The following is a 72,089-nucleotide window of genomic DNA, read 5'->3' as shown; positions in this document are numbered from 1 at the left end:
TAGTGCACGGTACATCCAAACCGTCATCGAACCCATAGTTCTACCATTCCTAGACCGGCAAGGGAACTTGCTGTTCCAACAGGACAATGCACGTCCGCATGTATCCTGTGCCACCCAACGTGCTCTAGAAGGTGTAAGTCAACTACCCTGGCCAGCAAGATCTCCGGATCTGTCCCCCATTGAGCATGTTTGGGACTGGATGAAGCGTTGTCTCACGCGGTCTGCACGTCCAGCACGAACGCTGGTCCAACTGAGGCGCCAGGTGTAAATGGCATGGCAAGCCGTTCCACAGGACTACATCCAGCATCTCTACGATCGTCTCCATGGGAGAATAGCAGCCTGCATTGCTGCGAAAGGTGGATATACACTGTACTAGTGCCGATATTGTGCATGCTCTGTTGCCTGTGTCTATGTGCCTGTGGTTCTGTCAGTGTGATCATGTGATGTATCTGACCCCAGGAATGTGTCAATAAAGTTTCCCCTTCCTGGGACAATGAATTCACGGTGTTCTTATTTCAATTTCCAGGAGTGTATATGTGCTACAGCAAAATTCGAAAGCATTACCACGAATTTTTGGTGTTTATGTCAGTTACCCATGGGTAGGTGGGTTAGTAGAGGATAACACAACTCTTCGCCCAAAGTGTTACATGATTTACGGTTGATGCATTATATAAAGAGGAATGAGATGATAATTTAGTTTTAAAACCGCAACATAGATGACAATGTGAGAAATTTTCAACATTTTCAGGAAATTCACGCGAAAGTGAAAAGTAGGTAAAGATAATGATGAAGATGTTGATGCTAATGTGATATAACAGTGGTGTTGGTGATACATGAAAAACAACCTTACACGCGGTGATTAAAATATGGTTATATTATAATGCGACGATGAAGAGCTAGAGAAGGCATATAATACTGAATCGGTGAGCAAAGAAATGACTGGACAAGTTAGGTTATGTTTGAGATAAGGCACTGTACGCTACGGTACTTAGGATTGCTACCATTTTAAGGGTAAAATCTGTGAGAAGGTGCAGTGCAATGTTGAACTAGCCTCCGGTAGCTGGTGAGCATGGCGTGTTGTCATTTTGGCTAAGCCAACAACGATGTTGAATTATTGTAAGATGTGCTCGACTCGCTCTGTGTAAACTGCCATCACTGCGATAATGCACAATACAGATAAGTAGGTTACTCCAACATCAGGGTTTCTGTGATGTTTCCGAACATGTAAGAAGAAGCGGCGCGTTGGTGTACCAGGTGCGCTGCTATCTGTGCTCATAAGAAAACTGTAAAACCATCGTGTCTGTCTGTTAGTTCGTATCAACATGATTATATTCAAAACTACTACACGGACTTTCTTGGGTTTTCCAGAGGTAGCTTGAGCGTAGCTTGGAGCAACATATAGGCTTTATTTAAACAAAATCTGACAGTGGAAACAAATGACATCTTAAGTTAAAATTGTATCTAAAACCATTGTGTCTATCTGTTTGTTTGAACACACTAATCTCCAAAACTACTATACGAATTTTCATGGTGTTTTTACAGGTAAACTGAGCACAACGAATACGCTTTATTTCATCAAAATAGAATCATGAAACAAAAATATGTCGTGGTTTAACGTTTTATCTAAGACTACCGTATCTGTCTGTTTGAAAACGCTTATCTCCTAACTACTAGAGGAATTGTGATGGGGGTTTGCGCAGGTAACCTGAGTGTAGCTTGTGGCAACGCCTAGGCTTCATTGCATCAAAACAGAACCACGGAAAAATGAAATCCTAATATAACGTAACGTAGGAACACATATTTACTGAAACTTCCTGGCAGATTAAAACTGTGTGCCGGACTGAGACTCGAACTCGGAACCTTTTCCTTTTGCGGGCAAGTGCTCTACTATCTGAGCTACCCAAGCACGACTCATGCCGCGTCCTCACAGCTTCACTTCTGCCAGTACCTCGTCTCCTACCTTCCAAACTTTACAGAAGCTCTCCTGCGAACCTTGCAGAACTAGCAAGGATGGCAGGAGACGAGGTACTGCCAGAAGTAAAGCTGTGAGGACAGGGCTTGGGTCGTGCTTGGGTAGCTCAGATGGTAGAACATTTGCCCGCGAAAGGTAAAGGCCCCGAGTTCGAGTCTCGGTCCGGCACACAGTTTTAATCTGCCAAGAAGTTTCATATCAGCGCACACTCCGCTGTAGAGTTAAAATCTCATTGTGGTCACATATTTACTCTTTGAAAACGCTGTTTACTTTTTGACCTTTGAACTGTATCACATTGTGAAAACTCTTTTATTGACTGGTATGTTGTATGTAATATGATCCAACATAATGAATACAGCGCTTGTATAATACGCAATATGATTAACCCGTATTTCTTGTTGCTGTTGCGTCCAGTACTTCCATACTAATACTATTTAAATGCAAAAGTATCTCTGTCTCTTACGTTGTCATGCCCAATCTGCTGATCTGATTTCGATGAAATCTGGTATGGAGAAAACTTGAACCCTGTGAAAGAACAAAGGATACCTAAGGACAGAAAAAGAAATAATAGATCCTTAAGAGAGTGAAGTAGAGGATGAAGCGTCTTTCTTACACCAGTGAACATAAAATATGCTAAAATTATTAAATTTGCTGCGTAATGTCCACATCGTATAATGTACAATTACTGCTGTAGCACGATGCACAGATGCGCACTCTTTCCCACGTTCCTCCACACGTAACAATCGGCAGTGATGCTGTGCATGCTGCTGCATCATCTTATCATGCACTGTGGCAGTGGAACAGCAGGTGATTTGGGGGAGGTGGGGTGATGGAGGGGCACACATCTGTACATATGCTTATCAGAACAGACAGACACGTGCGGTTACTTCCCCCTTTTGATGCAGTGCTCATGTACAACTAGAAAAAAAATTATTGATTTTGACGGCCGCTTCTCTGTGGGCCTTCGTGGGTCCGCCACCCAGTCACAGCCCCCAGCCATTTGACGTCCTGACAACACAGTCACCCCACAATCGTTCGGTCAGCTATGGATACATACTGGGACGAATTTCTTTGATCGGTAACAGAATACGATCGAAGTTCTGTTTTGGGAAGATGGACAAGGCATTAGGTCACATAGAAGGGTTGGAGATAAGAGGTTACATTACTGAATGCTATGATTGTACTGGTGTGCATACTCTGCTCGAAGCTGCTCCTGGAATAGAAGAAGGTGCGGGAACTGTATGAGCTAGTACAGCGTGCGAGTTGGGGATAGACAGGCGGGTGCGCAAGGCGAGACGGAGTTTATGTCTCTCGAGGATTTCAAGGTATTTGTAGCTTTAGGAAGTGCCATTATCAATCATCTAATATATATGTACCCAAAAGGAGAGTCGCAGGTATATGCAGGGCTGTTACTGATATATAGGGTACAATTGTATGGTTTGTTGCCGATCGATCTATGCAATGATTTGTTGTGCCTTGGCTGTCGCGGCTGCAAGAGATCTACTGTCAACAACCAAGGGCTGCAGTGAGACTTCTCTGAATTCCGAGTGTGAAGTATCCTGAACTTTGAACAGTTCTATAAGAAACACACGAGCATCTAGTTCATCCTCTAGATTTAAGAACACAATGAATTCAACACAAAGGGTCTTCGTTGGCCGTCAAAAGAAACAACTTTGTAACTCTTTCCTAACCGGGAAATAAGTTCACAGCTAAACGCAAGTATTTGGAATAACCAAAGGAAGGCTAAGTCAGAGTTCGTTCTCTGCTAGTTGGCTACCAAATATTAAGTTCCCGCCGTCCTTGAGTGGAGCACATTGGAACAGATTAACGCTATAGTTACAGTCTGTACGAGTTCACAGTTTCTACAGGCTTGCAAGTGAGTCTGACAGAAGACTAACAGGCACAAGAGCCGGTTACGACGTCCCTTGGCGGCGACGGTGACGTGTGGTCAGGCGGAGCTTGATCCGGAACAGACTCCCTCTTTTGGCTGACTGCATCGTAATTGACGTGATCGTCGCTGACGCGATCCTAAATACCCGCACGGCGAAGGTACTCGTCTTCCTGACTGGCTGCCCGTGACACTGTCGGATACAGCAAAAGGTTCGTGGTATGAGCGACCACTCATGCTGATTTACAAACCATCTGTGCTGTGGCCTGGTGTACGCTAAGGCCCTCTGCAGGTCGCTCTGCAAACGTCGTGTGGCCGCAGGGGCTGAGCTGGCAACCAACCAGACGGCGCTGTGTTGCCATGTGGCGTCTGCGCTTGACAGCTTTTGCGACACGCCAGAGTGACTCAGAGATTTTGCAGGAATTTTGACAGTTCCTTTGTGTTCCTTGAAGAGACATATCATCTGTCAACATTGGTTAACAACTGTATTTAATCCGTTTGTTTAATAAATGCATAATCATGGAGGTATAACATACTAAATGGTGTTCCTATTTTGAAATTACCAACTGTTATATACACTGAAGCGCCAAACAAACTAGTATAAGCATGCGTATTTAAATACAGAGAAATGTAAACAGGCAGAGACTCGCACACGTTAAGTGGACATTCGCGTGCCGGAAATGATCGCCATCGGTTTAGTGTGTGTGACGTCGTGTTTGTGATTCAGTGTTTTTCGCCGCCCACGCTTCTTAGTTCTCGTGTGTCGTCTAACTCTTCAGTGTTTGTGCACAGTGCCACCAGTTTTCTTGTTTTTCGTCGAGTGTGAACGGCTTCATGTTTTTTAATTACTGTATCTACCGTTTTTTAAGCACCATTATGTTATTTTTCTGTCTTCATTGATTTTCTCTCTTATTGTACTGCTTGTGGCTGAAGAGCAGAGTAAAATTTTCCGCTGCCAGCCCACCTTGTATGAGGTGCAAAATACAACCCTCTTTGGTAAAATATTCCGGAGGTAAAATAGTCCCCCAATCAGATCTCTGGGCGGGGACTACTCAGGAGGACGTTGTTATCAAGGGAAAGAAAACTGGTGTTCTATGAATCGGAGCGTGGAATGTCGGATACCTTAATCGGGCAGGTAGGTTAGAAAATTTAAAAAGGGAAATCGATAGGTTGAAGTTAGATATAGTGGGAATTAGTGAAGTTCGGTGGCAGGAGGAACAAGACTTCTGGTCAGGTGAATACAGGGTTATATATACAAAATCAGATAGGGGTAATGCAGGAGTAGGTTTAATAATGAATAGGAAAATATTAATGCGGGTAAGCTACTACAAACAGCATAGTGTACGCATTATTGTGGCCAAGATAGACACGAAGCCCACCCCTACCACAGTAGTACAAGTTTATATGCCAACTAGCTCCGCAGATGACGAAGAGATTGATAAAATGTGTGATGAGATAAAAGAAATTATTCAGATAGTGAAGAGAGACGAAAATTAATAGTCATGGGTGGCTGGAATTCGATAGTAGGAAAAGGGAGAGAAGGAAACTTAGTAGGTGAATATGGATTGGAGGGAAGAAATGAAAGAGGAAGCCGCCTGGTAGAATTTTGCACAGAGCATAACTTAATCATAGCTAACACTTAGTTAAAGAATCATGAAAGAAGGTTGGATACATGGAAGAACCCTGAAGATACTAAAAGGCATCAGACAGATTATATAATGCCGAGACAGAGATTCAGGAACCAGGTTTTAAATTGCAAGATATTTCGAGGAGCAGATGAGGACTCTGACCACAATCTATTGGTTATGAACTGTAGATTAAACCTGAAGAAACTGCAAAAAGGTGGGAATTTGAGGAGATGACACCTGGATAAGCTGAAAGAACCAGAGGTTGTAGAGAGCTTCAGGGAGAGCATTAGGGAGCGATTAACAAGAATGGGGGAATGAAACAAAGTACAAGAAGAATGGGTAGCTTTGAGAGACGAAATAGAGAAAGGTAGCAGAGGATAAAGTAGGTAAAAAGACCAGAGCTAATAGGAATCCTTGGGTAACAGAAGAAATATTGAATTTCATTGATGCAATGAGAAAATATAAAAATGCAGTAAATGAAGCACTCAAAAAGGAACACAAACGTCTCAAAAATAAAATCGACAGGAAGTGCAAAATGGCTAAGCAGGGATGGATAGAGGACAAATGTAACGATGTAGAGGTACATATCACTAGGGGTAAGATAGATACTGCCTACAGGAAAATTAAAGAGACCGTTGGAGAAAGGAGAACCACTTGCATGAATATCAAGAGCTCAGATGGAAACCCAGTTCTAAGCAAAGAAGGGAAAGCAGAAAGGTGGAAGGAGTATATAGAGGATCTATACTAGGGCGATGTTCTTGAGGACAATATTATAGAAATGGAAGAGAATGTATATGAAGACGAAATAGGAGATACGATACTGCGTGAAGAGTTTGACAGAGCACTGAAAGCCTCGGGAGTAGACAACATTCCATTAGAACTACTGACAGCCTTGGGAGAGCCAGGCCTAAAAAAACTCTACCATCTGGTCAGCAAGATGTATGAGACAGGCGAAATACCCTCAGACTTCAAGAAGAATATAATAATTAAAAAAGCAGGTGTTGACAGATGTAGATGTAGATGTAGATGTGAAAATTACCGAACTGTCAGTTTAATAAGGCACGGCAGCAAAATACTAACACGAATTCTTTACAGACGAATGGAAAAACTGGCAGAAGCCGACCTTGGGGAAGATCAGTTGTATTCCATGGAAATGTTGGAACGCGTGAGGTAATACTGACCCTACGACTTATCTTAGAAAATAGATTAAGGAAAGGCAAACCTACGTTTCTAGCATTTGTAAACTTAGAGAAAGATTTTCACAATGTTCACTGGAATACTCTCTTTCGATTTCTGAAGGTGGCAGGGGTAAAATACAGGGAGCGAGAGGCTATTTACAATTTGACAGAAACCAGCTGGCAGTTATAAGTCAGTGGCCACGTAAGGGAAGCAGTGGTTGGGAAGGGAGTGAGATAGGGTTGTAGCCTATCCCCGATGTTATTCAATCTGCATATTGAGCAAGCAGTAAAGGAAACAAAAGAGAAATTCGGAGTTAGAATAAAAATCCATGGAGAAGATCCTTCCGCTACGGCGGACGGAGACGAACTGCGCCTACCACCGGGCGTGGCTGCAGCTACCCCCACCCCTCCCCCCACGCGGCACCCGGCCGGCCGTCCGCTGGAATACGACTCGGGGCCCCGTGGACATAAATACCACGGACACAGCGCAGGCAGATCATTCCATCAGCACCACCTGATGATGGCGGAACGGTTTTTTGCCGAAATATCGTGGAACATCGACGATCGGATCCAGCTGGACACCCGAGAACTTTGGATATAAAAATTTTGAGGTTCGCCGATGACATTGTAATTCTGTGAGTGACAGCAAAGGACCTGGAAGAGCAGCTGAACGGAATGGACAGTGCCTTGAAAGGAAGTTATAAGGTGAACGTCAACAAAAGCAAAACGAGGAAATGGAATGTAGTCGAATTAAATCGGGTGATGCTGCGGGAATTAGATTAGTAAATGAGACACTTAAAGTAGTAAATGAGTTTTGCTGTTTGGGGAGCAAAATAACTGATGATGGTCGAAGTAGAGAGGATATAAAATGTAGACTGGCAATGGCAAGGAAAGCGTTTCTGAAGAAGAGAAATTTGTTAACATCGAGTATAGATTTTAGTGTCAGGAAGTATGGTACTGGGAGATGAAGAACTTTGCACAGGATAGAGTAGCATGGAGAGCTGCATCAAACCAGTCTCTGGACTGAAGACCACAACAACAACAACTGGGATGCTTTGCAACGTGCTTGTCAGAAGTGATTTCCACCGTCTCGTACTCTTACTGGCTTATGGGCATCCCTGCAGGATTAATAGTGTCCTCCAGCACTACTTCAGACATTAGTCGAGTCGATGCCAGGTCGTTTTGCGGCACTTCTGCCTGCTCGCAGGGGCCTTATACAATATTAGGCAGGTGTACCAGTTTCTTTGGATCTTCACTGTATAATCTAGCTGTAAACTAAGCTTTATTTCAAGAATTATACTACAGATGCAGACGGGATGTCACATTAAGCAATCCAAGACAGCACTGAGTTTGGTTATCTGTTTCAGTGGACGATGTAATCTGGAGCCAACAATGTTATGGACTGTATTCACTTTTTGCCAATTATTGAGACTTAAAAGAAGCTTACCACTGATGGTATTGGCTGCTTGTACTCTTTATTGACTATGGCGACGATCTGGAATAAAATCTCGGTGTACGTCTGACGGTTTGTGAGTCGACTGGCTAGAAAGTCTCATATTACTACACAAAACTGATACGATGTTGCGTAAGTTCATATTTTGTTCATTTCGCTAGAGTGCGGGGCAGTTTACCTACTAACATAATCACAATAGGGAGTTCTTTATCTTTGCCTTTCCCCTTTTCCCCTACAAAGTAGATATTGTTACATGCGTAGCTGGAGGCCGGATGCTCGCCCTCCATTTCCGTGGTTGTGCTTTCTGGTACATCAGATTTATTTACAGGAGATACTTTGCAGTCGTGCTCAACGCAGGCGATATTAGTTCTTCGTTCGAATTCACAGTTGCTATACAACACATGGGTATCAATATTCAGTTTATATTCAGTTCCGTGGGCTTGCAAGTTGATGATGTCATTACATTTCCACTCATTAAAAATTTCTTGTTCGTTAATCGAATACAGAGTAATTTTCCTTGTATTTTGTATACGTTTGGTAACACAAAGACGCTTAGTGCGTTGAAGGGCACTTTTACGTGAAATATGCCCTGTTGTATTCATTTTCTGAATAATGTGTATTCAGTATTCATATAATATGGGATTCTTACGGACTTGTTATTGACTCCTCTGATATCTATTAAAATCTTTATATGTGATCACTTCAGAACTGCGTTCTCGAGCAAACCACGTTTCTCTTTAACTATATTACAAGCAGTGATGACACTTTACTACCTTTAAACGAAATTTTCAGCTAGCAAGGTAAAGTTCGTATTACAGTGGAGCTTTAAGGCACGTGCTTACATTGTTGGAGACTTCGGTATCTTGGTATCACAGTAGTGAAGATCTTTTCAGTTTATTAGGATACAGAGTATAAACACATTTGTATTGCAACAAGAATTACACCTGTAAGGTGTACTTTATAGACACAAATAGAAAGTAGTTGCATGTGATCCGCTACGGTCGCAGGTTCGAATCCTGCCTGGGGCATGGATGTGTGTGATGTCCTTAGGTTAGTTAGGTTTAAGTAGTTCTAAGTTCTAGGTGACTGATGACCTCAGAAGTTAAGTGCCATAGTGCTCAGAGACATTTGAACAATTTACATGGGATCTTTTGCAAGGATTATGGTTTCAGTTTCGTCTTGATTCAGCTTATGTTAAACATTCCTTTAAATTCCTTAGCGCTGTGACAAAGTGCCTTGCCACTGCGAAATATAAAACAAAGTTAGTCAGATTGGGTTTTTTCACTTATGGATCAGATTTCGTACAAAATTGAATGTTTCAAGCCAATGAAAATGTGGGAGAACGTCGGTCGATTTGACCGACAAAAACGAATTGATTTAAATTTCACCGAATGTCGTCCGACGTCTGTACGTTTGGACGATGAGATCGGCTACATTGTGACCGCGCACGTAGTGTCGTACTGGTTTGAAAAGATCTGCCGTCTTCGGCCGATGTCGGTCGTTGGAGGAATCCTCCGATATCGGTGCTACTATGACCACAGCCTTAGTCGCCGACGATGGCGGCGTATTTATTGCAGTAATGAATTAGATAATATCTAGCCAGGCTGGCTCGTAATCCGAATGTGAATTAATATGGGTGAAGTTAAGCATCGAAGATCACCCAGAAATGGTTCCTGGGTGCTTTTAATAGACCGCTTGGGTCAGGAGATACAATGGTAAAGACCTTCAGAGAGAAATTGTAGAATATTGTTAGTAACTTTCCTGATCATGTCTTTGTAATAGGGGGAGACTACAACTTGCCAACTATAGGTTGGGGGATGCTATCAAAACTGGTGCCAGAGACAGGAATTCGTGTGACATTATTCTGTATGTCTTGTCCGGACAGATAAAAAATCAACTGTAGAAGGAAACGTCTTAGACCTCCTAGCTACCAACAGACCTGAACTTATCGAATAAGCTAATGTAAGGTAAGGTATCAGTGATCATAAGGCTGTGAGATAATCTACGACTACGGGAAACGGGAAATGTGGAGATTTGTGTTAACGTCCTATAGGATGGAAAAAATTCAAAATCAGCGTTCAATATGCCTTAGACAAGTATGTTCCGAGCAAGGTCTTAAGGTATGGGAAAGACCCACCGTGGTTTGACAGCCGCGTCAGAAAACTGCTACTTAAACGAAGAGAGCATCAGCGCGGATTCAAGAGACGTCAGATCCTAGCATTATAAATACAGGGTGATTCAAAAAGAATACCACAACTTTAGGAATTTAAAACTCTGCAACGACAAAAGGCAGAGCTAAGCACTATCTGTCGGCGAATTAAGGGAGCTATAAAATTTCATTTAGTTGTACATTTGTTCGCTTGAGGCGCTGTTGACTAGGCGTCAGCGTCAGTTGATGCTAAGATGGCGACCGCTCAACAGAAAGCTTTTTGTGTTATTGAGTATGGCAGAAGTGAATCGACGACAGTTGTTCAGCGTGCATTTCGAACGAAGTATGGTGTTAAACCTCCTGATAGGTGGTGTATTAAACGTTGGTATAAACAGTTTACAGAGAATGGGTGTTTGTGCAAAGGGAAAAGTTCTGGGCGGCCGAGAACGAGTGATGAAAATGTAGCACGCATCCAGCAAGCATTTTTTCGCAGCCCAGGAAAATCGACTCGCAGAGCTAGCAGAGAGCTGCAAATTCCACAATCAACTGTATGGAGAGTCCTACGAAAAAGGTGAGTTATGAAACCTTATCGTCTGAAATTGGTTCAAGCACTGTCTGCAGCTGATAAGATTAAAAGAATCGATTTCTGTGATTTTATCCTTGCTCAAATGGAAACAGATGAATCTTTCCTTTCAAAGATTGTGTTTAGTGATGAAGCAACTTTCCACACTAACGGGAAAGTCAACCGTCACAATGTCTGTATATGGGGCACCAAGAATCCGCGGGAAACAACTCAGTATGAACGTGACCCGCCTAAGGTGAACGTTTTCTGTGCCATTTCAGCCAATAAAGTTTTTGGTCCCTTTTTCTTCGAAGGTGCTACTGTAACTGGAGTACAGTATCTGGAGATGTTAGAGAATTGGCTGTTCCCTCAGCTCGAACAAGAAGCACAACAATTCATATTTCAGCAGGATGGAGCGCCACCACATTGGCACTTATCTGTCCGTAACTACCTAAACGTCTACTACCCGAGGCGATGGATCGGCCGCCAGGCAGCCTGTGACAGAGCACTTCATCACTGGCCTCCAAGAAGCCCTGATCTTACCCCCTGCGATTTTTTCTTATGAGGGTATGTTAAGGATATGGTGTTTTGGCCACCTCTCCCAGCCACCATTGATGATTTGAAACGAGAAATAACAGCAGCTATCCAAACTGTTACGCCTGATATGCTACAGAGAGTGTGGAACGAGTTGGAGTATCGGGTTGATATTGCTCGAGTGTCTGGAGGGGGCCATACTGAACATCTCTGAACTTGTTTTTGAGTGAAAAAAAAAACCTTTTTAAATACTCTTTGTAATGATGTATAACAGAAGGTTATATTATGTTTCTTTCATTAAATACACATTTTTAAAGTTGTGGTATTCTTTTTCAATCACCCTGTATAATGAAGGAAGCGTCCAATGACTTTGGAAGTAAAATTTTGTCAGTCGATCTGACCAAAAACCCAAAAAGGGTTTTGGCCTTACGAAAAATCAGTAGGCGATTCGAAATCATTTAGTCAGTCATCCAGTGATCACACTGTCAGTGAAACGGAAGATAACAGAGAGAAGGCCGAAGTACTGTTTTCGCTCTTCCGAAATCGTTTCACTGCTGAAATTATATTACGACCTTAAATTTGTAATAACAAATCGAAATTTCGGGTCGTTATTGTGTAAGTTGATAAGTGTCCAACAAACAGCGTGTAGAATGGCCTGTGGGTGGCAGCTTGGTGCAGATGCACACATACCGTCGCAGTATCAGCATAAAGATGGCCGCCTCACTTGCGACTTGCACCAGGGAACAACAGCGTTCTGTTATTCGGTTTTTGCGTAGTGAAGGTGTGAAAACTATTGAAATTCATCAACGAATGAAGGTTCAGTACGGTGATGCATGTTTGTCACAACAGCAAGTCTACAAATGGAGTAGGAAGTTCGCAAATGGTGTGACTTCAGTGGAATATATTCCTCGTGCAGGTCAGTCACAACGAGTTGTGACTCCACATAACATTGAAGCAGTTGAAGCCATAGTGAAAGAAAACCGCCGAGTGACACTGAATGACATTGCAGCATGTTTACAGATTAGTCATGGGTCACCACACCACATTGCGCATGATGTGCTCCAGTTTCACAAAGTGTCTGCAAGATGGGTGCCACGGCAGATGACTCCTGAAATGAGAGACCGATGTTTTGATATTTATGAAGAACTTCTTCGCCGCTTTGAATGAGAAGGTGATGGTTTCCTTGAAAGAATCGTTAATGGGGCTGAAACCTGGGTTCACTTCCATTTTGAGTGTCTTCCTCATCCACTCTACTCACCAGATCTTGCCTCAAGTGATTTCCATATGTTTGGACCACTCAAAGACGCAATGGAAGGAAAGAAGTTGCCTTTTGATGAGTGGTTGCGCGGACTACCAAAAGCATTTTTTTCTAAAGGAATTTATGCACTTTTTAAGCGCGCTATAAGACTTGCATTGAGCGTTGTACCACTTCTGCACAGTAAGTAATATTTAAAAAAATATTTAAGGTTTTCATTTGACTCACACTCGTATTATGATAACTGATCGCGGAATAGAAAAGTAACTACAATTGCTTAGTAGTGGAAAGGCATCAGGACCAGATGAGATACCTGGAGGTTCTACAAGAATTATGCGAAAGGACTTGCTTACCTTCTAGCAGCAGTTTATCGTAGTTGCGACTGAAAAAAAGCGTAGGTCATCTCCGTTTTCAAGAAGGGCCGTCGGACAGATACAGATATTTATAGGCTTATATCGGTGACGTCAATCTATTATACAGCTATGTAACATCTTTTACGCTCCAGAATTATGACGTTTTTGTAGAATGAAAATCTTCTCTGTAAAAATCAACGTGGATTCCGCAAACAAAGGTCTGCGAAACTCAGCTCACTCTGTTCCTCCATGAGATCCATAGCACTGTAGACAACTTTGCTCGGGTTGATACCGTGTTCTTTCACTTCATAAGGGCAGTTGGCACCGTCCTGCACTGTCGTTTAGTGAAAAAAAAATGAGCTTACCTAGTATTGGACCAGATTTGCCACTGGACTCAAGACTTCCTTGAAGATATAACACAACATGTCGCTCTTTACGGAACAAAATCGACAGATATAAAGGTAATTTCCAGATTTGTTTATAATTTACGTAAATGATATAACAGAAAGCGTCGGAAGTCCTTTGAGACTGTTCATAGATAACGCTGTTATCTATACTACTGGCTACTAAAATTGCTACACCACGAAGATGGCGTACTACAGACGCGAAATTTGACCGACCGGAAGAAGATGCTGTGATATGCAAATGATTAGCTTTTGAGAGCATTCATACGAGGTTGGCGCCGGTGGCGACACCTACAAAGTGCTGATATGAGGAAAGTTTCCAACCAATTTATCATACACAAACAGCTGTTGACCGGCATTGCCTGGTGATACGTTGTTGTTATGCCTCGTGTAAGGAGGAGAAATACGTACCAACACGTTTCCGACTTTGATAAAGGTCGGATTGTAGCCTATCGCGATTACGGTTTATCGTATCGCGACATTGCTGCTCGCGTAGGTCGAGATCCAATGACTGTTAGCAGAATATGGAATCGGTGGGTTCAGAAGCGTAATACGGAACGCCGTGCTGGATCACCGCGGCCTCGCATCACTAGCAGCCGAGATGACAGGCATCTTATCCACATGGCTGTAGCGGATCGTGCAGCCACGTCTCGATCTCTGAGGCAACAGATGGGGCCGTTTGCGAGACAACAACCATATGCACGAACAGTTGGAGAACGTTTGCAGCAGCATGGACTATCAGCTCGGAGACCATGGCTGCGGTTACCCTTGACGCTGCATCACAGATAGGAGCGCCTGCGATGGTGTACTCAACGACGAACCTGGCTGCACGAATGGCAAAAGTCATTTTTCCGGATAAATCCAGGTTATGTTTACAGCATAATGATGGTCGCATCCGTGTTTGGCGACATCGCGGTGAACGCACATTGGAAGCGTGCATTCGTCATCGCCATACTGGCGTATCACCCGGCGTGATGGTATGCTGTGTCATTGGTTACACGTCTCGGTCACCTCTTGTTCGCATTGACGGCACTCTGAACAGTGGACGTTACATTTCAGATGTGTTACGACACGTGGCTCTAACCTTCATTCGATCCCTGCGAAACTCTACATTTCAGCAGGTTAATGAACGACTGCATGTTGCAGGTCCTCTACGGGCCATTCTGGATACAGAAAATGTTTGACTGCTGCCCTGGCCAGCACATTCTCCAGATCTCTTACCAATTGAAAACGTCTGGTCAATGGTGGCCGAGCAACTGGCTCGTCACAATAGGCCAGTCACTACTCTTGATGAACTGTGGTATCGTGTTGAAGCTGCATGGGCAGCTGTACCTGTACACGCCATCCAAGCTCTGTTTGATTCAATGCCGTTATTACGGTCAGAGGTGGTTGTTCTGGGTACTGATTTATTTGGATCTATGCACCCAAATTGCTTGAAAATGTAATCACATGTCAGTTCTAGTATATTTGTCCAATGAATACCCGTTTATCATCTGCATTTCTTCTTGGTGTAGCGATTTTAATGGCCAGTAATGTATAAGAAATTAGAAACGCCAGAAGACAGTATTGATTCGCAAAATGACTTACGGACAGAGGATTGCTGAATGATGCAGGAACTGGCAGTTACCCTAAACGTAAGTAAATGTGATAACTGCACATACATAGGAAAAGATATTCAGTACTGCACAACTACATGACTAATTGATGGAAACAGTACTTATGGTAAAATATCTAGGATTAAGTATCGAAAGCTACCTTAAGCGGAATGACCATGTGAAACAAACAGTAGGAAAGTCACAACCAGACTGAGATTCATGGGGAAAATGTAGGAAACCTAATTTATGCACGAAAGAAGTGGCTTACAAGGCACTTGTTCGTCCAATTCTTGAATATTGTTCATCAATCTTGGACCCTTACTAGGTAGGACTGGTAGAAATGAAAGAGAATATCCAATGAAGAGGGTCTCGTGTCGTCACGGTATCGTTAAGTCGGCGATAGAGCGTTATAGAGATGCTGAACAAAATACAGTGGCAGACGCTACAAGAGAGGCGTTGTGCATCACTAAGAGGTTTGTTGATGAAATTTCGAGAGAGTATTCTACGGCAAGATTCGAATAACGTATTACTTCCTCTCAAATACATCTCGCTTAATGACCACGGTTAAAATATTCGAGACATTAGAGCTAAGACAGAGGCTTACCGACACTCATTCTCCCCACACGCCAGTAGCAACTGGAACATGGAACATGGAAGGGGGAGCAGTTAATGGGCCGAAAGTACCTTTCACCGCACTCCGTCAGCTGGTTTGCGGAGCACTGATGTAGACGTAGATGTGACCACTTACTTTGGTACGACGCAAGCCGCTCGAACGGATGCCCAATTTGCATTGTAATAAGAGTTTAGTGAAAACTGCTGGAAAAGCTCTAATAATTTTTTCTGTCTTTTTTTTGCGGATTAATTTCAAAGAGCGGAATACAGAAGGCGTTATACGATTATCATTTTAAAAGTCTACCTCTGATTGAGATTGTAAGCCTCAATATTACGACTATTTCATGAAAAATGGTAACAAATCGCGTTAATGGAAAAATCTTTGGAGCTCTAGACGCATACTGATTAACCGCATTATTCTTGTCCAGAATTTCGCATTTACTTAATCCTCTGTGAGCTTCCAATTTAGTAATGTAATACAAAGCTAATGTGCGCAATTCGTTTTGTCGTTTTAATTCCATCAAAGGAATATATAACGTGCTTTTATGATATTTTTCTGAGTAAGACAAATGTGCCACTACCGCTGGAAATCATTATTACGTTTGATTTGTCACGTAATCCAGCCCGCCGCTCAAATATTTAGAGTCCGCTAAAAAGACCTCCCGTATTTGGAGAGCCGCTGTGCGGGTTGTGGTGGGGTTACTGATGTGGAACATGTATTTATCGATAGCGATGCACCTGCCATTTTCAGTAAACGCTATGGCTTGGCTAGGTGAGCATCACAGGTTTGTCGTGGAGGACTGTATCCGTAATGGTGGTTCTGTGATTATTACTCAGCGAATATTTAGCATTTGGTTTAAACATGGCCGACATGATTCTGTTCCTGATAGAAAAACTATGAGAGTTTGGTTATCAGACTTTCGAGTATCGATTTTTCCACTGAAAAGAATATCTTCTGGACCACCTCGAACTGCAACAACGCCGGAACATGTGGCGCGTGTGAGAGCGCTCATCGAGCAATTTTCAAAGCCTTCAGCATTTAAACATGCGACTGCTCTGAGACTGGCTGATAGGATTATCTGCACAGAGATCTTCACTTACACCCCTAAAAAATGATTGCTACCCAGAAATGAGGTGAGAGGGATTTTGTATCTTGCAGAGCTCTGTGTGACAAAATTCCCCACAGCACTGCATGGATTTCTTTTGATGAGGCCCACTTCCACTCATCAGTTACTGTAGATAAAAGAAATTTCCGTTTCTGGGCACCAGAAAACCCTTAGGAACTTCACCAACGACCACCTCAGAGCCATCGTGCCAGAATATAATGTTCAAATGGTTCTAAGTACTATAGGACTTAACATCTGAGGTCATCAGTCCCCTAGACTTAGAACTACTTAAACCTAACTAACCTATGGACATCACACACATCCATGCCCTATGACCGTAGCAGCAGCGCGGTTCTGGACTGAAGAGCCTAGAACCACTCGGTCACAGTGGCCGGTGCACAATATAAAGTGCCGTAACTGAATTAAGTGTGTGTGTTCGGTGAAAATGACCTAATTGTAACGGTTAATTCAAACTGCTACTGTCACATGATGGGGACGTAAGTTAAACCAGTTTGTTGGGGGAGATGTCTGCTTCCCACATTACGGCGCCACAACTCACACCTCTTGGCGTTCATTAGAAATTTTGAGAGAGTTGTTTCCTGCACGTCTTCTCTCTTCACCACCCTGCAAGCACGTAAGGAGGCAATCACCCAGGAAGTGGCTGCAATTCCACCGGAAATGACATTAAGAACTATGGCCAACTTCCGGGAAAGATTTCGTCAAAGTGCTCACAATGGATAACTATGGAAAACGACGTTCACCGAACATAATTTTTAAAATCAACTAATGCTAAATAGCATAGAATTTGTAGTTCACAAATAAAAGTATTTTCTTTGTATCTGTCTTTGCTTGTTTGTAACTACTTTTTGAAATACGGCAAGTCTTTTTGCCGGATGCTGTATTACTGTAATTTCATCCTACTTCGTAATTTTTCAGCTATGTTGAACCTCTTTTTAGAAGCAATTGACTAGGTTTAACAATTAACTATATCAGCCGTACTAAGGTGGTTTGTGGATGCGGAAGCATCATAGACGAGCACTTGATAAATCGTTTTACAGTGTGTTCTTCGTACCGTACAGTGGCAGGGTTGAGGAGAGGCAGTGGAGGTACAGAAAGAGATTGCTCCGGGAAGACGATGAAGTCAATAAAGATTATGGATATGGACAGCATTCATCACTGGAGGTATAATAATAAAAATTGAAATAAAAACTTTAAATGCGAATTGCTGTAAACTGATTTTTTGAGCTATAATGTACCTTTTCTCAGGGAATTTGACATAGTTCTTAAAATTACTTGCTGAATAATCCTGTGCTGCACTTTCCCAGTACCTTTTCTCCGGGAAAAGTTCTCCATTAAAATTAGAGAAAAATAGAGCAGTCTCGGGTAACGAAAAACTGAAAAATTAATTTCAAAGCAACTATGACCTTAAACAAATATCTGTTCCACACGTTTTATTATCCTCTTATCGAGATGTAAACTGTCAAATTCCAGTTTTATTGCTTGATTAGTTTACGAGAAAAGATACATTATAGAAACAATCGTAATTAAAAAATAAAAACCCAAAAAAGTGTATATCGATTCCCATATTCCAACAAAAATTGCTTAGAATTTCAACCATCATGTTGTACACTATATTGTCATGTTTTACAATTTTAGATGTAATATTTTTGGAGACACATATTTTTAAGTGCAAGAATGCGCTTTGTCCAGCGTCTGTCCTTAAGGATAAAATAAGTGGCGCCGAATAATAAAACTACAAAACTAAAAATTGTTCAGAAGATGCAATTAAAAGTTACAAGTCTCAACTTGATCAGAGCAATATTTTGGTTACAATCGACATTTTTGCATAATATTGAAGATGCTAGACGCTAGACTCAGAATGGGGACAATTAGTATGTAGCGTCAGCTACGTAAAAAAACATTAAATATGTGACGCCAAGCTGTCTCTATTAGTTTTCAAGTTATTTACTAAAAACCAAATTTGGAACAGAAAGGTCCTTATTCGTGGTAGATTAAGTATTATTTATATCTTCAATAGAACATTCTAATTACAGCACTCTGTTACATTCATGCAGTGACACAGCTGTACCAAGTTTCATCACTGTATTGTAAATAACAATGGTTATAAGGAACGTTAAACAGGCAGTTCAGAGACCATCTTCTAGTGTCGGTTCTGTTTTAAAAATCCTAACCGGCATAGTTTAAATGCAGTCGAGCTAACACTATTTCAATGAATAAAGCAAACTTCAGTCTATCTATATACGAATTAAGAAATTTGTAAACTGTTAAACGACATAGCTGTTAATTTATATGTGTCCGAAAAATGAGCCATTAAGATGCTGCTACCTTTGCCGAGAGCAGTTGATAGATGTTACGTTTGGCGATCCGCTGCGCCCCTGTATAAATACAGCGAGAAAGGCAGTGGAAGAAGACACTTCACACCAAGATATCAAACTGCCCGCATCAGTCAAACGCCCACGTGAGTTGTGCCTCGGATGACGTCAAAGTAGGGCAGACTTGAATGCGTTTTCGATAAAAGTAGGAAGCGGACTCGCGAGGATTGTACACCGTCCTAGGTCGTTTAGATTACGCGGAAGTGTGCCTCCCATAATGTTTGACAAAACCACGTTTCGAAATTATTTCCCAGTCTTAAGGTGAGCAATTAACTCTTGGCGATCAAAAGTTAGGGCGATAGACCATTTTACTTGCAACTTACCGTAGAGGTCGTCTCCGAACTGTTAATAGTGCGCCGGCCGGAGTGGCCGTGCGGTTCTAGGCGCTACAGTCTGGAACCGCGGGACCGCTACCGTCGCAGGTTCGAATCCTGCCTCGGGCATGGATGTGTCTGATGTCCTTAGGTTAGTTAGGTTTAAGTAGTTCTAAGTTATAGGGGACTGATGACCTCAGCAGTTAAGTCCCATAGTGCTCAGAGCCATTTGAACCATTTTTTGTTAATAGTACTGTCTCCAACAGGGATATTAGTTACAATACTAAGACTTATGTTTTGTGCATGTGAACTTTTACAGAATGTATCAATCAGATAAAACTCAAATCTTTTATATATAGTCATCGTTTCTTATCCTCCTAAGTAAATAGCAAATAAAAACATTTTCTTTCAGTGAGCACAAAGAGTAATGTCGACTTGCATCCTGTAAATTATGGTGAGAATGTTGTCTATCGGTTTTTGGGTGACCGCAAAAATAGTTTTCAGAGCAGGTAGGTAGTAATTACGTACAGACGATTTAAGTCTTTTAAGAACGACATAACGAAAAACTCAGACTATATAATTATTACCTGCCGCTCCACATGTGGTGCATCGACCGGGAAACTGAATAGTGTAAGTGTCCGACACAAAACAGGATACTGAAGTGAAATATGCTGTAACCAGTGCGAGTATAGTGTTAAGAATTGATCGCGAGTATGGAAACTCAATAGTATACGTTAGTCACAATAATCTTGGACGTGACGGATGGAGGTAAGAAGACACAACATCGCGATACCACCGACACTGAGGTTAAAAGAAGACGGTGCATCGTCGCGGAACTCGGTGGACATGTAAGATACTTGCAAGCTACTTTGCGCGATCACCTGTGCTCAGGCACCCCACCCCCTTCCACAGGCTACAGCCATAGACGAGACCCGCCGCCATAGCTCCTGCTGCCGCCTGCATTACGTCGCAACTCGACGCATCACGTTCGATGGCATACCACGCCGGCATCTTTCTCTGGGATCAAGCAACTGGCTTAACTACTGTCTACCTCTTAGCAAATGCGTCCCCGCGCAACATTCGTAGCTATAATACTGTCGTCTGCTTTTACAGTCTGTGACAAGTCAGTACAGCTAATAGTTTCCCTGGCCTGTTTGTTATTGCTACCCCTTTCATTTAACAACCCCTCATCGCCAAAACCTTGCAAAACTGAAATTAAGCCTTCAGATTGCCATCACTGACGAAGAAGTAAGCTTTTACTTCATCTTCTTCTTCATCTGACTGTGCCCGAGGCAGGATTCGAACCTGCGACCGTAGCAGCAGCGTGGTTCCCGACTGAAACACCTAGAACTGCTCGGCCACAGCGGCAGGCTCAGACAGATAGTGGGAGTGGTTTATCACAGTACTGGTACTGTCTTTCCTATTTCATCATCCCTGTCACCGGTTTGCCTATGCTGACTGTCTGCAGTCTGTGTTTTTGTTGATGTCTGTGTTACTGTTTTCGTATGGTGAGCATCAGTTTCCTCATAGACGGAGCTTAGTTTCTCACACGCAGCCTACTGTGTACATTCGATTCAGAATCACATCGGATAGCATTCTGCTCTCCGTCTTGTAACAATGGTACTTTACTTATATTTCTTTCCTCGTCATAATAATTATTGCGAAAGCGCAGTGGCTGTCTACCTCCTCTTCCTCTATCACGGACTTGACCATGATAATTAGATGTACATCTACATCCATACTCCGCAAGTCACCTGACGGTGTGTGGCGGAGGGTACTTTGAGTACCTCTATCTGTTCTCCCTTCTATTCCAGTCTCTTATTGTTCGTGGAAAGAAAGATTGTCGGTATGCCTCTGTGTGGGCTCTAATCTCTCTGATTTTATCCTCATGGTCTCTTCGCGAGATATACGTAGGAGGGAGCAATATACTGCTTGACTCCTCGGTGAAGGTATGTTCTCGAAACTTCAACAAAAGCCCGTACCGAGCCACTGAGCGTCTCTCTTGCAGAGTCTTCCACTGGAGTTTATCTATCAGCTCCGTAACGCTTTCGCGATTAGTAAATGATCCTGTAACGAATCACGTTGTTCTCCGTTAGATTTTCTCTATCTCTTCTATCAACCCTATCTGGTATGGATCCCACACCTGTGAGCAGTATTCAAGCAGTGGGCGAACAAGTGTTATGTAATCTATTTCTTTTGTTTTCGGATCGCATTTCCTTAGAATTCTTCCAGTGAATCTCAGTCTGGCATCTGCTTTACCGACGATTAATTTTATTTGGTCACTGCATTGCAGTTCAGAGATCATGTTCTACTGTCGGTTCTGTTCTAAAAATTCTAAGCTGCGTGGTTTAAGTGCAGTCGACCTAACACTGTTTCAGTAACTAAGGCAAACCTAACTCTATTGATATAAAAATTAAGAAGACTGTAAATTGCTGAACGACAACCTATTAATTTCTACGTGGCCCAGAAATGGGCCATTTAGATACTGCTGCTGTGCCGAGAGCAGTTGACAGCAGATTTTACGTTTGGCGGCCTGCTGCACTCCTCTATAAATACAGCCAGAGAGGTAGCGGAAAGAGACACTTCACACCAAGATATCAAACTCTCCACGCCCGTCAAACACCTCCATGCGTTGTGCCTCGGATGACGTCAAAGCTGGACAGAATCGAATGGCTTTTCGGTAAAAGTAGGAAGTGAATCCGCTAAGACTGTACACCGTCTTGAATCGGTTAGATTTCACGGAAGTAACTGTTTGTATGCCACCTGTAATGTTGAGAAAACCACTTGGCAACTGGCGACATTATTTTCCACTTTTAAGGTGACCAATTAATTTTCGGTGATGAAAAATAAAGGCGATAGACCATTTCACTTGCAACTTCCGATAGATGTGGCCTCCCAACTGCTAATAGCGCCGTTTCCAACAGGGATATTAGTTGAACACTGAGACTTGTATTTTCTGCGTGCGAACTTCAACAGAATATATAAATTAGTTAAAACTGAAAACTTTTATTTATAGTCATAGTTACTGACCCTGCTAAGCAAACAGTAAGTAGAAACATTTTCTTTCACTTAGCACAAAGAGTAATGTGGATCCGCAGACTGGAAATTATGGTGAGTATGTTCTCCATCGCTTTCTGGCTGACTCCAAAAAGAGTTTTCAGGCTTAAGTAGACAGCGAAGGCAGGTGGAAAGCATGCACAGACAATTTAAGAGTCTTTTCATAACGACATAACGAAAAACACAAACAATTTATTTATTAGTGGTCGTTCCACAACTGGACAACCACTTGAATTATTACGTAGCTACGATGTGATTCTGATGGTAGTAAAAAATAAGAAGTGGCATATCCCAATGTTTTAAGAGATATGTGAAGGCAAATAACAAAATATGAAACATTATGACACAAAAAACGATATCAAATTATATAGCATATTTAGATGCAAACAATCTGTACGATTTTGGCATGAGTCAATATTTACAATAAGCTTGATTTGAATGGGATAATCTAGAATTTGTTGATTCTAAAAAAATTAGTGAGATGTAACACACATCTAAAACTGGATATATATATTTGAAGTAGGTCTAGAATATCCCAAACATCAGCACGATTTATGTAAAGATACATCATTAGCTGCCAAAAATAAAGTTGTTCCTTGAACTAAAGAAAGTAAGTTGTTCCATACTCTGGGTCACAAAAATAGGTTACGTAGCTCACTATAAATATCTTAAACGGTGTCTGTCTCTAGGAATGCAGTTAATAAAAATATACAGTTTTAAAACATAAACAACCCAATTGGTCGAAAAAATATATAGATTTTAATACAGATTTTGGAATGAAAGCTAAGAATGATTTAGAAAAAGATTTCCACCAACTGATGAAACAGTTTTTTCCTGTGTACACAATTGGAGAATAAACCTTAATACGTGGTCCAGTGGGAAATGCACTCTGTTATGCACGTCACAGTACAATACATCATAGTACGGATTTTGATACACATCTCGTTCTATGACAAGCCGAGTCGGTTGTCCAGGCCAGAAAGTCTGCAGATCGATAGATATTGACTCCAGCAAAGAATTGTGAAAGGCAATGGCCGTCCGAAATAGACATCTAATATTAATTCAGCTGTAGCATTTTAGTAACGCCATCAGGTGTTGTCATGGACATAATCAAAGCTGGCTTGGCGCAAGTACCGCACGGTATGATTTCCAGCACGATTCTGTGTCGCTGCCTGTCCAATGCTTACGGCAGTATTTCCAGAAAATACCCTGGAAGCGGCGTGGAAGCGGTAAGTGGTAAATAACGGCATCACTCAAGCAGTATTTTCACTGGAATTACTATCTAGGAGCAATTTACAATACCTGGCATGCATTTCTACATATCGGCCTGCACGCCAGTAGGTATTTAACATCGAATGGCTGTCGCAGCTCTGAAGTCATCTTCTGCTGGATGTCGCATATCCATACAACGCCGTCTCCCTGGGAACCACTAGCGTCGCTTAACCATCCTTTCTGGAATATAATCGACGAGTTTGCGATAAATCCCCAGAGATGACTTATCTCTTTAAAGATATTTTTATCACATGCTGACGAAATACTGTTTGTAGCAGTCATATTATATGACTTAATATATATATTTCTACATTTGTTATTAGTTTTCGTGTAACTATTCTGTGTATGCCTTATTGCAACAACTGTTATACGTCAGATATGCCTGACTGGCTATCGGTGACGTAATTTGGTACGCTGTGAGCGGAGCATCGTGTATTTAATAAACAACTGCGTTGTTCACGTACATAGAGTTACAACATTCGCTCCAATCACTGCCACCGGTCTCCATCATGGGAATAATTTCTCCTTTTGATATTTGTTATATGTGATGTACTTTGTACGATTCTACTATTATCAGACAGCCTTCCAAATCTACTCTGTGTTAATATTTGTGTATATGAGAGTCTGAGGATGGTCAAAAACTGACCGGAACCAGTTACCATCGATAAAAACGTTTTTGCAGTTGAAACTGTGTGTGTCCATTTTTAAAGTCATCCACTTCTGCTTGAGGAACTGAATTAGGCCTTTCGCAGTACATTTATTGGGTAACAGTCCGAAAGAAAACATAACGAAACAACAATTTATCATGTAAGCACGTTTGTTTGTATTAACACTTAAACATTAATTGTTTACATTACTTCCAAATAATAAAGAAGCCAGAATATTGTGAGACAAGGACAGTACTCATGTATTACAATAGGGATCGATGGAGCGACTACCAACTTTGTTACAGACATTGTACCTACGAAGCATGTTCTGGAGCACACTCTTCAATCCACCTGGTGTTTTCAGTATCTAGTGTAGCGACCAGAAATCGTGCCAGCAGATCTTCTTCTGTCTCTACAGGAGACTTGTAAATTAAACTTTGCATACAACCCCACACGAAGTAGTAGACGTCATCCTGCCTACCCTATTGCATACCAGGACAAGCAACTCTGAGACTTTTCTCTTTCCCTCAGCAGACGTGGACGTCGTAAAGTTTCTGGACATGGGTTCCTATTCGATATATTACGCACTCACTCCTCTCTAGAAGTCCTAGAAGCTAGTAGAGGGAATTCCCGAACACCCTGTATATTAGATATACTTTTCATTAGTTGATATTCAACTTATATCCTCTTTTAAAAAACTCTGTCTATTCCTCTCAAATCCTGTTCTGTCTCTATTAGAATTACAGTGTCAATGACCAACTTTGAAGCTTTTATTTCTTCTCTCTGAACTTTAATTCACTTTCCAAAATTTATCCTTGGCTTCCTTTACTGCACGCTCAGTGTCTAGACTAAATTACATCGCGGAGAAACAGCAGCTCTGTTTTGCCCCCTCTTAACAATTGTTTTCATTTCGTGCCCTTCGAATCTTATCACTGCAGTCTCGTTTCTGTATAAGTTGTAAGCAATTTTTCGCTCTTTGTATTTTATCCCTGCTACCTTCAGATTTTCAAAGAGTGCATTTCAGTCAACATTGTCAAAAGCTTTCTCTAAATCTACAAATGCTGCAAACCTAGCTGGTTACATAAGTTATCAACGCACTAGCATTTCACATCTGCAATGGCTTATCTCGTGCTGACATTAACCGGTGATCTTGCAATGTTGATCACTTGCATATCTTACCTACATAAATGTATTTCTGAAATTTCATTACTCTGTATTAATTAATTCTTGGCGTTGCAATTTTTTTCCGTCAGTGCATTTGTGATAAGCTTTGTGAAATGTAGAATACATTTAAAGGAGCATATACGACATTAGTTAAAACAATAGCTTCAGTGAGTGCGCTGCACACATAGAAGTAATTTTTTTCCGTCAGTGTGTTTGCGGCAAGCTTTGTGAAATTAAAATACATTGAAAGGAGCATACACGACATCAGTTAAAACAATAACTTCAGTGAGCACATGGAATTAAAGTTAAGAGAGTACTGTCTACTCAGAATTACTGATGTCAGACAATGTCATATGTTGTAACGTCTGCTAAGGTCGCAGGTGATGTATGACTGAGAAGAGAGTAAAAGGAAAAAAGGGTCAAAAAGACAGCAACATTTATTTTAGTGTCACTATCTGACACTTCATTCTGAACTGAATATTTGGAGGTAAGGAATCAGTAGTAGTAGGACAACAGGGGCATCACCACAGTTCATTAGTGCAGGTTGCATACATCAGGCGCAGGATACCTCCAGGGGCAAATCAGTTGTTCTCTTTTTGTTGACATGTCCTTAACCTATTGCTCTGCTTGGTGAGTTATGACCTCCTGGGCATAATCGATTCTTATGAGAAACACTCCCCCCCCCCAAACCTCCCACTCCCACACCTCCTCCCAAACAGTCTGGAACCTCTTACTTCTTGATGCCAATACAAGTACACTTTCAGACTCGAATTATTCGAATAGCCACCTCCCACTCTATCAATTTGATTGACCAATTAATTAAATTGTTCAATTAACTAAGCCCTCCCCCTATGGTAAATCCCTCAGACCTTCCCTCCCCTCCCCTGCTTCCCCTCTCCTCACCTGCCTGGCTCTGTGCTGGAGAGGAGGGATCCCACAAGAAGAAATTCAATTACATAGCAAAGGGTACATTGATTATTTATTTTAATAAATCAATTTGTGGGGGTTGGATCTCACTTGCTTATGATTCTCTGCTGTTTGGAAACATGCAGATCTTGTACAATACATTGAAAAGAAGTAATTAAACTGATAGCCTATTTTATTCAGGTTGCACAAAGAATATTGTCACGAAACAGTCATCACATGTAATTACACTGTTACAAATGTTATGCACTGATGGTAGGGCATTGCACACCCATGTCCAAGAGACCACACTGCACCCTCTCATGACCCTGTCACTGCTGTCATTTTGCTTGCCACACACTCTAGCCTCGTCATGCGACGTGCAGACCAGAAGTTGCACTAATCTGCCAAACAAAAGCTTCAGATGGTGGCAACACATTTTTATTGGAATGTAATGAAGTGCAGTACAGTAGCTACCATTTGAGGCTTCACGTGTGTGTGTCTATAGTTAGGATGCCACTGTGAATGTCAAAACTGCCCAATGTCCTATTTACTGATCATGTTACTAAATACCAACGACCATGGAGCGGATATTGACCTCGTTCGATCTCATGGCCCTCAAACAAAGCATCAAATAGAATCATTCTGTTGATTAGTAAATTCCATACTCTGTTTCTCTCAAGAGGCCACTCCCCATTTGTCTGTGTGAACCAACGTCTCCAAACATGCAGACAGAATTTTTCATGTCTCCTCAGAATACTGTGTTCCTATTAGCTAAAGGTGGAGACACAGGGAGAGCTGAAGCAATTTCGATATCAAAAATACTCTATCAAGTTAATTGCTGAAAAACTTACAGGAGTCATCTAGATCCTGTAAAACACTTATCCTGCGTCGCCATAAAACATATTTTCGGCATTTGAGTATCACACACAAACATTATGTAAATGAAGTAATGAAATTTCCACCACAAATAGATCCAAGGTCTTGTATGCGCCGACGTTTGAGAACACAAACACCACAACGTTTCCACTAAATATATGTGGTGAATAAAATCATACTGACCACACAAACCCACATATGAAGTGCGCGTTGTTCACTGACTGTTGGGTAGCCGCAGTTGTGGTATCTGCTGTGGCAGGGACATCGGATCGTCTCATGAGCGCCAGTGAGGAGAGACACGCATGTGTACCGTCTATGACGGTAACTGGACTCCAATCCATCAGACTGCAGTACCGAACTCTCAGAGGCTGGAACAATTGTCACAAAGCAGTCAACCAATCAATTTACATAGGTATTATAATTATCTAGCACAAATACCCATCATTATGAATCTTCCCACGCAACACACATATCCACTTCTGTAGCCACTCACCCAGCACACTGGTCACTTTGCTAACCCCAGCTGCTGTGGGCAACATCAGACTGGTCGGCGCATTCTTTGTACGTAACTGCCTTTCACAGGTGGAGCCAATCTGTTACTTCTGGTCGCTGAAGCCTTGTGACCACTCCTGCCACCAGCTGCAGCGCACTGTGAAACAAACACTGCATCTTGGATGTATACAGTAGCTCTAAGCAATTCAACCCCACATAGACGCCCCCACCTCCAGTTTAAAAAATCAACTTCATCCAATCTAAGACTGTGAGGATGTTGACCATACATTTGAAATTTCTCACGCAATATGTAGATTTCTCCCTTTTATACAAGTTGTTATCGAAGCCAGAAGAAATCGAGGCATACACGCGTTTCACATCACTAAAGTATCGTTACTTGCGAAAATCCTGTACAGCACTATGGCATAGGCTACATTTCCTTTACATATTTTCTCATCAGGTAGAAAAAAATCTCTTCTACTCAGCTTAATATCTGTTCTTTCCTGAAGCACAGGATTACAATATCAAACTCATTTTTGGCTCATGAAACAGTGCTAAGAGTATGCTCTACCTGTTTCACGGAATGGCCTCTCACTTTCGAACTCCCTTAAAGAAACCAAATGCTTTGCCACATAGGAAATCTCTTGAGGTAACACCACAGAAAAAGTTGTAAATATCGGCTTTATACCACATATCACCTTACAAATTCAGTAATACATCTTCTGAATTTTTTTTGCGATGGTCCCCCCCCCCCCCCCCCCCCCCGTGTAGCTGGGAGATTGAAATTTCGTTAAAAGATACCGGTGCAGCGAGAAACGAACGCCTGATTACCACTCCCACTCCTGGATTGCATGGCGAGTAATTTTTTTCAGCAGTCGGAGTACACTCACCAGGTAAATGAAATGGGAGTCGCTGGAGGGAAGATGATGTTCTTTTCGAGGAACACTATTGAGAACTGATATTTGAAGCTGACCACAGAGGGATTCTACCTCTAGCAACATAATTCACCTAATGACCATGCTATTAAAAACTTGATCACAACATTTATATTACTGTCACCTTCATAAAAATCGGTTTTGGTTCTACAGGCACACACAAGAAACGCTTACATTGTTACGCTTTGTGGTATAGATGTTGTCTGCAATTTGAATCAGGTGGTATCCATTCAACCACATACTTACGTTGGAGCCTATTGAGACGTCTTTTAATGATTACAGCCACTGGTGAATAATATTTGTGGCACTCTAATATCTCAGAACAGGTCAACTATTCCGAACCTATCTGCTAAGGATCCCATATAGCATATCTATAAAATGGTTTTTCAGACAGCCTCTCAGCATTTTGTAACTGTTCTTCAGTCTCTTTCCTACTGTCCCTGATGCTTTGTTTCTGTGATCATTCCAATTTAAGCCAGAACTGAAAAGAAGTCAGAGAGCGCTATATCCACTGCCTTCTGCATCCTCTGGAGACCCAGTGTGAACTGAGTTAATGCGACAGGATCGTGTTCTGATCACTCAGTGCAAATGGGAACATGTTGTCGTAGCTCCAACAACTATGTACAATGAGTAAGGCCAACGCCAAATGAAGCTTTTGCCTGCAGCGAGAAATAGTGCAAAAGGTAGTACGAGCAGTTACAATGATGTTTCTTATCAGGAAAATTAGGAAAACTCCACATCATACAGGAACTGAAAAGATGAAAAGGATTTTTGCTTCTGCAGTGCGGTGCATCTCCAAATTACATGCAGATACTGCAACCTGAAGGAGATCTGCGTCTCTCAGGACGCATTCATGTCTGTCACCCAAACGTTCTCTCTGTCATCATTATTTTGTAGCATCCAAGAGTGGAAAAGTACGAACTGAAAAATTCGGCAGATCTCACTGAGTAAAGAAATTGATAAGACATTACCATGTCCCTGTCTTCCGATGCACGCTGGCATCGAGCATATGTGGCGATTCTATTAACTACACAGGTATTCGAAATTGGAAATTGTGGTAAGGTCTTATGGGACCTAACTGCTGAGGTCATCGGTCCCTAAGCTTACTCACTATTTAACCTAACTTAAAACTAACTTACGGTAAGGATGACACACACATCCATGGCTGAGGGAGGACTCGAACCTCTGACAGGGGGAGCGGTTCAGACCGTGACAAGATGCCTCAGACCAGATGGCTACCCCACATGGCTACAGGTATTGGTCCATCACTTCCACAGACCAGCGTAAAGTTTCATCACCTGTACTATAGGAGAACCATATCCCACAGACTCTCAATCCCAAGAAATGGTCCCTGTCTTGTTCTTTCATAAGCAGTTTGATGCATTGATTTTTTTCCCTACTGTAACGCTTCCTAGCAGTATATGACTACAGCTTTGTAGACCGCCATACATTTGGTTTTTTTCCACTGTGACTTTTAGGTCAGTGTCAGGTGCTGAACTGACATTAACATGTCTCAATCCATTGGCTCTGGACATCGCATGATGTAAACTATACTGCTGCTTGTACAACACACAGGATGGTTGAAATGCAAGACATAGGTGATATTTGTTATTGAAAAAAGAATGTGGAAGACATGGCGACATATGGAATCCAAAAGAGTTTGCAGCATTGTGAGGTGTTTGCAAACAGCTATCAAAAGGTGATAGATGACCATTTAAACTCATTTTTCACAGTGGCGTTTGTTTAGGTGTTCTGTTTTGAAGAGACTCAGAGCAGTGATTCCTTATATTGCATCCATGTACACTATCACTGTTTCGGTGCTGGCTATCCCTGGAAGGTGTTGCTCCTACCAAGACTCCCTCCATATCAAATAAGTCGTGTCAGTGATTCATTATGTGGGAGTCAACCTCATACCAGTGGACAGATGGGATGGAAAAGACATTGTAATAAACACCACAGTTGATAGTGAGATCAGTTTTACCAATTTTACCAGTTTATCCATAACTTCAATGCCAACCAATGACATGACGGCATCTTCCAAATTTCTGTATCAGCGCTAAACCACCCCTCCACTACTTTGCGTGTAACATATACTAGATTGCAAATGTAGGTAGATGACTATGCAGTATGCCTGTTCATAATTAATTGTCTAACACCATAGTAAGAATAAAAAAAGCAATGAGTTTAATTACTTTTTTCCCATATATTTTAAAAGACCTGTATCTTCCCAAACAGCAGAGAATGATGAGCAGGATAGATCCAACCACTGAAGATTGAATTTTTTATGAAAAAACAATGTACTCTCTGCTATGTAATTGAATTTTCTGTAGTGAGATCCTTCCTCTCCAGCACAGAGCCACCGATTTCCAAGTGGGTGGGAAGGAAAATAGGGAGATGAGGGGAAGGTTGGGGGATTTATGAGGGAGGAGAGGGTTTAACTAAATGATCAATTTAATTAATTGGCCAATTAAATTGATAGAGTGGGAGGGCCCATATCACCTCAGGTATGAAAGTGTACCTGTACGGGTGAGTTGAAGGGGGGAGGGTTAGAGGTTTCCAGAGGGGTTGGAAGCAGTGGGAAAAGGAGGTGTGGAGGAAGTTTTCTCAGAAGGATGGATTATCCCCAGGGAGTCATAATCCACTTAGCAGAACTGTAGATTAAGGACCTGTCAATCAGGTTTGCCTCTGAATGTATACTTGCACCTGATGTATGCAACCAGCACTAACAAATACTGCTGATGCCGCTGTTGCCCTACTGCTATCGACTGCCGAACATTTATGTTTCAAGTCGCACTATGTCTTTAAATGGTAATGCTTGTGAGGCACATATTCGCAAAGTGCTTACGTTTCGTCACAGTTTACTTCACCTTTGGTGGCGCTGCCATAAAAGGCAACATGCAATCATCTGCAACACATGCATGGTGGAGATACAGTTATTGAGTGTTGTCGAAGATGGATCATTATTCGTTACAAGGAACTGAAGACAGGTGTACAGTGCCTAGCGCAGCAGAATGTAATGTCCTGCAAAATGAACGAACCTACAAAGATGCCATTCACAACCGGCATTGGCATCATGCAAACTACAAAAAAAATTATTGCTGTACATAGAAACATACAAGAAACTGGTTGATTAAGGCCACGAAGAAGTGTTCTCACAGTAGAATTTTTGGATCATGTTGGAGATCATTCCTCACTGGCAATTTTTCCCTGAACTGTACATTTCAAAGAGTACAGTCTGCAGAGTACTGGTGGGAGCAACTGTTTCTTCCCCATCATAAACAATGAGTGCAATCAATGGGGATAAATGGTTTTGAAACTAGAGTTCAGTGGATTACGCCATAAAGCAAGCACTAAAAGGCACTGTCACATCGTACAGTTGCTATACTACGAGCTTGAACTATTCTCATCACATGCAGTTTATTATGTTAAAAATACTTAACTTTCATTTTCGGCTATTAGTTTCTTACAGCAAAGTGCTTAGTTTAGAATCCTCTACTATGTATATAATTTCTTCTTATTCTTCTTAAATGAACATAAATACAATTTCTGAATCATAAACGAAAAAACTCAAAAAAATGTTTCTCCTAAACTTGTCTTACGTACAAAGCTCTGAAAGTAGACTGAATGGCATGTTTCGAAACTGCCTTTGAAAGTTTCCAATCGGCATACGAGCACGTAATTATTTCCATTGATACTAACATAAATGCCGGCCGTGGTGGTCTCGCGGTTCTAGGCGCGCAGTCCGGAACCGTGAGACTGCTACGGTCGCAGGTTCGAATCCTGCCTCGTGCATGGATGTGTGTGATGTCCTTAGGTTGGTTAGGTTTAAGTAGTTCTAAGTTTTAGGGGACTGATGACCACAGCAATTGAATCCCATAGTGCTCAGAGCCATTTGAACCATTTGAACTAACATAAATAAGCTGTACAACCGCCTCTCCACTGTTAAATAAAGAGTGATGCTTTCTTCTTTAAATGTAACGCTACTTCAATTTGCATATTAATTTGCGTGCCGAGAAGACATCCACATCCATAATGTCTGCTCATGACATGATTTTCATGTCATACCCTTTAGTATGCCTAATAAATAACTACCTACAGAATCTTCAAAGACATCAAAAGTTTTAGTTTGCGTCAGTACAAATTTCTTACGGTAGTTCCACAGAAACTCCGGAGGAGTTAATAGAAAAATAGAAATGATAAACAGAGAGCAATATAGTCACCATAGGCTAAAGAGAATGGTCTTTTAGGAACGCTCCAAGTAAGAACAGTTCTAATACCATAGTTACAAGTGGACAGCCGAATGGCAGTCAAAGACAATTCAAGTCCCTAACAATGTTCCGAAAGAGCCGCGATAATGTGTAAATCGCATTAATGATAAACGGAGTACTGACTGTACACTGTTTTCATTTTCCCCTTTGGGATCATTTCATTCACACACAAATGAACCGAATGCTTTCATTTCAAAATGGAATTTTAATGGACTAGATCTGCATTACTGGGCCAGCTAGAGGTGAATGTTTACAAAAGTGTTACAGCATACAACATGCTCGTCTAGATACAGGTGATTTTGCAGGTAAAAAGGATTAAGATAATAATATTAGAATACAAAAAATATGTTTTTTTGTTGTAAAAACACATATGGCGATTGTGTGCTGATGATGACGATAATAGTGAGAACACTGCTGCTTCCAACAAGTCCTTCGAGGCCAGCTACCAGTTAGTGCTGTGTGAGTGGAAAGGAAGGCTCGAGGGATGAGAAGCAGTCAATCAAAACAGATAGATGGTTCACTATGTCTGGGACCCGACGCGGTGGTGTTGGGCTCGGCAGCAGGATGTATAAATGGAGGCTGGAACAGGAAGAAGCGAAGCTGGAAGACGGTTCAAATGGCTCTGAGCACTATGGGACTTAACTGCTGTGGTCATCAGTCCCCTAGAACTTAGAACTACTTAAACGTAACTAACCTAAGGACATCACACACATCCATGCCCGAGGCAGGATTCGAACCTGCGACCGCAGCGGTCGCGCGGTTCCAGACTGTAGCGCCTAGAACCGCTCGGCCACTCCGGCTGGGCAGCTGTAAGATGGATTTGAGTCTTGGCTTAAGGCAGACTAGCGCTATAGGTAGTAGGATGGGTAGATGTCAGGACGGATTTCTGGGTCAGAAAGAGGGAGTCTGTTGAATTATTCTTTGGATACGATATGGAAGATTTAAATATGGACGGAGGCTGGCACCTGGATACGATATGGAAGATTTACATATGGACGGAGGCTGGCACCTGTTGTAAGAGTCATGGCAGCAGCCTAGAACTGGAGAGGACTGAGTAATAGATGGGGTTTTGATCTTCGGGTTCACTAGATGGGTAGGATTGTTAGGATTTTCGAAGAATTTCAGGAGATGGGGGAATTTATCATCTAGTAGAGGATGCGTGTTGGGGAGGGCAGATGGGTATGGAAAAGGATGTAGAGTGCATGGTATTCTAGCACTCTGTAACATTCGGTGTGGCACTTGCGGCAGTATTCAGTATCTGCGCCCTCAGTGATACGAGAATATTTGCAGGTTGCATATCGTTGCAAGGCGGAGGTACTAAATCATGTATCTGAACTTGAGGCTGAGGCGCACGAGATAGCTTGGAACTTGAGGTCCTTTCCTCTGCACAAATATCAAAGTGCATGGATTTTCTGACATACTTTCTTTTATTCGACTAAATGCTAATTATGCACCTCCAAGGACCGGATAAGTGAGAGAAAACTATACCTTTGGTGACTGGTGATGTGAAGCATCTCATGAATCGCAGAGAAGCACCGCTGCGGAAAATCGTATTACTTGCAAGCAGAGGCGAAACAGAGTCAGCTAGTCAGTGAGAATCGATAAACGTACACTCTCTAATACATTAACTGACAACAGTTAGGGGTTAGCTTTGCCCTGGAAAAATTTACGTGCTGTTAGAAAAAGGCAATGTGCAAGCTATCTTTTTTCTAGCCTTTCATGGCGGCATAACTGGATGAAATATTGGTTTTCTAGCAGAGTCAGTTCAGAAAATTTCTTGAGGTTTCGACAAAATTCAACGCCATAGTCCTCAGGAGGTAAAGCTTCTGACTACCCAGAAGTCATGATAACGGTCATGGTGAATGCTGTCGAAAGCTCGAAAATTTTATCTGAACCGACGCGACTTGAAAATAAAGAACACTTTATCCAAAGCAAAAGCTGGAGATGACTTATCTTTCCTGTCGATGAAATGGACCAGTACTTTACATTACCAACAACCACCATCTAGTTGCAAGAGAACGACTTATTGCCTCACTTGAGAAAATGATAACAGCTGAAAAAGATCACACGTAAATATCTTAATGATAACACCATAAAGAAATCCCACATACCTTTCACATGAGCATCTACTGGAAACCAAGGTACTACAGTGCAAATAATGAAGTTTCTTAATCGATTTCTGTTCTCAAATTAGATATCTTCAATGTCTCCTAGACCGCAAGCGTTTTCCACGGACTTATCAAACCAAGACCCTTGAAGGACAGTGTCACAGTCCCATCTCACTACCAGTTCGTTTGCATTCTTCTAGCTTTGTCACAGGCCTTAGAATGTATAGTGAACGATCAGCTTACTGAACACTCAGCTACGAAAAATTAACTGGAATGCCATTTAGATTTTGGCAAACATCCGGAACGTGCTATTTTGATTTTAGATAGGTCTTTCATACTGTCGATTGAGACACTTCACTTGATAAAATAAGATGACTTAAGTTTTCTGCAAATGTAGTACAGTGGTGTATCATGTACCTGACATCTCGCCAACAATATCTGACTATAAATTCTCAATGTCCTGTAGGGTTCGGTGGTGGATCCGATGCTCCTCTCACTGTGCATCAATAATTCGTCATCAGTTCTATCCTGCTGTATGCTGATGACCTCTAGTTATACTTCATTGCCTGAGATGTTTGGTTACTTGCTTTCAATATTTGTATTATTGATATTATGTAAATAATAGCTCAACTTGTAATTTTTATCTTGTCCAAATTATCTCAATGAATGAATGTGGGTTTTGCTTTGTTAAATACCAATGTACAGGTGGTTAAGCAACCATGATACGGGTATGAGCGTCCAAGGCTGAGGTTAGATGAGAACAGGACATTAGGCCAAATAAGGTAAATATATTTAAGTGTACGGGTACATGGGGCGCCTAGGGTAGGAAGTCGCCAGGTGTAGGCCAGTCTAGGAGATAGAACAAACTAAGAAAAGTGGACATTGTGAGAGGTGGCGATTAATGTTAAGCTCTGCTGGTGACCGGTCATGGAACGCGGATCCAGAGTCTCTGCCTCCTATGAGAGATGTCTGTTATACTCAGGGTCTAGATTACAAGAGACAGAAGTGATTGAGCTTTGCTCTTCAGTACTCTCCAGCGGCCACACACGTTGTCTGCCTCCCAAGCTCGCTATTGGCTGAACAGATGGCATGAATTTTCCAGTAGACTTCAGCAGCGGGCATGAGGCGCCTCTTGTCAGCTGATTAAAATGTACATAACTGCCTCGGTTCTCAAAGGTAGGCAGTTTGATTCGCATAGGCAAAACCGAAGTTACTCTGGGAGGAAACTTTTAAAGGCTTGACAGTGGCGTTTGAAATAATTTTTTTAAAACCAATTCCCTAAAATATTTCTTGATTGGCTGCCACCTTGTACATCCTTCCCCTCCTACAGGAGTGAGGACTGACAGTGTACAACAGCGTGTCATCCACTCCTTGGAAAGATGGTTTGCCCTAGTAGTTCCCTTGCTTAATGCTATGAGAGAGATCTCTTAGAGTATTTCATTTAGCGTAAGTGGGTAGGAATTTAAATGCAGATGTTATGTAAATAGTAAGATACTAAATGTTTAATTGAAATCATCAAGCGGCCGGTGTGGCTGAGCGGTTCTAGGCGCTTCACTCTGGAACCGCTCGACCGCCACGGTCGCAGGTTCGAATCCTGTGATGTCCTTAGGTTAGTTAGATTGAAGTAGTTCTAAGTTCTAGGGGACTGATGACCATAGATGTTAAGTCCCATAGTGCTCAGAGCCATTTTTTTGAAATCACCAGAACTGTAGCACAATGAATACAGTAAAATAATGGAAGAATCTTTGATGAATCAAAATAATTTCTCTTCACACACTCATGTTCAGAAAAAAACAGGACACCTTGAACAACTAGAGATAGGACGTTTATGTTTACAGTTAATATACATTAGCATGTTCTGCAGAAATGATTAACATTTGAAGCATGTCCACCTACGGGTTCAAGGTCAACATCGAGGTCACAACACCATCCAAAGGTACAAAGTCCCTGCGGCTGTCGTTGTTGCCATAAACCGAAGGCAGTGGATCTGTGTGACTCGAACAGACGTGCAGGATGCCTCGCAGACGTATGCGCGAACCGTACCGTCAAGTGAGTGAGTTTGAAAGAGGGCTTTTATTGGCATGAGGGAATGTGATGCATCCATCTGGGAAACTGCTTCTCTTGTGGTACGAAATGTTTCGGCAGTGCAACGGGTGTGTGAAGAATGATTTACGGAAGGCCGTAGAGCACAACGAGATCGGTCAGGTCGCACCACCCAGACCACGCCCGAGAAGATCGACACCTCATACGAATGGCGTTGCAGGACAGATTTGTGTCCTCCTCGGCTCTGGAGCAACACTGCAACAGTGTAACACATCTTACAGTATCAGGGGTGACAGTCCGTCGCTGTTTATTACGGCATGGGTTACGTGAGCTTCGTCTATTTGTCAGTCTACCTTTGACGAATGTGCAGAAACATGGTAGAAAGCAATGGTGTATGGAACGACGTCACTGGAGATAGGAATGGCATCAGATAGTGTTTTCGGTTGAATCCAGGTTCTTTTTGTTTAAAAATGATGACCGCATTTTGGTTTTGTGCAGACAGGGGGAGCGGGATCATAGTGACTGCATCCGCACAGGACATACAGGGCCAGCTCTTATGGTGTGGGGGGCTATTGGGTACAACCACAAATCACAGCAGGTGCGTGTGAAGGGTACTGTGAGCAGTGACCAGTGTGAATGACATCCTGCGACCCGTAGCCATACCCTTTCTGCACAACACCCCAGACGCCAGTTTTTCGGCAGTACAACGCACGACCCCAAGCTGCTGCACTAACACATGCCTTCTTGGTGTCATGGGATGTCAGTTTTTTGCCCTGCACCGACAGATCGCTAGACTTGTCGTCAATGGAAAATGTGTGGGATGTGGTGAAACGACAGGAACAGCGCTGTGACCCAATGCCAGCCACCACAGATGAACTTTGGAATTAGGCGAATGCAACATGGATGGCTATATCACAAAATGCAAGTAGCTCTTTATACGCGTCGATGCCATCATGCGTGGAACAAGTTATCAGGCCCCATGACGGACCACGTGCATACTAGGCAACAGGACACATGCTGAACCGAGGTGACTCACATCCTACCTCGACTATCTCTAGTCGTTCAACATGTTCTGCTGTTTTTTCTGAACATGAGCGTAGTTCAGTGTTACAGTGCTAAGTTCGGTGTAATAGATGAGCAGATACTGACCGATCTGAATCAGCACTGAATCCCTAGAAATGAATAGTTGTTTGTGTTGCCTGAAAGATACATATCTCGTTCCTACATAGTGCAATCAATGCCAAAAATATAAAATGTATCATTAACATAATAAAATAATTAATTCTATCAATATCAGTCTATTTGGGTGGCAAAAATAATAAATGAGCCTAGTGCAAATCATTTAACACCTGACCTGAATTAGAACTGGATTAAGTACATTTGAAAAAGAGTAATGACAAGAGTAGAATCTTGCTACATTCTCCGTCTAGTATTTAGAGATAATACACTCCTGGAAATGGAAAAAAGAACACATTGACACCGGTGTGTCAGACCCACCATACTTGCTCCGGACACTGCAAGAGGGCTGTACAAGCAATGATCACATGCACGGCACAGCGGACACACCAGGAACCGCGGTGTTGGCCGTCGAATGGCGCTAGCTGCGCAGCATTTATGCACCACCGCCGTCAGTGTCAGCCAGTTTGCCGTGGCATACGGAGCTCTATCGCAGTCCTTAACACTGGTAGCATGCCGCGACAGTGTGGACGTGAACCGTATGTGCAGTTGACGGACTTTGAGCGAGGGCGTACAGTGGGCATGCGGGAGGCCGGGTGGACGTACCGCCGAATTGCTCAACACGTGGGGCGTGAGGTCTCCACAGTACATCGATGTTGTCGCCAGTGGTCGGCGGAAGGTGAACGTTCCCGTCGTTCTGGGACCGGACCGCAGCGACGCACGGATGCACGCCAAGACCGTAGGATCCTACGCAGTGCCGTAGGGGACCGCACCGCCACTTTCCAGTAAATTAGGGACACTGTTGCTCCTGGGGTATCGGCGAGGACCATTCGCAACCGTCTCCATGAAGCTGGGCTACGGTCCCGCACACCGTTAGGCCGTCTTCCGCTCAAGCCCCAACATCGTGCAGCCCGCCTCCAGTGGTGTCGCGACAGTCGTGAATGGAGGGACGAATGGAGACGTGTCGTCTTCAGCGATGAGAGTCGCTTCTGCCTTGGTGCCAATGATGGTCGTATGCGTGTTTGGCGCCGTGCAGGTGAGCGCCACAATCAGGACTGCATACGACCGAGGCACACAGGGCCAACACCCGGCATCATGGTGTGGGGAGCGATCTCCTACACTGGCCGTACACCTGTGGTGATCGTCGAGGGGACACTGAATAGTGCAAGGTACATCCAAACCGTCATCGAACCCATCGTTCTACCATTCCTAGACCGGCAAGGGAACTTGCTGTTCCAACAGGACAATGTACGTCCGCATGTATCCCGTGACACCCAACGTGCTCTAGAAGGTGTAAGTCAACTACCCTGGCCAGCAAGATCTCCGGATCTGTCCCCCATTGAGCATGTTTGGGACTGGATGAAGAGTCGTCTCACGCGGTCTGCACGTCCATCACGAACGCTGGTCCAACTGAGGCGCCAGGTGGAAATGGCATGGCAAGCCGTTCCACAGGACTACATCCAGCATCTCTACGATCGTCTCCATGGGAGAATAGCAGCCTGCATTGTTGCGAAAGGTGGATATACACTGTTCTAGTGCCGACATTGTGCATGCTCTGTTGCTTGTGTCTATGTGCCTGTGGTTCTGTCAGTGTGATCATGTGATGTATCTGACCCCAGGAATGTGTCAATAAAGTTTCCCCTTCCTGGGACAATGAATTCACGGTGTTCTTATTTCAATTTCCAGGAGTGTAGTTGCACAAAGTTCCACAGGCTACAGAATGTTAACGTAATTTCAGTAGAATTCAGAATTCAATTATTAAGTCTGAGGAATGATACACTATACAACAGCAATACTAGAACTCAGATATATTGATCCATGTCACTTTAATTTACAGTACTTCGGTTCCCTAAAATAGCCCATATGTTTGGAAATGTTAGAGACATCTCTGATAGTCTCGAATAGTTGTAAGGAATGAAGGTTTGCTGCGACCTTAATAAAAAGCGAAAGGAAAGATGTACCCATTCACTTAAAAACATCTTAAATAGTCCTTAGTCATTAGTTAAAACGATACAGATAGTTTTACATGTGGATTAACTGGGACTAATTGAGTTAAATAAAAATTGACAAGGTTGATATGCGTCCAAGTTGTGGTCAGCACGGTTACACATTTGCACAACAACTAATACAGGTTTCATAAGTGGATAACTGTACACCTCACATGAGTGGATGTCCCTGAGTTTTTAACTAACTTAGTGCATAAGACTCGCCATAATACTGTCCGATGAGGCTCAGGTATGACATTAAACAGTTGTAGAGTGAGTGCATCCAATGTAAGAATATTCCAGACAGCATGTAGTTTCAGCTCAAACTCTTCATTAATTGTAAAAAACACACTCTCCTTTGAATGCTCATCGAAATCCAGAACCACAAAGTAAAATTATCAACATGTGTCTCTTTATGGCATCACAGTTATAACAAGAATATGGAGCAAAAGGTACTTGAGGGAACAGATCTTTGGCAAATGGTAAAACCCAAATACAAGATAAAAGCATAAAACATCATAATTGTGAAAAATACACCCATGGCAAATCGTGAATGACCATCACATGAAAACTACTAACTTACGTTAAACTAAGGCCGTAAAATGTGGAAACACACCAGGAGTTTAAGATCTCGCCACAGTTCATTGTATATTTCCACAAGATCAAATGCTCAGGCTGACACACATACCTGATATTTTTTCCAACAGCGTCAGTCAAGCACAATATTCTACAAACCTGTTACAATAATTATTCACAAACTGTTCTCTATAGCCAAAATAACAGCTACAAAAACTGAAGGACGAGAACAGAATAGCACTTGGTGGATTATAAACCGAAAATGAGGATCAGTTACAATCTTACCTTTTCCTCGTTAAGATGGCAAAGTTATAGAAAAAATCATGTGTCTTGTCAGCTGATATTAGAGTTCACAATTTTCAAATTATCAGGGGGCCTATTCATAAGACTTCACATAAAGGAAGGGGCAAAAATACATTGAGTCTACAATCAGTTCATAAAGTACAAAGAGGTTCAGGATTAGAATCAGGATCGGAAAGACAGTGGTAGTTATTGCTAGCCTGCGGTGGTGGTTACTACTTTTATCAGGACTTTAAAAAAAACTTGAATGCTGAGAAAATCAGGTAAAGTCTTACTTTTTACTCGTTAAGATGGCACAGTTATAGAAAAAAACATGTGTCTTGTCAGCCGATCTTACAGTTCACCTTTAAACCTTAATTGATATTGTGCCTGTTACAAAACCAGTCAGACGCGTCAGGAAAGTACAAGATACGAAAGTTAGCGGCATCGAGGAACACATAGGCAAAACTCTGGAAAAGATGAATAAAATGTGAATGTTCACAGCAGCAAAACTAAAAATATTCTTGTCCTATTCATAAAACTTCACATAAAGGAAGGGAAAAGTATATATTGAGTCTATAATCAGTTCATAAAGTACAAAGAGGTTCAGGATTAGAATGAGGATCGGAATGACAGTGGTAGTTATTGCTAGTCTGCATTGGTGGTTACTACTTTTATCAGGATCTTAAATAAAACTTGAATGCTGAGAAAAATTAATAAAATGATGGCTCTATGATTATTGTACTCAATTAGTAATGGGTGATTAGTATATCAGCACTGGCTGAATCTTTTATAAAATGGCAAGAGTTTGTTAATCACAAAATAGGAGAAACATCACACGTTAAGCGAGATGACAAATAAATCATGAACTGTTGGCAACATAAATAGAAGCAACAAATATTAGCACTTCACTGGGTGGCGTTTGGTTTTCAAAGACTAAGGTTTATCTGTTTAACCTGTTTACCTTGGCCCAGGACGTGGATAACGCAATTTGAAGTTATCTAACGCTGGATAGACTGTGATAGATTCTGTGCCAGACACAAGACTCCATGTGCGCCACGTCTCCCCTCTAGTTCACTTGCTCAAACCCCCAGTTGGTCCTAACCAAAGTTAATAATAATTTCTTTTAGCTGCTGGAGAAGCAGCCAGCCCCGAACTCATAAATTTTTGCACTCTGTACGCGAATAGAGAGTGAAGAACCCTTAATTGGCGGTACAGTGGGAAGTTACGTCTGCCACGCATTGCACAGTGATTTTCAGAGTATAATAAAGTACATGCAGATGCAATGATAGACGTAATTGCTGAGGGCCAACTACCAATTCCTGCACAAAGCGTCGACTCTTCTGCATTGCGGTGCAGTTTTGTAGCCTTGCGCCTTTTCTACATACAACAATATCATCAGCGAACAGCATCATGGAGTTTCAGCCCTTATTGTTAAAGAAGGAAGATTAAGGTTTAACGTCTCGTCGACATCGAGATAATTACAAATGGAGCACAAGCCCGCAATGTTTCAAGAATGGGGAAGGAAATCAGTCGTGCTGGCATCTGCTAGGATAGATTTAGGGACATCACGGGAAACCTAAGTCTGTATAGCCGGACGTGGGTTTGAACCGTCATCCTTCAGGATGCACCACCCCACTCGGTTGTCATTTTATATACAATGTGTTTCAGATAAGGTGTTTGCACCTGTAACTTACAAAATAGAAAGGAGTATTTATTTAGATAGGTAAAATTGAGTAAATTTGCAGAGAGTCACAGCAACGAGCTATAGTTTTTGAAACATCATAATTTTTTCTATCACGTAGCTGACGTATTCAACCAGCTGAGTTTCAAATCAGTTTAAATGAAATATCCGTTCATTTTTGGGGGTGAGGGTGGGGAGGGGGAGCTAGAAGTCTTCAAAGCCTTAGAGGTGAGATGCAACATGTTATACATAATTATCTGTGTTCGGACTGATGTTTTGGTGGTGGAATGTTCGTTTAAGTGAATTGTCAAAAGGGTACGTATTTTTTTGATTGCACAACTGAATGCGTTTCCTAAGCGACTTGTGGAAAAGATGTAATGTTTCCAATGTCACGGAACGACAAGTTTCCTCGATGCGCAGCTTGAGGTAATGTTCGGTTACATTGTAGAATATATCATTACACTACTGTACACAAGGCAGTTCGGGATACAGTAAGAAATGATGTCCTGTCTGCCACAGATACTGACGTGGAGTAAACACACGGAATACACATTGAACCAGTACTTTGCGTTTCCTGATGCTTCGCGGATGCCGACGTGATGCCAATGAATCAGCCCTGAGAAATTCCGATGAAAGAGCTCCATCAACCATTACGTTCTTACGTACTGAAGAACGACTTCGAGAAACAATTAGTTTAAGAAGGTGCGATGGTAATAGTCGAAGACCCGCAAAAAGTTAGGATATGGAAGAGTTTGTTTTCGCTACAATGTACAGTACCACAATGCCGTCAGTTTACGAGAAGCTACCGCAGTCACTAGTATCAGCCTTACATCTATGTGGCGAATAGTACACGACCAGAAATTTCACCCGTGGCCCCTGTCATTGACACTGCAGCTGCATGGGAGTGCAGCCAGTCGGAGAGACACTTTCTGCCAATGGACTGGGAATAATTTCACTCTGGACGCCTTACAACGTAATATATTCTGTGATGTATTCACATTCAGAAAACAAGGTGCAGTGACCTGACAGGACATCCTAAGTTGGATGCACCATGTCGATCATTACAGGGGATGGTCCTTCTATGTGTGGTTGTGTGGACGTCTAGGACACGCGGTCATTGGTCCACACTACTTCGCAGGTAGTACAACAGGTGAGATGTATCGAGTTCTTATTGTCGAAAGTATAGGTGCTCTCCTTGTTGTGGTTGCAACATGATGGTCACCCAGCCCATTCTACGCGTGATGTCACGAATGAACTGAAGAACAGGTTTACTTAAAAGGCTGTTGGTCCTCAGGTATGACCCACATGGTCTCCAGTTTTAACGGCCCTAGATTTATTTTTGAGCAGATACTTAAAGAATCGTGTTCGTGTCACTGAGCTCACATCAGACGAATTCAAACAGTGCAACGAGAAAGCTTGTCGCTCCGTGACACCAGCAACTTTATTTTTGGTCTACAGAACGTTTAGCAGGCTCAACGAGTTGCACATTCAGGAAAACTGGCACTCGCTTGAACATCTCACTTAAATAAACACCCTGCCACCAGAACATCTGTCTGAACACAACCAATTACGTACAGCATGTTTCATCCTCGCAAAACTTTAAACGTTGCTAACTTCCCAACTACAGTGGACAGATATTTGATTTAAATTGATTAGTACAATATTGATTTAAGTATATTAGCTGCATGAAACAAGAAGGTATATTCTACTTAAGAAATTATAACTCATTGCTCTACCCTCTGTAAAATAACGAAGTAAACTACGTTCACTCCACAGACAGAGTAAGGTTTTCTTTACAAGCTGTCTCAATAAGTATTACTAGCAGTATATCCATGGCGTCTTGTTTACATTTGTGGCTTCAGATGAGCAGATCAATGTCCTAGATGTGATGTCCCAGGCCCCATCCTCCTTACCAGTGACCTCATCATTTTTATCAATCACAGCATCACTCTTATCAATTTCTTCAATAGTCTTATCAATGACATTATCATCATCATCACCATGAGTGTGTAAGTGTGTGTGTGTGTGTGTGTGTGTGTGTGTGTGTGTGTGTGTGTGTGCGCGCACACAACGTCACAAATATTCCACATCTGCCTCATCATTATCATTATAATATGCTATAGAAGAAATGGCAGGGAAAAAATATACAGTCACATTTTGACAGCTGTAACTGTCTTAATAAAATCGAAATGGCACTGAATTACATTCTGCAGGCGAACTGTATACAGTATGAATAATATATTCTTAATGTAACAGTCAACTAGTCCTTCATTCTGAAAGAATTAATAAATATTAAATACACTCATAACTATCATGCTCTTCAAAAACAACCAAGATTTCCAAATTTTTAAAGGACTTCTTCTTAAGGAAGAATGCTATCTTGACGCTTATTTCCTAAAAAACGTTTATACTGCAAAACTGATGACTTGGTATGTGAAAACTAAACACTCTTGAAAACTAAACGAAGAGTCACAACTATCTTCTTTTAGAGATCTAATACTAATATCTCTGACCTCCCTATTGCGAGGTACTTCGTGGATAGAAACTGACACTGTTATTTAGTTTTTTTCTACAAGGCAGACATGAAAAAATTACATATCACTATTGTCGAAATCAACTGTGTTCATGCTGTTCACTCTTCTACGATAAATTATGGACAATGCGCCGCTTTTGAGAAAGTCAAGTTTACCCGCACTGATAACCGAGAATCTGGATGGCAGATGTACCTGTTTTTGTAGTTAAACCAGCACCGATCCTCCAAATTTGGTGTAGACATATCTCACACTCAGGAATGGATGACGCTGCCATTTCTCCAGAGTCAGTTTTCTTTCAGTACTCCATTTCCGCCGATGCCCAGGTAGCGTAACATACAAGCAGAAGACTACCTGCTTTCTTGTATCACAACAAGTAAATGATAAGGAAACTATATAAATTTTATTAGTAGTAATATATCGTGTATATCATACTCACATTTTTCGTGCAGGAAGAAGAATGCGATGAATGATAACGGTGACTATGATGATGACGGTGCTGCAACAACGGGAAGCAACAGTTGTGAGTCTACCAGCTTTTGTAAAATTCCACCAATCAGTTAGTTCTGAGGTGCGAAAGTATGATTATTCAGCAAGCCCTATCATGTCGAAGCCGGAACATGTTTCAGTTTCCTAGATTCGTATGGAAAATGATCTTGGAGTAATGCAAGATCTGAGATAACTACACTCCTGGAAATGGAAAAAAGAACACATTGACACCGGTGTGTCAGACCCACCATACATGCTCCGGACACTGCGAGAGGGCTGTACAAGCAATGATCACATGCACGGCACAGCGGACACACCAGGAACCGCGGTGTTCGCCGTCGAATGGCGCTAGCTGCGCAGCATTTGTGCACCGCCGCCGTCAGTGTCAGCCAGTTTGCCGTGGCATACGGAGCTCCATCGCAGTCTTTAACACTGGTAGCATGCCGCGACAGCATGGACGTAAACCGTATGTGCAGTTGACGGACTTTGAGCGAGGGCGTATAGTGGGCATGCGGCAGGCCGGGTGACGTACCGCCGAATTGCTCAACACGTGGGGCGTGAGGTCTCCACAGTACAGCGATGTTGTCGCCTGTGGTCGGCGGAAGGTGCACGTGCCCGTCGACCTGGGACCGGACCGCAGCGACGCACGGATGCACGCCAAGACCGTAGGATCCTACGCAGTGCCGTAGGGGACCGCACCGCCAATTCCCAGCAAATTAGGGACACTGTTGCTCCTGGGGTATCGGCGAAGACCATTCGCAACCGTCTCCATGAAGCTGGGCTACGGTCCTGCACACCGTTAGGCCGTCTTCCGCTCACGCCCCAACATCGTGCAGCCCGCCTCCAGTGGTGTCGCGACAGTCGTGAATGGAGGGACGAATGGAGACGTGTCGTCTTCAGCGATGAGAGTCGCTTCTGCCTTGGTGCCAATGATGGTCGTATGCGTGTTTGGCGCCGTGCAGGTGAGCGCCACAATGAGGACTGCATACGACCGAGGCACACAGGGCCAACACCCGGCATCATGGTGTGGGGAGTGATTTCCTACACTGGCCGTACACCTCTGGTGATCGTCGAGGGGACACTGATTAGTGCACGGTACATCCAAACCGTCATCGTACCCATCGTTCTACCATTCCTAGACCGGCAAGGGAACTTGCTGTTCCAACAGGACAATGCACGTCCGCATGTATCCCGTGCCACCCAACGTGCTCTAGAAGGTGTAAGTCAACTACCCTGGCCAGCAAGATCTCCGGATGTGTCCCCCATTGAGCTTGTTTGGGACTGGATGAAGAGTCGTCTCACGCGGTCTGCACGTCCAGCACGAACGCTGGTCCAACTGAGGCGCCAGGTGGAAATGGCATGGCAAGCCGTTCGACAGGACTACATCCAGCATCTCTACGATCGTTTCCATGGGAGAATAGCAGCCTGCATTGCTGCGAAAGGTGGATATACACTGTACTAGTGCCGACATTGTGTATGCTCTGTTGCCTGTGTGTATGTGCCTGTGGTTCTGTCAGTGTGATCATGTGATGTATCTGACCCCAGGAATGTGTCAATAAAGTTTCCCCTTCCTGGGACAATGAATTCACGGTGTTCTTATTTCAATTTCCAGGAGTGTATAAAAAGGGAAATTCAGTCTCGGATGGACAGGTTCTACTTCTGCAACAGGAAAGACATACGCGTATTCAAGGATTTCTACATCTCTGGGATGTGGCTGACAACAATGATGTGGTAAACTTTTTTTTGCTCTTTATGTCGCACGTAATAATCCAAGCTGCCACACATCTCACGAGCCACAACACTTTTCAACATTCGTCAATCTCCTTGCGGTCAGATACGCATCTTATCTGGATGCTACCGTGTACGTTGCATCTACATCTACATACATCTACGTGATTATTCTGCTATCCACAGTGAAGTGCATGGCAGAGGGTTCAATGAACCACCTACAAGCTGTCTCTCTACCGTTTCACTCCCGAACGGCGCGAAGGAATAACGAGCACTTCAATTTTTCTGTGGGAGCCCTGATTTCTCTTACTTTATCGTGATGATCATTCTCCCTACGTAGGTGGGTGCAAACAGAGTGTTTTGGCAATAGGAGGAGAAAACTGGTGATTGAAATTTCATGAGAAGATCCCGTCGCAACGAACACCGCCTTTGTTTTATTGATTGCCACTCCACCAATTCAAGAAACATATTTGTGGAACATCTCCACTATTTCGCGATAATAGAAAACGAGCTGCCCTCCTTTGAACTTTTTCGATGTCATTCGTCAGTTCAGCCTGATGAGCCTCCCACAAAGCGCAGCGATACTCCAGAATAGGGGGGACAAGCGTGGTGTAAGCAGTCTCTTCGGTACACCTGTTGCACCTTCTAAGTGTTCTGCCAGTGAACCGCAGTCTGTGGTTTGTTCTAGCCACAACATTATCTATGTGATCGTTGCAATTTAGGTTATTTGTAATTGTAATCAGATGGGTAGGTCACATAACTAATGAGGAAGTATTGAATAGGATTGGGGAGAAGAGAAGTTTGTGGCACAACTTGAGCAGAAGAAGGGATCGGTTGGTAGGACATATTCTGAGGCATCAAGGGATCACAAATTTAGTATTGGAGGGCAGCGTGGAGGGTAAAAATCGTGGGGGGAGGCCAAGAGATGAATACACTAAGCAGATTCAGAGGGATGTAGGTTGCAGTAGGTACTGGGAGATGATGAAGCTTGTACAGGATAGGGTAGCATGGAGAGCTGCATCAAACCAGTCTCTGGACTGAAGACCACAACAACACAAAAATCCCTAAGTATTTAATTGAATTTACAGCCTTCAGATTTTTATGAGTTGTGGTGTAATCGAAATTTAGCGTACTTCTTTTGGTACTCATGTGAATAATTTCACACTTTTCTTTATTCAGGGACAATTGCCACTTTTCGCACCGTACAGATATCTTATCTAAATTATTTGGCAATTCGTTTCGGTTATCTTATGACTTTACAAGATGGTAAATGACAACATTGTCTGCAAACAATGTAAGAGGATTATTCAGATTGTCTCCTATATCGTTAATACAGGGTGTTACAAAAAGGTACGGCCAAACTTTCAGGAAACATTCCTCACACACAAATAAAGAAAAGATGTTATGTGGACATGTTAGAGTTCATTTTAGTTTCGTCAGTATTTACTGTGCTTCCTCGATTCACTGCCAATTGGCCCAATTGAAGGAAGGTAATGTTGACTTCGGTGCTTGTGTTGACATGCGACTCATTGCTCTACAGTACTAGCATCAAGTACATCAGTGCGTAGCATCAACAGGTTAGTGTTCATCACGAACGTGGTCTTGCAGGTCAGTCCAATGTTTACAAATGTGGAGTTGGCAGATGCCCATTTGATGTATGGATTAGCAGGGGTCAATAGCCGTCGCGCGGTACGTTTGTATGGAGACAGATTTCCCGACAGGAAGACGTTCGAAGCAATTGATCAGCGTCTTAGGGAGCACGGAACATTCCAGTCTATGACTCGCGACTGGGGAAGACCTAGAACGACGAGGACACCTACAATGGACGAGGCAATTCTTCGTGCAGTTGACGATAACCCTAATGTCAGCGTCAGACAAGTAGCTGCTGTACAAGGTAACGTTGACCACTTCACTGTATGGAGAGTGCTACGGGAGAACCAGTTGTTTCCGAACCATGTACAGCGTGTGCAGGCACTATCAGCAGCTGATTGGCCTCCACGGGTACACTTCTGCGAATGGTTCATCCAACAATGTGCCAATCCTCATTTCAGTGCAAATGTTCTCTTTACGGATGAGGCTTCATTCCAATGTGATCAAATTCTAATTTTTCACAATCAACATGTGTGGGCTGACGAGAATCCGCACGCAATTGTGCAATCGCGTCATCAACACAGATTTTCTGTGAACGTTTGGGCAGGCATTGTTGGTGATGTCTTGATTGGGCCCCATGTTTTTCCACGTACGCTCAATGGAGCACGTTATCATGATTTCATACGGGATACTCTACCTGTGCTGCTAGAACATGTGCCTTTACAAGTACGACACAACATGTTGTTGATGCACAATGGAGCTCCTGCACATTTCAGTCGAAGTGTTCGTACGCTTCTCAACAACAGATTCGGTGACCGATGGATTCGTAGAGGCGGACCAATTCCATGGCCTCCACGCTCTCGTGACCTCAAACCTGTTGACTTTCATTTATGGGGGCATTTGAAAGCTCTTGTCTACGCAACCCCGGTACCAAATGTAGGGACTCTTCGTGCTCGTGTTGTGGACGGCTGTGATACAATACACCATTCTACAGGGCTGCATCAGCTTTTCCATGCGACGGAGGGTGGATGCATGTATCCTCGCTAACGGAGGACATTTTGAACATTTCCTGTAACAAAGTGTTTGAAGTCATGCTGGTACGTTCTGTTGCTGTGTGTTTCCATTCCATGATTAATGTGATTTGAAGACTCTAACATGGAAAGTAAGCGTTTCCGGACACATGTCCACATAAAATATTTTCTTTCTTTTTGTGTGAGGAATGTTTCCTGAAAGTTTGGCCGTACCTTTTTGTAACACCCTGTATACGCAGATCAGTAACAACAGAGGGCCTATAACGCTTCCATGGGGAACGCTGGATATTACTTCTGTTTTACTCGATGACTTTCCGTCTATTACTATGTCCTGTGACCTTCCTGATAGGAAATCACGAATCCAGTCGCATAACTGAGGTGATAACCCATAGGCACGCAGTTTGGTTAGAAGACGCTTGTGAGGAACGGTGTCGAAACCATTCTGGAAATCTAAAAATATGGAATCAATTTGTAATCCCCTGTAGACAGCACACATTATTTCATGAGTATAAAGGGCTAGTTGTGTTTCACAAGAACGATATTTTCTGAATCCGTGCTGACTATGTGTCAATAAATCGTTTTCTTCGAAATAATTCATAATGTTCGAACACAGTATATCTTTCAAAACCCTAGTGCAAATCGACGTTAGTGATATGAGCCTGTAATTCAGCGGATTACTCCTATTTCCGTTTTTGGGTGTTGGTGTGACTTGAGCAATTTTACAGGCTTTAGGTACGGATCTTTCTGTGAGCGAGCGATTGTATATACATGATAAATATGGAGCTATTGCATCTCCACATATATTACGCATCTAGGCACTACAGTTATGCTTATTGTTTACAGAACACTCATTTTGAGAGCGGCTAGTTCAGCTGATGGAAAGTTCTCATGTGCAGCTGGAGTTAGGTCTTTCGATAACCATCGTAAACTTCAAGCAGTAGTCGAATAGATATTACACTGAAGTGCCAAAGAAACTTGTATGGACATATGTATCCAAATACAGAGATATGTAAACAGGCAGAATATGGTGCTGCGCTCGGCAATGCCTATATATGACAACATGTGTCTGGTGCAGTTGTTAGATCGGTTACTGCTGCTACAATGGCAGGTTATCAAGATTTAAGTGAGTTAGAACGTAATTATTCTCGGCCATAATAGCTATGTTTGTGAACCGTGACTGCGTGGGATAATTATTTATTTGTAATTTGTGCTACCAGTTACTTTTTTAATTTTTTGTTTTATGGTGTTATGGTGTTATAGTCTGCAGTCTGCGCACGATCAATGGGACACAGCATGTCCGAGATAGCGATGAAGTGGGGACTTTCCCGTACGGCCATTTCACGAGTGTACTGTGAATATCAGGAATCTGGTAAAACACAAATCTCCGACATCGCTCCGGCCGGAAAAAGCTCCTGCAAGAACGGGACTATCGGCGACTGAAGACCGTCGTTCAGCGTGACAGAAGTGCAACCCTTCCGCTAATTACTGCAGATTTCAGTGGTGTTCCATCAACAGTGTGAACTTGCGAACCATTCAACGAGACATCATCGATACGGGCTTTCGGAGCCGAAGTCCCACTCGTGTACCCTTGATGACTGCATGACACCAAGTTTTAGTCCTCGCCTGGGGCTGTCAACACCGACATTTGACTGCTGATAACTGGAAACATTTTGCCTGGTCGGACGAGTCTCGTTTCAAATTGTATCGAGCGGATGAACGTGTACGGGCATGGAGACAATCTGATTAATCCATGGAACCTGCATGTCCGCAGGGGACTGCTCAAGATGCTGGAGGCTCTGTGATGGTGTGGGGCGTGTGCAGTTGGAGTGATAGGAGACCCCTGATACCTCTAGACACGACTCTGACTGGTGATACGTACGACAGCATTGTATCTGATCACCAGCATCCATTCATGTCCATTTTGCATTCCGACGGACTTTGGAAGTTAGAGCTGGACTATGCGACACCACATACATCCAGAATTGCTACAGAGTGGCTCCAGGAACACTCTTCTGAGTTTAAACACTTCCGCTTGTCACCAAACTCATCAGACAAGAACATTGTTGAATATATCTGGGATGCCTTTGTAATGTGGTGCTCAGAAGACATCTCCACCCCATTATTCTCTTATGGATTTATGGCCAGCCCTAGAGGATTCATAGTGTTAGTTCCCTCCAGCCCTACTCCAGACATTAGTCAAGTCCATGCCACGTCATGTTGCCGCACTTCTGCGTGCTAGCGGGGGCCCTACACGATAATAGGCAAATGTACCAGTATCTTTGGCTCTTGAGTATATTTCATTAACATGTGACTTATTGTCCTAAGTAATCCAGTGACGAATGTCAAGTGTATTTTCGTTCTCTCTCTCTCTCTCTTCATGCTCACAGGCAAGCGTTGCCTCATACGTCGCCATACCTTGTTACATGACAACAAAAACTTCAATAAATTGCCATAGCAAAAATTACAAAATTGTAAAATTAATATGGGGTGAGTCCATCCTTTTTCTTTATGTTTGTTTGAGCTCTCCTGCGAAGACTTTCAGTGCTGTGTCTGAATGTTTGTGGAGGAATGACAACCCATTTTTCCTCAAGAGCCGAAACCAGAGAAGGTAGAGATGGTGAAAACTGACGTCTGCAGCGAAGTTCTAACTCATGCCAAAGGTGTTCAGTCGGGTTCAAGTGGGGACTCTCGTCAGGCCAATCCATATCACGAACGTTGTTGTCCACATAACCTTGTCCCACAGACGCAGTTTTCTGACAGGATGCGCTGACCGATGACCATAGCAGTCTGGTCCCTTTCATCCCACAAATCACACCACAGGATGCACTATCTTGCTGATTCAGGCTTTATCTCCGAACTGTTGCTCTGCTGTACACAGTGCGAAATGTCATAAAATGTGTTCATAGCCTTCTGCATGTAGCAATTTCTTAGGCACAACAAGGGGACCACATCCTAACAACGCAAAACACCCCTGCACTGTAACTTCATTACCCCTGTACTTCTTCAACTCCAGGTAACATTCACTGATTCAAATCTCTCGTTTCTAGCCATCCCTGACGAGTGGCAACGCTCTTTTTACCACCTCAAACATAGCTTGGCACTACAACAGAAATGTGTGGAGTTGATCGAAATTTGCGCACCATTTCTTGTAACTCCCTGTGCACAGTCAGTTTGCAAACTGGACTACTAGTAGCACGTTTGAATCCACGAATCATTCCTGCAGATTTCACTCGATTCTTTACAACTAGCCTCTGCAGTACTCGGTGTTCCTTGTCAATCAGTACATGGGGTTTGCTTGGTCGTGACTTAGCTGTAATAGTTCTTTAGTATTTCCACTTCACAACAAGAACAGTCAGCTTGTGCGCCTTTAGATGGGATTAAATGTCTTTGATGGATTTGTTACTCAGATCGCACCCAATGTCTAGTAGACGTTCGAAGTCACTGAGCTCTCCCAACTAAGCCTTTCTGCTAATATCTCTTGCTGCACTCACACATGAGGATTTCATGTTTGTACATAATACCTTTTTCCAAGAATATAAATGCTGATTTTTGAAACCTGTTTGATCTGGTTCGCCACGATTTCCTCTGCATTAATTTCCAGTAACATAAAATTTAAGATCGAGCAAGTGGTTAGCACACTTGACTCGCATTTGGGAGGACGACGGTTCAAACCCGCGTCTTGCTATCCTGATTAAGTTTTGCGTAATTTCCCTAAATTGCTTCAGGCAAATGCCGGAATGGTTCCTTTGCAAGGGTACGGTCGACTTCCTTCCCGATGCTTTCTGGGCTCGCTGTTTATTTGGTCCCTTCCACGAAATGAACCAACCAACTATATAATTTAATTCATCACACCTCCTCTGAGAGCTTGCTCAGGCAGACGACTGACGGTGTTCCTGACATGCAGCTATGCGTGATTAGAGGCTCTCATGAGTGCTTGCTAGATTTACTCGCTGCCAGAGACAACAAGAAACTGAATTAACTGCATTTTGAAACTATGATTATTGCCAACCAATGTAATACATGCAGCACAAAGATGAGGAAATGACGCCTTGATTGTGAGTTCCTTGAATCTGCATATCTGTTTCCTGTTGCTCGAAATGTAGAAACAAAATATGAAGACAGCATTGAGAGGTCACATGAATGTAATAACAGTTTCCTTCGTAAATTATGCTTAACCTGAGCGCACACATGCTTTCAAGGTCATGTTTCTTGCAAACGAGTGAGAGGAAGATGATGCATATAAGGAACGTTCATTAAGTAATGCAACACTTTTTTTTCCCTTAAAGCATGTTGGTTTTATTCAGGATACCAATACACCATATTATCCCCCACTCCCTTGGCTACAAAATACTATTTCTAAACATAATTTCCGTTCAATGCTACGGCCTTATGCCACATTGTTGGGAGGGCCTGTATGCCAACATGGTACCACTCTATTAGTCGACGTTGAAGTAGACGTCTTGCTGCATCGATAACCTCCCCGGTTGTGCATAGAGGTGTTTAATTGTGATCCGTCAATCACATAGAATGAGAGTGTCCGCACGTTCCAATATTGCAGGCGTCACAGCTGTGTGCGGCCGGCTGACACGCGAGAGGTCGGGAAGGTTTATGCGACCTTGTTGCGGTAAAGACAGATGCCTCACCCAACGCCTCACCGTGCTTTTATTCGCCACCAGACATTCAGCAAACGTCCATGAATATCTGCATTGCTTTGTTTTCCACCGAAAGAAACTCATTGACAGCTCTCTGCTTGGGAAGCACCTCCGCTACAGACGTCAGTTTGAAGGCTATGTATAGCGCACAACCTGTCGGAACTTCATGAAACAATAGGGACTGAAGCGGGAATATAACTCTATGAACCACAACAAATTCTGCATATTTGCAACCGAAACTGGCCGAGGAAAAAATATGTTGCATTACTTGTTGAACACCTCTCGTGTGTTAACAAGACTGGACTCATCGCTCTTTTGCCTGTCGGTACACATTTGGAAGTTGGTTGAACATCGATAAGCATGCGTTTCACATGTGTGTTAACAAGACTGGACTCATCGCTCTTTTGGCTGTCGGTACACATTTCACATTTGGAAGCTGGTTGAACATCGATAAGCATGCGTTTCACACGAGAACAGAGATTCTGGGAATGGCATGCACAAAATCTTTTCCTCCCCACCACTCGCTTATTCAGTAGGAAATTTCGGAACAAGTCGAAAGTATTTGGAACTATTCGGCTTGGATGTGGGATTATTAAAGTGGAGTTTCTATTCGAGGTAGGAACTGATGTGTCATCATAGCTGTCAGTGTTGTTCAACAGTTTCTCTTTCAAAGACACAAGGGGAACCAAGAAATGTGAGTGTGAAAAAATACCATTAATAATCTTACATCTTAACTCGTCCACGTTTTTTTAAATCTCAATGTTGCAAGCAGAGGGAGAGAGCAGTAACTGCCAATTGTCTCCAAGAAAAGAACACCAGACTGTGATATATTAAATCGTCCACGTTTTTTAATCTAATGTTGCAAGCAGAGGGAGAGAGCAGTGACTGCCAATTGTCTCCAAGAAAAAAACACCAGACTGTGATATATATATATATATATATATATATATATATATATATATATATATATATATATATATATATATATAACTATTAACAATCTTACATAATTCACTTACTCATTCTTCTTCCTTATGAAACGTTTCTGCTCATGTACGTCATTCATTTTCTCCTACAGTCTATCGTTCAGACATTTGTAATACGAGATTCATTCCTTGTCATGTTTATGAATGCAACCAAATGCACTTACTTGCTCTAAGTCAGGCATGCTTTCAATTCATTACTGCAGAATCTGCAGGTTGCTGCTGTCTAGAACCTTCCTTTTCCCTGATAGAGTGGTGGAGAATCTGCAGTGGTCAAAGAAGAAGAAGAATACTGAAGTCTCTCAATAGCCTGAATTTCGTGGGCTTAACATAATTTAAAAATAACCTAGTGATATTATCATATTATGCATAATGGGTGAAATTTGCGTCGTTACCTAACGGATATTTTGCTGAGTAGTTGCTCTCTAACCAGCATTCCATACATACAAGGAGACCAATTGTGACTGTAATCGAAGCAGACTTCAGAGAACTATGTTAAACAATATTTATTCAAGAAAGTGAAACTCAAATAAATGGAAAGTGGTCCTGTTCTACAATAAGTATAAGAAAGGAAGAAATAATCTTATTAATTTCAGTAAAATATTATTGAGATCGTTACAAGAGTGGCAGAACAGTTCCCCAAACCAAGCAGTCATCCAAGACTTGCGGAAACTAAGTCCATTTCGTGATCAAAATACACGAAATATTTACAGCTCAAAATGGTTGAGAGTTCAGCATGATGATTGACAAATTCACACACAAGAGATAACAAGAAGAACTCATGGTGTGTGTACTCTCAATTCTGTAATGCAATCAAGAAAAGTTCTGCATTGGAGCACATTCAGACCTTGCATGAGTTAGAATCCCTTCAAAAGTTGGAGTATTGTAGCGCCCGATCACCACACAGAATCAATCATCCACATTATCGAATTAGTAACACTACCACAGAGGGATCTAACTACTTCCAGAATGCACATAAAAGTGTCCGAATTGCTCCCTTGAGTGCGCCACTCGTCAACCGTTTGCCTCCATTTCACTCCAGCAGCGTTCCTACACTGCCTGCTTCTCCTCTGGCTGAAAGTGTCCGCACCAAAAATGCATCTTTATTAAGCTCTACAGACATGATTTGACTCAACTTGACCACTTAACACACTAAAATAATATATTACAACAATATTAAAATAAAGAAATGTTATAAACATTCAGTTACCCTCAGACCATTAACAAGAAATGTAAATAAAGGTATGTTCGTAAATAAATAAGCCAGCATTTATGCGCCAGTGCACTGATGTTAAATGATAACAAACTGTCATCAAACACTGTTTAATGAATCATTTATATGCGCTTGACAGAAGCTGTTTTTGGTTATCTTTTCAATGGTGGTATCGGATAACGCATGTGATTGATTACTTCTAGGTTATATTGATTTTTAAAGCCAATTGTAAACATAATTAAATAACGCTATTAGCAAAATAGTGGCATATTCCTTAAACAAATACACAAATATGACAAAATATGAGGTATTCACACTGCGTTCAGTTGTTGTGTTATGGGGGATAATACGACGTTCTGACAGACATTTGCATAATGAAAATGATACAGATACATAACAAATCCATAAATAAATTAGATACAGATGAATAGCTTTCAGAGATGATAGCTACAGGGCAGTGCTATAATCTGAGATATCATTTGTTGAAATCGCATGAAGCATTTAAAAATTGTTAATTCTAAGGTTCATGGTGAAAATGTTTACTAATAGTAAAATATTAACTTTTTGTAGTTTCATTGGCTGCGCCTCCTTTTTCTGAGATCACAGATGTAAATAGATTTGCTGTATTATTTCACTGTGATTTATTATAGACTTTCTAAGAGGTATAAGTAGTCATATTTCAGATTGCTTTCGCTCTGCCATTTCTAGTGAATCTTCTGCACGCCGGCTACGTGAGCAGCCACTGTTCACGTGCCCTGGGATTCATTCATTTCCAGCTCAGTGCTCCTCGCCTTTTGTAATTGCCTGAATGGGAAAGCATCGGTCTCTGTGTCTGCCCGGGCTGTGGCGCTTTGGCAGAGCTGACCATGCAGCAGCCTGGCGAGTGTTCAGTCACATGAGCAAATTCATCTCCTACCAATTCTAGGCGGCCAAATAACTCGACTACATACACCTTAAGTTACAACTGGCACCCAAATTCATTAAATTAGGTGCAAACAATGATCTGCAGTGGGTTGCTTCTCAGTCTGCATTTAGAAGTCTTATATGTAGAAGTTTGATGGATAATATGGCTGGGCTTAAAGCGCCTAGACTGTTCATGAATGCCTCTTTTCATGTTTTCGAGAACAGAGTTCGCATGATTAGCCGAGCTCTTAAAACCAGTTTTCCACTAGTCTGCAAGTTTTGCTTGTTCAAGTCAGGCGAAGAAAAACAAATGCACCTCTTGTATACAACCAATGCGTGTTTAATGCCATCTGAAATAAGTTATGATCGGTGCTCAGATAAAGTCATTGATAAACCGACACAGAAACTTGTGACTTTACAAGAGGGAGATTTTGGCTGGGCATTGAAGGAAATGTTTTAATGTAATTATGGCTTCTTATGCAGGAGTATACACAAAACTGCCTACTATCATAGCATATAAACACACAGTAATAAATGTTGATTCAAATGACAATGCATGTGTTAAGTGATCGATTTTAGCAGGTTTATATCCCATAAATTAGGATAAAATGTGAGTTTGAATATTGATCAAATGTAAGAAATTAAACATTGTCTACATACTGTTTTCTTCTATTGAGAAACAGAACGAAGGTACCTCTGTAAACGTCTAGGCCATGCAATATTCTGATTATGAATGGATAATTGTAGATGGCAAAAGATATGAGAAAATATTTCGAGTTGTATTGCTACATATCAAAAAGCACCATCACAAGAAACATGTAAATATATCAAAGTTTTAGGTTGCTAACATAGTTATATATCAATTCTTCTGGATAAAAAACTTGTTGTTGTTAGCATGTAGAAGCATTACTCCTCATCAGCACTCAGTTGTAGTATGTGAACGCTGTCTGTGCTACTTTCATTCAAAAGACAAAACGGATGCACAATGCGAATAAGCCACGAAGAAGATTGAGCGTTTCGGTTGGTACAGGTCTGCCTTTTTCAAGGAACTGCTTGAGAAAGGCACACAGTAACCACTGTCATTCCAGCAGTGATTGCCGAGATGAGGCACATACCAACTGCAGTGTGAATTAGTGGGCTCACTATACAACCCCAGTTATTTCCATAATATGAGAAATTCCAATGGGCATTTCCACCACGAAAATTTGCGAACATAAGCCAGTGCCTGGCGACAAAGAAATTTAATTAAACCCAGGTCGTGTCTCTCTTGTACCATATTATATGGAAAAATATAAATCTTTTACAAAGAGTACTTCGGTATACCACCAAGGCCAGCACTGCAATATAAATTTCCGATTTATCGGTTCGCTAAATCTTTGACATTGTAAGAAGTAATGTTCACTTTGATGTTATGTAATAGCGATATTGTGTTCCTTACTTGTCACTGGTTTCTGTAAATGTCGAAGTTGAGTTTGCCATTTCTCTGGAGGGAGAAGCGTCTTGCTATATTATAATATCAACAATGCTTCATCGGGCGTGGCCGCGTGCTGTTTTGGTGTGTGCAGTCGAGTTATTGTTGGTCTTCTGCATGGAGAGGTCGCACGCGGTCCAGCTGAGTCATAGATAAACAGTATAAAGAAATTGGTAGAAAACATGTTAAGAAACTAGAGGGAAAGGTATAATTACATTACACTTGGTACACTTGGCTTAGTGCGAAAAGGCAACTGCTCTTTGGTAAAGAATAGTACCTAGCTTTCTTTACTACATGTTCACTGGAAAACTGTGCATCGTGCCAGAAATGAAATAAACTCAGCATAATGAGGACGTATTTTCCTAGTGACCGAAGGTTTAATCCAGTTAATAAGAAGGGAATTTTCTCATATGATTATGTTAACAAAGAATCGTTTTTACTGGAAGATTACTTACGCCATCAGCTGAAAGTGTAAAATTTTGTTAACAAGTAGAATCATAACAAATGAAGAGTACGAATGAATCTGCAATGTATGGAATGTATTAAAATGTAAAACACTTGGACATTGTTCCGATTTATATTCGAAAATTGACGTGCTACTCCTTGATGACTTTCAGAGTCTATGCTTTAAGGTATATTTTTGTATCCTCCACATTACATTACTTCATCTGGCTTGGTGTCGGATGCTCTGCGGAAAATTACTGCAGCGACATTACAGCTTATAACTGATATCAAACAATTCCAGTATATTCAAAGGGGCTTTAGAGGCGCCGTTGTCCATAGCTCTAGCTGACTTATTGTAGTCAGCAACAGATTCTTTGCCAGTTATGATGACAAAGTTGCCTACGTTTACATCATATATCTTGAAGTTAATAGGCTGTATAGCTGGGCGATATTATAGTATGTTTCGATGTACGATTTTCAATGGCTTCCTCCAGAGAGTGATGAAACTTCTGTGGCGGAAAACGCACCATACCATTGCGATATAGGTTACGTGTTGGACGTGGATCTCAAATATCCCGAGAGTATTCATGATGTTCATTCTGGTTTTCCCTTGTGGTTTTAAGAAATGTCACCAGCAACTCATAGTACAAAAACCAAAGAAATTATTTTCTACTTTTTGTGCTAAGAAATACTGTGTTACTCATTACAGAAATTTGCAACAGTATTTACAAATTAGCCGGCTGCTGTGGCGGAGCGGTTCTAGGCTCTTCAGTCCGGAAACGTGCTGCTGCTACGGTCACAGGTTCGAATCCTGCCTCGGGCATGGATGTGTGTGATGTCCTTAGGTTAGTTAGGTTTAAGTAGTTCTACGTCTAGGGGACTGATGACCTCAGATGTGAAGTCCCATAGTGCTTGGAGCCATTTGAACCATTTTACAACGTAAATTGATTTTAGTAGGAGACAAGAGGAGAGGCAGTGACTTCTGTAAGAATTTTTTCAAACTAATAAATAACAGCGTGTTCAGAAAAACCATGCAAAATGTGCGACAACTGTGGGATACAAGGATAGCCAAATCTTTGGAAGACGTATATGCACCACCTGCATTAATTTTCAAACCAAATTTTCAAAGAAATCCCGTCTTTCAGACATCCAGTATGGCAACACACTAAACAAGTTTCCAGCTAATCACGTAAAACTGTACTACGTAGAAACCGATAGCTTAATGTATCACATTACGGCGGAGCGGAGTCGGTCGTCTGTGTTGTTGTTGACGCTATCGTTAAGTCCACACACCTCGATAGGATTCTTGCCAATGTCCCTTCACTCTGTGGTAGCAGATACGTGCTAGGCAGTGTAAAGCATCGGTGATGAAACCACTACCTAATAACTACCACACAGAGGCCGCGAAACTCTAGTTGCAAGTCAGTTCTTGAAAGTTCATGATTAAAAAATCGGGCGTTGGGGATATTCAGTCTACTAGGAGAAAAGCGTTTAAAATTAGATTAACTTTTTTTTATTTATATTTAAACACATAAAATGGATATCTAGTCCGTACATAATATTGTGAAACGTTATCATTGAAAGTTCACTGTCTGTATAACAAATATTCACTCGAAAAGCAGCCAGAATTTTAACAAGTCAGACCCAACTAATCTTCACTTTCTACCTGTTACAGACTGACAACTATTCACGAGTTAAACATTCGGTCGTTTCAGTGGTCTTCTTCGTAAGAAGTGCGCGACAAAATATCCCGTACAGAGTACAAAACACGCCACGCGGAGTTGTTATTGCGACTAGAAATTTCACACGCTCATATCTCTCGAACTATTTAACTTAGAAACACCAAACTTTCATTACAATGTTCGTAACTCTAGTCGCTTCGGTCACGATATGTTCGAACCGAAATTAGCTCATCTTAGAGAGTATTTTTAAGGAGTGATCTAACATCGTGTTATCCGTGAGCCGGCTAGCCAGCGACTCTCTCGAGGTACTCTCCTCTCTGTACACTCCTCTATTCGCGCGGGAACAACTTAATTCTGATTGGCTGTTATTCTAAACGATCAATCAGAACGTGCCTTCCTTATCATTCTCGCGGCAAATCTTGCCTTATCCAATCACTAATTTGATAGTAGCCGGCCGCGGTGGTCTCGCGGTTCTAGGCGCGCAGTCCGGAACCGTGCGACTGCTACGGTCGCAGGTTCGAATCCTGCCTCGGGCATGGATGTGTGTGATGTCCTTAGGTTAGTTAGGTTTAAGTAGTTCTACGTTCTAGGGGACTGATGACCACAGCAGTTGAGTCCCATAGTGCTCAGAGCCATTTGAACTATTTTTTTTATAGTAACTAATGGTAGCAAAACTTCAGTTTCTTGTATTATGTCCAATCAAAATAAGCAAAGTGCGAAATATTCTACAAATTCATAAATGAACTTATTCCGCCTCTAACTGCCACTCTGGCTGCTTTTATATAAAAGCAGGCTCACACAGCCATATACCACCTAAATCGTGGTTGCAACATAACTTTCCAACGGTTCGTCTGTACAAGGTTTTAATTAAAATGAAATATTAAATTTTAACGTGTCTCACATACGCTCTCTCAACCATTCTCAAGCACTCACACAACAAAATATAATCAAATAATAATTTTGACCGATATTTGTATTACGTAATGCAAAGTGACTAAAGTTTTAAAAAGAAAATTCTAATTAACTGATTTTTATGCACTGACAATTTTGTAATGGCTTCAAATGGTGATAAAAGTCAATCCGTTATTGTTCCTAACATGGTTTTAAAAAACAAGAGTAGGTTTTAGGACTTTTAGGTAATTCTCTTTATCTCCAGAAGTATAAAAATCTGAAATTTTGACAGCATCATTCCATTAATAACAAAAGGCAGCTGCGTACCATATTTGAACAATATGGGATAATAACTAATATGGATGACTTAGATTCGTAGAGGGTATGAATCTTCGTATCGACTGAATGTTACGCTATGCAGTCCTCACGGCAGGCAGCGTCAGCTGTGCTGTGAGGGGAAAGAAACAAAAACATAGCCATGCTGCAGCCCCCGTACTAGACGGCTGCGTGCCTGACTGCAACGAAAACACCAAAGGACCGGAGACCTTAATATGCAATATACATCTCATCTTGATACGTTCATGAGAAAAAGGATTTTTGACAGTCGGACAAACAGACAGAGTTACAATGTGATCTTATAAGCGTTTGGTTTTTCCCGATTGAGGTAAGTAACCATAAAAAGAGGTTGGATTAATGAAAGGTGAATTGAACAGTGAATATAATGAAGTTTACCACAGAAAAAATCCTCATGATGATTAAATTTACTGTGAAGCGTGTGTTTGTTTTACAAAATGTAAACAATATAAGTACCTGAAAAATGTGAGTCTGTGTATGGTGAACTGGTCATCGATGGTATTTATTTGAGTTTACGAGCACATCTGTGCACTCGTGTAACATTCCACCAAACAACAATTTTTATGGAGTTTATTCCTTCTACCTGAAAAATGTGAGTCTGAGTATGTGAACTGTAGACTATAAATGAAATTGTAGGTTATAACTTGAGGTTACTACCAACTTTGTAACTTATGCGTATTCACACACTCCTTTCTGATAGAATAGATTAAAATCTAGGAAAATATGATCGTATTGTACTTAGTTCGACTGATTTTAAGAGTGTTGTATGCTTTTCTATAGGTTTTTATTGATGTCCTTTTTGACGTACTGGAATTTTACTTACGCTGTTGCTCATTGACCCCAAATGTTACATTTTATGATACTTTCGCTGGCAATATGACTGGTAGATTGCAAATACTGTGATTTCGTGCAAATGTGCAACTTGTGTGTGCTAGATCCCCTATTGACTTAACGTGAAGAAAAGTGAGGTTGTTTTTGGGGTATTTTATTTAACTTGCAGTCAAATAACAGGATTTTTTCTGCTGTACACTCAAACCGAATAAAAGAGCCATCGAGTACGCTAAGAGAACGATCCTTTTATCCAGGACTTTCAGGATGTTCTATTTCAAGGAAAATCCAAACATTCGTTTAGCACATGAAAAGTATTCCGAGTTGCGAGTCCGAAAACCATACGAGCACATCTGTGCACTCGTGTAACATTCCACCAAACAACAATTTTTATGGAGTTTATTCCTTCTACCTGAAAAATGTGAGTCTGAGTATGTGAACTGTAGACTATAAATGAAATTGTAGGTTATAACTTGAGGTTACTACCAACTTTGTAACTTATGCGTATTCACACACTCCTTTCTGATAGAATAGATTAAAATCTAGGAAAATATGATCGTATTGTACTTAGTTCGACTGATTTTAAGAGTGTTGTATGCTTTTCTATAGGTTTTTATTGATGTCCTTTTTGACGTACTGGAATTTTACTTACGCTGTTGCTCATTGACCCCAAATGTTACATTTTATGATACTTTCGCTGGCAATATGACTGGTAGATTGCAAATACTGTGATTTCGTGCAAATGTGCAACTTGTGTGTGCTAGATCCCCTATTGACTTAACGTGAAGAAAAGTGAGGTTGTTTTTGGGGTATTTTATTTAACTTGCAGTCAAATAACAGGATTTTTTCTGCTGTACACTCAAACCGAATAAAAGAGCCATCGAGTACGCTAAGAGAACGATCCTTTTATCCAGGACTTTCAGGATGTTCTATTTCAAGGAAAATCCAAACATTCGTTTAGCACATGAAAAGTATTCCGAGTTGCGAGTCCGAAAACCATGAACTGTATAAAGGGATGACGACAGTGAAAATTTGTTCCAGGCCGTGACCCGAACCTCGATTTCCCGCTTAAAGCGAGCGGTCGCCTTAGCGGCTCTGGCTATGCGTGTACGACTCACAGCCACACACAAACTCTTTATGTCGTTGTTCCTGCGTCGCAGTCTGCACTCGTACTAACATTACGTAATTTCCGTACAAGGGAGGACATTTTAATTAAAAGTCTTTGTTTGATATCGGAAGATAAATACGATACACCAGTGCTTGTGTTGTTGAGGATAACGATGCAATGTTGCTTCGGGCGTGCATTTTTGTCGTTCTTCTTTACTACACAGGCATAGCAATATATCGTAAAATATTTGTTCACTGTTTCTCGATGCGTGTCAAAAATTCATATTTGCCCTTACTAGGTTAAAATGAAATAAATATTTACACACTTTTACTAATCGAAGGTAGATCTGAAGTAAATACGTTTGTCACTGCAAGTTATTTGCTGGGCTGTATGTTGCATGTTTTTCAAAATTATTAAGATTTCATGCTATACACTCCACTACGACACACTTCACAGTGTAAAATGTTATTAATTCTCAAATTATTTCCATAACGACACCAACAGAAGGAATCAATATGGATTCCTCAAATAACGATCGTGTGAAACCCAGTTTGTTCCGTTGGTGGATGATACACAGAAGCAGTAGATACCAGCGCCTAGGTTGATACAATGTTCATTGATATGGAGAAGCAGTTTCTTACGGTTCCGCGCTGTCGTCGAACGAACAAAAAATTATCGTTGGAATTAACAGACCATCTTTATGGCTAGATTGAAGAGTTCCTAGCAAATAAAGCACAGCATGTCATTCTTAACAGAGAGAAATCATCAAACGTAAAAATAACTTTCGGCGTACCTCAACAGAATGTTATAGGTCTATTACTGTTCATAACTGGCGTAGTGTTTCAGATAGATGTTTTTCTCTGTATTTTAGAAAATAATAAGTTGAAGTAATAGTAATATACCTTTGGTGAACTTGACGCACTTTGTTTACATTTGTGACTTCATGTGACCCAGGTCATTGCCATACCCATGACGTCACAAACACGTCCTCTTCATGAATCGCATACTGCATATACATAACGTCACGTTCGAAGATATGCAATATTTCCGAAAAAACTAAATAACCTTCAGTTGGTTTGGTGCTATGTTCAATGATATTTGTTTAAAATAGCATTTTGTTCAAAGATATTAGCTTCTGAATTGCAAAAAAATGGCCCTGAGTACTATGGGACGTAACTGCTGAGGTCATCAGTCACCTAGAACTTAGAACTACTTAAACCTAACTATCCTAAGGACATCACACACATCCATGCCCGAGGCAGGATTCGAACCTGTGTATGAGTATTATATATTCGGATATGAGTTCCACGCGTCAGCAGAGTGAATGAAGAAACAATGAAGAAAGTAAGGCAGACAAAATCTGGGCTTTTATAAGCACTTTATCGTATTTCTTTTAAAATTTTTTTTGGGTCATCAGTCTTCTGACTGGTTTGATGCGTCCAGCCACGAATTCCTTTCTTGTGCCAACCTCTTCATGAAAGAGTAGCACTTGCAACCTACGTCCTCAACTATTTGATTTGAGATTCGAGTACATACAGCAAATAATTGAGCAAGTAATTTATCTTTTTAATCAAATTAAATATGTACGTTTGGAAATCAGATGTGAAGCATTCTAAACAGGTCAAATGAACTAAAATAAAATTTAAAAATGTGAATAGCGAACAGTTACTGAAATTCCTCTCATTAGCAATATACTCTAAAATCGTAGTTTTTAACAATCCGTATTAGGTAACATCATTTTTTTTTGTAGTTTCCAAGAAAAAAAGCAGCAGTCTCCTGAGCAGTTTTGTATGCGTTACATATGAGCGAGCGCTTATTTTAGCTTATCGCGGTATCTTCGTAAGCATTTATTTATAGTTTAATACAAGTACAATGACGAGCTTTGTATTCTGAGAGTATCGGAGAATGAATCTTCAGCCTTTCCCAGCGCAATTGCGTGCGGTGGCTGTTTTGCAGGCACAGCAGACGAGCTATGGGCTGGGCACCCGGCCAGCGCGATAACTATCGGAATACAGATGAACATCTACGCGGCCAGTTTGTGGGTATGGGTGAGAAGATAAGCGGGACAGCTGCCAGTTCTCACTGCAGATTACCATTCGTCGTGGTCTCCGCGGTTGTACTGCGGTTGCCAGCAACACTAATACTTACGTTCTCAACATTTGAGGCGAATTACACAGGCGCGAAAGGCCGAGCAATCAGTCAGTTAATACTGTTCTCAGCAGTATCCATGAGAGCCGCAAAACTACTATAGAAATATTAGTCTTTGACGGTGCTTGTTGCTGCAGACGAGTTAAAATTTTTAAATCAGTCAAATATTTCTATTGTATAACATGCGAGATATGACAGCAGAAGAACTTCCTCTTGTCGATGTTGGTGGATTTCCTGATCTTACACACAGACACGAACAGAAATATTTCGATTATACTCGTTTAGCTCTGAAATTAGTAGTCAGCGAGCTAGACCTAACTGTGAAAGGATTAATTTTTTATTGGTATTCAACCTCCCTTACATTCTTTATTGGAAATTGTATTAATACAATTACTGTGTAAGGCTTTCCCAAAATGAATGTGTTTGGCACTGCATTATTGTACAGATCATAAGAGATTCAATTCCATTTAAAGAGAATGTAGAACATGTTCTAAGCGTGAACAGATTACTCTAAAGAACTTTAGTTGCGGCCGCTCGATATGAATATGCCCTCTTAGTACGATAACTTCTCTTTCAAATAATAAAGGATTTAATAAAAAGCGAAAACTTTTCTTAAGGAAACCAGGGAAGCAAATGCTATTTTAATTATTTCAACGAAATTTCAGAAAATATTGACAAGCTGGCATAAAAGACTATGTTACTGGCAGATGACAAAGACATTGCTTATATTTACGATTACCTAACTCTGTTGCTTCACCTATCATTTGATTGAACACCCAGCAATTTGAATTCAGCGAGGTATCTACTATTTAACGAGTTTCGTTCTTATGAGAAAGTGTACCAACAAATTTTTTATAAAGTTAAAATTTTTGCAGCACTGAAGTTGGAAATTATATATTTACTAGAGACCGAGCTACTGTCACACTGCTATAGCCTAGAATTTTGATGCGTAGCGTATTGTTGTTCTTTATTGTAATTTCATTTCTCTCGCCTCACACAGGTAGGGAGTGGGCTCCTAGCAATAACATTTACGTCCGCTCTTCAGCCAAAAGATGATTAAAACATATAAAATTGATTTTAAAACCTTAAAATACGTATGGTTCTTAAGTTTAAGTACTGATGAGTTTATTAGGGTTTTCTTTAACAGATAAAAGTTGATGTTTGATGTCGACAGAAATACAACCGATATCCTCCACTGCTCTTTAGAATTGTTGGTGAAGATGATGGCGAAGGATTTGTGAGCGTTATCGTTAATGAAAAAATGGATTTGTTGACTTGAGAAAGAGGTTGTTGAAAGGTAATGAGAGATCATGTGAGAAAGTGTTTTGGAAAGGATGCGTTATGGATAAGATCAAATAGAGAATCACGAACCAAGCTGTTTGAAAGGCAGGAACAGTGCGAAGAGGTGGAGCCCAGACAGTAGAGAGGGTCAGGGGTATTGTGTTAAATCCTCATGTTTATTTCTCAGCGGATTTTGTGGTCAGGCAGGAGGAGATGTTAAAGTTTCGTTGTGTTATGAGGCGAGGTGTGTGCATGTGTAACGTAAAGTATAGCAAAATCATGGAATTGTATGAATGTAATTAAATTTTACATCAGTCAAAAACATAATTCAGGAGAGCATCATATCAAGAAAGAATAACAAAATATCATTTACACTTACATAGAATACAATTATTGAAATTTGCAACTGTCTGAAAGTGTGGCCCGAATGAATAAAAAGCCTGAGGTTATGTAGAGTAATGTAGCTGTGGTATGTCGCACGCACAATCCAAGTAGCACTCTCTTTCGTTGACAGTAAAGTTCAGTTGTACAGCAAGCTCTGTCCTTAAAGAGCTGCTAAACTAAGAGGACGCTTGAAAGGAAATACAAATATGCTACAAACGTAGTAGCATGAGAATTTCAGCATGGTAGAATCGGAACGAAATATTGTGCGAGTGGCCATTCCGACCATACAGCACCGTCCGGAGTGTCGTTAAACGAAGTAGACACTTGAAAGAAAATACTAATATCCTGCAGAGACAGTAGCATGATCATTTCAGCGTGGTAGAATGAAAACGCAATATTGTGTCACTGGCCGTATCGGACCATACAGCATCATCCGGAGTGTTGGGGTTGGGCCACAACATTGGAACAGACGCGCACCTGTCAGTGTTGACGGTTCTCGGTGCCTGCTTGGGTAGTCATTTGTGGGAAAGACTGAATGAAGGATAAGCTTGCACTCACACAACAACTTAGACTTATTGTACAATTCTTTGTTTGCTTGTAGTCGTGATTAATTGATTTCGTCACTTTCTCAGTCAACGGATCTGATTTGAGAGGGTTTAGGCCCTTTGTGGCTAAGTTTCCCTGCAATTTTCTTTTCTGTTAGCACAGATTCAGCAAAGTTCGTGCCGACACAATACACGAAAGCAGATTCCTGCACAGTAAACTACCAATTCCAAACACAAACTGTCGTTTGTGAAAATGATTAAATTCATGTTGTACTGTCTACCAACATGATCACTTGGCTAGAATAGAAATGAGGCGCTGAGAACCATGAGGGCCAAAAGTAAACCGTCATCGATTCCATGTTTAAGTGACTATCAAAGACACCAGTGACACAGCTTTTCGTGAATGTTCATACATACAATGTGGGGTTACAGCACATATAAACCTGACCCACCATAAGATCAACAGATACCAGAAGCGCGAAGAAATGCTACAGTCTCACAATCGACGATGATGTACTTTATGGTTTTCAGTGCCTCAAATGGATTACTATACGATAAAATCCAAAACTTAATATGCTATATCTCATTCACAATCGCAAAAAATAGGTTTTTCTGTCAGTACAACTACAAAATATATTGATATCCGATCTAATTTTACTAAATAGTGGGTGAACTGGAAAATCTGAGGCGTGTGCTACCGTCTAGTGGGATTTATGCCAAGCGAACGGGGATAAAAGTCTGCTGCAGTGTGCTTCCACCTGGTGACATTGACATAAATTTGTAGTTGAGTGTCAAGGGCTAGCCGTGCACGCCGTGAACCGTCCATGTTGTTTATCAAATCCGTATGTGTATGGTCCGTAAGACAATTACAGCATGCCAGTTGCGCATGCGCAAAAGCTCCTTAAAACGTGCGCAACTGAGTGTGCTCGCGACCCTGACGCCAAGTTTCACGGAGTCAGTAGCAGTGTAGCGGTAGATTTATTACCGTGTATTACAGATTACTGCAGCTGCATTTCGTTTACCAGCATTCAAAGAAAAATAACTGACAAATCCGAAAGGTGTCAAAAGTTAGGGTGTTCACGTGCTCTCGTGGTCTTAAACAACAGCCGCAACTGAGCAGACATTACTATGAGACCTGTTGTGTACTGGTGAAATCGCAAGCAGTATTTAAAAAGAAAGTCGCGACAGGCATGTTCAGACACGAGCGCCGGATTTGTAATGTATTACAAATGTTTCATTTTGATGTATTCTAGCGTAATATCCACTAGCAATCCAAGTCACGCTGGCCACCAACCTAAGACTCGTGCTGTACTTTGGTAGATGCCCCCAGTCTTACATTTTAATTTCACAAAATTACTTCTTAATCGCCAAGAGTCATACATTAAAATTAACATTCTAGCACCTTGAAATACTTTTCCTACTTGTTGTGAGTCAACGAGCATTGCGCTTTCATTTAAATAAACGGCCGAAAGAGTCAGCCTACAGGAACTGTGAAACAAACGCTGTTGTCCAGGTTCGCGTGCCACAGAGGGCTCACATTCACCACGAAATGGGGAAACTCACAGGCTTATATTGTCTATTGAGGCCTAAGCGCTCTAGTGTGCGAGAGACAGACGAGAAACTACGTCATAGGGAAACCCAGTAGAAGCCGTTAGTGACTGAGGAGACGTAGCAGTTTTAAATAAGGCGGACTTAAGATTGGCTATAAAGAGAAAAATTTATGGAAACTATTTAATTCCGTAGTAATGCAGGAAACCAAGCCACAGTAGTTTCAATCTGCCATACTCCATAAATTTGCATGGTGATTCCAATAAAACTTGAATATTGATCATAGCTTAATAATTTAGGATTTACTGTTAAAGTGAAATTAGCAAGTTTCGTAACAAAGACCTAAATGCTATAATTTGAACGCTATGGTCGATATGAAAGATCGACATTTCATATAGAAGTGCACCATTAAAATGTCAAACGTTGTAAATATCAACTCCGTAACTTTATTCGTTTAAAAGATATGGTAAAGTTAAATTATCGGTATTTACACTTACGCATCAGATCATCATTTATTCCACATAAAACACACACAAAACGATGAAGGCATGACAGCTTATTGAATCATTAGGTAATAGAATATTTGTTGTAAACTTTAGTGCATAATAGTTATTTCTGGTCTTTATTTATTTATCAGAAAGCACATTGGTGCAAGGGTATTGGCCGTGGTATTCAAAACTAAGAAGGAAATTTTATTGGTTTTATGTAAAGGAATTTAACGTTTATTATGTAATGGATATTATCATTACTTTATTTAGAACGTGAAAAAGGTCAACCTTTGATTATTAAAATATGTGAAAATGTAGAATAATGTAGAAGAAGCTGTAGCGGATCAGATGGACGGCTTCAGGAAAGGGAACTGCCTTAGTCAGTTGAGCGACGATGCTCGGCACGCCGAAAACGCAGCTGGGGACAGGCAGAGACAGTGTTGGCACAGACGCTAAAGCGGACAGTTCGGCTGGAGACACCAAAGAGGTCAGTTCCGATGCAGACGTGAAAGCGGACGGTTGGTGTTAGGTAGCTAGGAAGTGAGACGACTTGGAAAATTTCGCGTTGTGTGGTATTGCGGGACTTAGTCTATGAGCGGTGAGCAGCCGCACACCTGGTGTGAACTCTAAATTCTCGAGAACATAACCAGGTGGAATATTAGACTTGTACTTCGCTATGAGGTTGTGAAAGATCGAACTGTGTCAAATGGATATGCGCTCGAGTGTAATTGTAATTCTAAATACGACCACTTTCGTTATTAGTTTGCTTTCTGAATAAACATTATTCTAACCAAATCGCAACTGCGTGGCCTACATCATTTATGGGTCGTTAATTTAGTTCCCGATATTATTATTACTGTTATTATATGTTATATTAACTTTGTATTTTGCAAACTTGCCGTCAACCAAACATTTTAACCAAAGGGTTCAAAA

The 72,089-nt window shown here is 41.7% G+C and overlaps 1 pseudogene; it reads left to right on the top strand.

The window, feature by feature from the left end:
* Positions 1-28,255: 28,255 nt before the first annotated feature.
* LOC126300026 (U2 spliceosomal RNA) lies at positions 28,256-28,417 on the top strand (annotated as a pseudogene).
* Positions 28,418-72,089: the final 43,672 nt, after the last annotated feature.

This window comes from Schistocerca gregaria, chromosome X (genome assembly GCF_023897955.1).
Source record: "Schistocerca gregaria isolate iqSchGreg1 chromosome X, iqSchGreg1.2, whole genome shotgun sequence".
Lineage (NCBI taxonomy): Eukaryota > Metazoa > Arthropoda > Insecta > Orthoptera > Acrididae > Schistocerca > Schistocerca gregaria.
Note: the sequence above shows the minus strand (reverse complement) of the source record. Positions and strands in the feature narration are given on the sequence as shown.